This window comes from Phaethon aethereus (genome assembly GCF_964289735.1).
Source record: "Phaethon aethereus genome assembly, chromosome: 1".
In the NCBI taxonomy this organism is placed as follows: Eukaryota; Metazoa; Chordata; class Aves; order Phaethontiformes; family Phaethontidae; genus Phaethon; species Phaethon aethereus.
Window position 1 is genome coordinate 88140296 of NC_138575.1, and position 60948 is coordinate 88201243.

General features: G+C 47.8%; 4 protein-coding genes across 5 annotated transcripts in view; 3 read left to right on the top strand and 1 right to left on the bottom strand.

Moving 5' to 3' along the window:
- The window catches only part of ING4 (inhibitor of growth family member 4), a gene marked incomplete at both ends in the record, with an annotated part of 17287 nt that extends 3677 nt beyond the window's left edge, over window positions 1–13610 (top strand). The window contains 7 exons of one of the 2 annotated variants that reach the window (XM_082006396.1): window positions 11260–11331; window positions 11550–11716; window positions 11888–12002; window positions 12314–12422; window positions 12756–12903; window positions 13288–13349; window positions 13571–13610. In XM_082006396.1, the coding sequence (XP_081862522.1) occupies window positions 11260–11331; window positions 11550–11716; window positions 11888–12002; window positions 12314–12422; window positions 12756–12903; window positions 13288–13349; window positions 13571–13610 (713 nt within the window). The remainder of the gene's footprint in view (window positions 1–11259; window positions 11332–11549; window positions 11717–11887; window positions 12003–12313; window positions 12423–12755; window positions 12904–13287; window positions 13350–13570) is intronic. The other variant, XM_082006397.1, reaches the window with a different exon arrangement.
- Window positions 13611–25355: 11745 nt separating this feature from the next.
- On the top strand, window positions 25356–39713 carry ACRBP (acrosin binding protein; the record flags this gene model as incomplete). Its single annotated transcript, XM_082003757.1, has 8 exons — window positions 25356–25851; window positions 29279–29373; window positions 29677–30152; window positions 38092–38224; window positions 38449–38628; window positions 38723–38890; window positions 38963–39049; window positions 39600–39713. Coding segments are annotated over 8 exons (1749 nt in total), but the record flags the coding sequence as incomplete, so codon positions are not given.
- Window positions 39714–40483: 770 nt separating this feature from the next.
- Window positions 40484–43959, bottom strand: LOC309405562 (protein Wnt-4a-like; the record flags this gene model as incomplete). The annotated part of the gene is made up of 5 exons (XM_082000359.1): window positions 40484–41176; window positions 42047–42189; window positions 42345–42476; window positions 43301–43539; window positions 43895–43959. The coding sequence occupies 5 exons, from the start codon at window positions 43957–43959 to the stop codon at window positions 40709–40711; spliced, it is 1047 nt and encodes a 348-aa protein (XP_081856485.1). The 3' UTR covers window positions 40484–40708.
- A 10376-nt stretch (window positions 43960–54335) lies between these two features.
- On the top strand, window positions 54336–55448 carry LPAR5 (lysophosphatidic acid receptor 5; the record flags this gene model as incomplete). The annotated part of the gene is made up of 1 exon (XM_082014205.1): window positions 54336–55448. The coding sequence occupies one exon, from the start codon at window positions 54336–54338 to the stop codon at window positions 55446–55448; it is 1113 nt and encodes a 370-aa protein (XP_081870331.1).
- Window positions 55449–60948: the final 5500 nt, after the last annotated feature.

The window sequence follows — 60948 nt, forward strand, 5'->3', positions numbered from 1 at the left end:
AGGAAGGTGTATAATGAATTAATTGAAGATTATAGGAAGAAAAAAGGTGGCCTCATGTTTGAGGCAATTGAATACCACTCTGACAATGTGAGTTTGATGTTTGTGTTTATTTTGGGGGTCACGCTTTTTACAGGTTCTCCTTGCATAGATTGTGCTTCCCTCAAATTATGAGTGAAAATTTGTAGTCAGAGGAGCAGATGTGCAGAATGCTCATAGCTGCAACTGAAGTCTGCTTTGAACAGATAATTCTGAAAAGTCAGGCTATGTAGCATTTTTAGATGTTTCAAGAGGTACGTTTGTAATTAGCTGGCCTTCTTGGCCTTGATCTCTTTGCCTCAGTAAATCTCTTGACCTTCATTTTATTGGTAAGGGAAGTAGGCTACCCCACAGCAGCACTGTGAAAAAGAACTCTAATGTCACAATAATGAGCGCCTTGAAAAGCTGATTACCAAGTCGGTTTTCAGATTGGGTTTTGGGTTGTGTACGTGTGACTCTGTATTGAGCAAAGAGAATAAAATAAAACTTTGAATCATTGCTCAGTCACTGGGAATGATAAATACCTTGTATGAAAATCTCATGCGGTTAGGTAATTTAAAACTACATGTTAAAATGCACGAGCGGTCTGACAAAGCTATGCATACAGCCTCTGTCGTTTCAGTTCATAAATTTTGAGTCCTTTACTTTGGACACCTGAAGTTCTTTTCCAGGAGATTTGTGTGGAATAGCCAAGTTAACAGCAGTTCTCGTAGTAAAAGGTGTATGGCAGTTTCTTAGGTCTGGTATTTCAGTAGCTTTCAAGTCCTTGCTGTAATTTCAAACTGGGTTGAGACCTAGGATTAGACCTGCCCTTGCCTTTGCTCTAAGCTGTTAATTTCAAAGCATATCTGTTTGAAATGTGTTAAGATGTTTTTGCAGCAGAAAAATATGCACATTCCTTCTGTGCTGAACATGCTGACAGAGGAACTCTGTATCTTCTCTACTCTGATCACCTTCCTTCCTTCCTTCATCCTACTGAAGCTGCCCCTTCAATTAATATACTGAGCCAAAAGATTCAAGGAAGGGGAAGAAGAGGTTTCTTGTTTCAGTTCTTTTCTTCCCAAGTGTTCTTTGTCACAGCTTTTTGCTCAGTTCTCTTCAGTGGCTGAAGTTAAGCATGAAAAGATTTGCGTTTCTTCAAATACTGTCTTCCTTCTGGTCTCTAAATCATTTTATGCCTGATTCTGAGGGGAAGAAGCAAGATACTGAAGCGCTTTCCCTCACACCAAGAAAGCAATGCAACTTTAGTAGGGGAAAAACTATGGGTGCAAAGGAGTTAGAGATGTAGAAAGGGTTGGAGGAAGAATAAGAAGGAAGAAAACATAGTGTTTTGTGATGAGAAGATTGAATGTGCATGAAGACTCTTTAGAGGAGTTTGTGCTTGCTCAAACTTGAGTTACTGTGCTTGGTTAGAAATATTGTAGTGGAGGCTTTGAGGGGGAGAAAGGAAGGGTGACTAATACAGATTTTCCAGAAGATGAGATGCAAACACTGATTTTTTTTTCATGTTTGGAATTTTCAAGAGGATCGCAGAGCTTCTTTGCAGTAGGCATTGTTGAAGTACATACATTCAGAAGACAGTTCCAAATAATTATCTACAAGTCTCTGTTTATATGTGAATGTGCCATGAGTGTAGGGATTATCTTTATAGTGGAGGGAACTGCTGTGCAACCACATGTATTTTCTACCATCAATGCTTCCCTGTTTACCCACCTAGTGGGTATAAGAATAAAGTAAGTGTACTTTAGTGACAACACACAAATTTGTCTTTTATGGCAACAGAACCAAGGCATGTACCTCTTCTCAGCTGTCTGGTGCCTGAAATTATGAAATGACCTCTCTGCTCACCTCCCTGTGCTCCTCTGCTGGGATCATCTCTGCCCAGTTGCTTAGATAGCTGAGGTGAATGGAAGGGTCACATTTGTGGGTGTGCTTTCTGAAGCAGTCAAACATCACCTTCCCTCCTGGTTCCAGCCATCACTGTTCACCAGGTATGTTCCTGCCTGGACTGATGAGGCTGTTGCTTTATTTACCTTATCAAATGGGGAGCACATATTGTTCCCATTGGGAAGTGTGTGCCAGACTGGGAGAAAGTTTAAATTTCCACATGGTTTAACCAGTCTGTTCCTGAATAAACATCAGTATAAAATGTTGAAGGAACGGTAACAAAACAATAAAAATGTTTCAGTCTTCCCCCAACCTAAATCTTTGAGGAACTAGATTTTGCCAACATTTCGTCTAAATTAGATATAAATGCTTGGGAGAGTCATCAGCAGAGGGCTAGTAGTCTTGGTGAGCTTGAGAGGTAGAAGGATGTCACTAGCCTGTCTACTCAGATGGCTGCTTGATATTCATTCCATTGTCTTGGAGGCCACCAGTCAGGACCTGTTCCAGGAGCAGACACTAGGACATATCTGCCTCAGTGAAGAGGATGATGGAGACAGCAGACTTAGATGAGGAGTCCTCAGCTGGTAAGTTAACATGGTACTGTGCAGTCATTTTCTTTGGCTTTTTCCCCTTTTTTATACTGATTAGGGAGACATCAAGTTTCCTTTGCTCCTTCTATTTGCATATGTCAATAAGCACATAGAGTTGCACCAGTTCAGGGCTTGTCAGTGCTAGAAAACTTAGGCCAGCATAAGCAGAGAGCAACAGGAGCAGCATACACCCTCTTGAAAGTCATCTTTCTCCTTACAGCTGACAAAAGAATGTCCTTTCATTCCTTGGTAACATTCGCTAACCTGGTAAAATAGGATTATTCTTTCAAAATAGCTACATCTGTCTGGATTTTCCTCTGTATAGCTTCATCAAATGAAGGTATGATGTGTTTTGTCATCTTAATACTCTTGGAGGACATGGGTGTGATGTCAGAACTTGCTGTAGGCTAGCCCTAGATTCCTTCCCAGTCATGGCTGTGTTCCAAATTGCCCAGCAGTTTTTTCACCTCTCACTTTACCTTTTTTACTGCATTACTCTTAGCCCCTCCCCAATGTAGCATTGTAGCCATACCGTCCTGTTCTTGCCTCTAAAGGTCCTCACATCGTACTTCAGATATGCAAATCTCTTAATAAACTGTTTCTATATTTAACATCATTTTAGTGTAGTGAAAGATGCCTTTCACCTTACTGAGACATTGGATTAGTTGCATCTGTGATGCAGCACACATGATCTATGGAAAATTACAAAAGATCTCACGCGGGGTAGAGGATTTGGTGATTCATAGGCATCATTTGTTTCTCTGTGAAAGCTACTGGCACAGCCCACGCTAAGCTAATACATTTATTATTGTTAATGACTAGTTCATTTAGAATTGATTTTTGTTGTTGACTGGTATTTTTATCACAGCTGATACAAGATGGCTTTACAAGACAAAGCATACTGCATTTTCTCCGCATTTCTTCACTTACCAACAGCAAATCTGATGTGACCATTTTGGCAAACATCCTTGTGATCTCTTTGGTGGTGGTCCTTGCCCTTGGAGATCTGTGACAGGTTGGAAATGCCTGGAGTGGTGCAAGTGTCATTTGACATGTCAGTGTTCCAAGCCCTCCAAGCTTCTGAAATCAAGGTTTAACACAGCAATAAAGATCCCTTTTCTGAGACATAACAACATTGCCTACTATCTTGGCTGTGGATGCTCTAGTATTGAACTAATGTAATAAGAAAAAGACATAAAGAGCAATCCCTTTCTGAGAGAAGGGTCCACTCTTTGGGGGAGTATTAGGTTTCTGTGGCTGTTAAATTGACTGTTGTTACTTACTGATACCTGTTTCTTTGGGCTGTGCCTGAATTAGATGTGCCTGGGTGAACTATTGTGCATTGCACTGCCTCAGAGCTCAGGGTATATGGCATGGCCACAGAATTCCAGGTTGCCTGTGGGCAAGTCAGTCTACTATGCACCTGAGTACCCCATTTATAAAAATGTAGTTAGTCCTATCCCTTACGGAGGTGTTGTGAGGATAATGTTACAGGTTAGGAAGTGTATATTGCAGTAGGGCCGAGCCATAAGTGCACAGAGAGAAAGGTATATATTATGCTCATGCACCCACTTCAGTAAATTGCCTAGGAAGGTAAATAATTAGCTGACAACACATGACAGAGTAGAAGCAGTGGTTTAAAAGGATTATACCCTCTAAAAGGAGGGATGGAGGGTTATACAAGACAACCTTCCCCCAAATGAGGAAGCAAAGAAGCTTCTGAAAATGCTGTAAGACAATTGTCCTGCAGTGCTCTTCAAATGCTACAAAATTATGAGAATCGTGAAGTACCAAAAAGTCCTATGTGCTTCCTCCACAAGATCTCAGCCAATTTCCTATTTCAGGGGGCAAAGAAGTTACCCTCTCATTATGGCAGTCCCTGGCACAAGCAGGACTTTTTTAATTACCTTAAAAGTGTTTGCTGAAATATGTGCTGTTCAATAAAGCAACTGTGGTTTGCTTCAAAATGCATTTTCACATTTTTGAATAAATTTAAACATGCATCTGAACACAGCAGATGAACAGATATCTCCAGAAAGCCACCATGTATTTGTATAGTGCTTGGAGCAGTGGATCTCTTTAGGAATTTGGACATTGTCACAGTACAGACCCATTGTTTGACACTATTAAAAGATATGCTAAGGGAGAATGAAGCATAGTGAAAGTTACCAGGTCATGTAGGCTTGCTCTCTGTGTGTGTACGTCAGAGTTAACATTGGAGTTAAGTAGCTGAAGTTTAAATATCAGTTGCCTACACTTGACAACCCCACATGTGTTTCTAAAGAGAAGTAAATAATAATTGGAGGGGAAGGAGGGTGGTGATGGATTCTAACTTTTGGAGAGTGAGAGTGCATGGTTCTTAAGAGACAAGACTGCGTGGTTATGGATGTCTGCAGAAGAATGAATGGGGGAAGGAATGAGAAGGAAAAAGGATAAGAAAAGAGATGAAATAAGAATGGGGGTAGTGAAGGGATTAAGGAAAGGAAAGACAAAGGTAGATAGACTTTTAACTTGTGGTAAGAAATTAAAACAAAGTAAGAAAAGGAAGAGGTGGGAAAAACTCAGAGACCTGTGCCGATGCTGTAGAGGGTAATCGTAGTGGGACAGGAATGAATGGAGCACAGTGGGGCTGCTTGTGGCTCTGTGTGGATCTGGGTGGGTTTGGACACAGCTGCACTAATGCCAGCCTATGCTTTGGGCTAAGCTGCTGGCCTTGCTAGCACTTTCTTTACTGTACATCTTCACCATCCTCCTCTTCCTCTCTTGCTGCTATGCCATTTGTGTTGCAAGAGGCCCTCGCTTTTCTTTATTTTTCTGTCAGTTTGTTGCTTATCTGGGACAGTGTGACTGCCCTTCACTGCCCTCTTCTCTAGTGATCAAGGATGCTTGTAGGGTGGTTTTTCTTTACTGTGATCAATTTTGGAATCTGAGAATTATTTGGGTATTTTACAATACATTGTATTTAGTCATGAAAAGTTTAGGTGCATCTTACAATAAGAAGAAAGAGCAAATAAATTGTAAAGGAAAACGGAGAAATTTATGAGGAAATGAAATTACATAAATAACATGAATGTTTTTAGAAAGACTGGCGGAAAGTGTGTTGCACTAGTAGGAATGAGGAAATGGAAACTTAAATCTTAGACTTTTTTTTAATGGAACTGTGAGGGTGATGTCTGATAGCCAGCATAGCACACACTAAGGAATTTCAGTGAATGTTTGCTGTGACGAACTCGGCGATGAAAAGGATCACTTTTTTTTTGAGGATATGCAAGAGCTTTTGCGTTCAGCTGCAGACAGTAGAAAACTTCCCCATAGTTAGATTAAACTATATACCATACAAATAGGTTGTTGCTCAGTTAAAAGTTGCTTAGCTGCAACTTTATCTTGTTATGCTTTTTGTTCTTGCCAAACTCTCTCTCGATGATAATTTGTAGTGGTGTACTCAGCTTCCTTCCACTTTCAATTTAATAGGTAAGGCATCTTTTATGATCTTTTTCTGATTATAAAGTCACTGTACTGTCAGTTGTTTTGTTTTCTCCCAGTTTCATGATGGAGCAATTACAGAACGTTAGTCCGATCATAGATTTGCAGATTGAAAGATTTTGCTGGGGTTTTAGGAATAATTTTGCTGCTTTTATCAGAGAAGGACTTCAGGTGACAGGGGTTTGTCTCATCAGTCCCTGTGGAAATCTGCCCAGCTGATGAGCCTCTGGAAGATCATTGCTCCTACATGCTTGACTGGTAGATGATCCACTGATTGTGTCTGTGCTCTCGAGCGTCTGCTAGGCCAGAGCTGGATAACGCTTCTCCGCACTGCCGAGAGCTGCCGGCAGCAGAGCGCTCTGCACGCCCGGAGGCAGGTGATGAGGCAGGGGAGCCCCTGGCCGGGCTGAGGGGCTGGCAGTGAGGGGAGGAGGCGCTGAGGGTCTCTGAGCAATAGGTGGGACGGGCTGAAAAGATGAGGCCAGGCATGTAGAGGCAAAGGGAAGACAGAGGCTTTCCAGGCAAGGGCATGCACTGGTGTTAGTGGTGGTGGCAGATTTTTACAGTAATGGCTGTGAAAACTAGAGCACAGTCCCTTGCAGAGTTTAGCAAAAGCAAACTCCTGCCTAAGTTTCTCCTGCTGTAAGAACATCACTGTGAAACATGGCTGTAGCCTTGTGTGGGGTTGTTCTGCTCAGAGAATAGCATCCTACTGTTTTTTGTGCTAGCTCACGTGCTCACTTTATCTAAAGGTCTCTATCCCTTCTGAGGGAAAACTGACGGTACCTGGTGGAATTTGTGCTTTTACCGAACTTCCTTTTTAGAATAGAAAAAGAAATTACATTAAGGTTTTTTTTAAAACTACAAAGACAAGAATTTAGAAGTCATGATTTTCCAGGATTAATAAACAGTGTAAATTTGACATACTCTGTGCAGTGCAAGAACAGATACTGTTTTCCTCTAGAGAGTACGTGTCTTGTCTTCTGCAGGGGATGCTTTGGAGAGGAATGAAAAATAGCATGCACAGTATGACCCATGTTTCATGTGCTTTATAAATTGAAAGGTTTGGAGTTGATGAGGCTGGGGAATGCTGGAAGCAAAAGGGTATGGCCTTGAGATTCCCAAGATGGATTTCATCCCTGCCATAAGTTCTCTTTGTAAGCAATGATAATTTTCAGCATTGTGTCCCTGTTGTCTTCTGAGATGCTTTTTTTGAGTTGTAGGGATATAATCTGGTAGTCAGCTGCTTGAACCTTGTGTGAAATCTATCATGCTGGACGAACATGGAACTATCAAAATTAGGAATGTGCAGACAGCCTTAATTTTGCCGCTTACTAATTTTTTGAGAATTTGATTTTGCACAGTTAACTGTCCTTGAATGCAGGCAGGCAATGTGCTGTGTGATTATATATCTGGGTACTGAAAGATACCTACTATCTGAGCACTTTTCAGATGTTTAAATTAGAAATGGCAACAGAAATCTGTTGAAGCGATAACTGGATTACTTAGAAGGATTCTGCATGTAACGTACTATATTCTTTCTGTGCAAAAAATATAAGTTAAAGGAACAGCGTCTGAGCACAGTGAGGTCCACAGCTGTTTTTACTTCCTGTAGAAATTAATTTAATGGCCTGTGTGTAGAATAATAGTTTGGGTTGGAAGGGACATTTAAGGGCCAACTAGTCCAACCCCCCTGCAATGAGCAGGGACATCTTCAACTAGATCAGGTTGCTCAGAGCGCTGTCCAACCTGACCTTGAATGATTCCAGGGATGGGGCATCTACCACCTCTCTGGGCAACCTGTGCCAGGTTTTACTACCCTCATTGTCAAAAATTTCTTCCGTATGTCTAGTCTTAATCTACCCTCTTTCAGTTTAAAACCGTTACCTATTGTCCCATTGCAACAGGCCCTGCTAAAAAATCTGTCCCCATCTTTCTTATAAGCCCCCTTTCAGTACTTGGAAGGCTGCAGTAAGGTCTCCCCGGAGCCTTCTCTTCTCCAGACTGAACAACCCCAACTCTCTCAGCCTGTCCCCAGAGGAGAGGTGTTCTATCCCTCTGATCATTTTTGTGGCCCTCCTCTGGACCTGCTCCAATAAATCAGTGTCCTTCCTGTGCTGAGGGTGCCAGAGCTGGATGCAGACCTCCAGGTGGGGTCTCACCAGAGCGGAGCAGAGGGGCAGAATTACCTCCCTCGACCTGCGGGCTGTGCTGCTTTTGATGCAGCCCAGGCTGTGGTTGGCCTTCTGGGCTGCGAGTGCACATTGCTGGCTCATGTCCAGCTTTTCATCCTTTTTCAGGGCCCTGCACTTGGCCTTGTTCAACCTCATGAGGTTCTTACGGGCCCATTCCTCGAGCTTGTCCAGGTCCCTCTGGATGGCATCCTCTCCCTCAGGCGTGTCAACCACACCACTCAGCTTGATGTCATCTGCGAACTTGCTGAGGGTGCACTCAATGCCACTGTTTATGTCATTGATGAAGATATTAAAGACTACTGGTCTGAGTACCCCTGAGGGACACCACTCTTCACTGATCTCCATGTGGATACCGAGTCATTGACCACTACCCTCTGGATGCAACCATCCAACCAGTTACTCATCCACCCAACAGCCCACTCATCAAATCCATATCTCCAGTTTAGAGAGAATGAAGTTGTGGGGGACCGTGTCAAAAGTCCAGATAGACAACATCAGTAGCTCTTCCCATGTCCACTGATGTGGTCACTCCATCACAGAAGGCCACTAGGTTGGTCAGGCAGGACTTGCCCTTGGTGAAGCCAGCATGGCTTCACCTCCCTGTCCTCCATGTGCCTTAGCAGAGCTTCTAGGATCATCCCAGACACAGAGGTGAGGCTGACAGGTCGGTAGTTCCTGGAGTCCTCCTTGCTACCCTTTTTAAAAATGTGTGCAGTGTTTCCCTTTTTCCAGTCTCCAGGGACTTCAACTGACTGCTGTGACTTTTCAAATATCATGGAGAGTGGCTTGGCAACTACATCAGCCAATTCCCTCAGGACTCTGGAATGCATCTTATCAGGTCCCACAGACTTGTGCATGTTCACGTTCCTCAGGTGGTCTCGAACCTGATATTCTCTTACAGTGGGAGGGACTTTGGTCTTCCCGTCCCTGTCTTGCAGGCCATCCCCTTGAGATGTATAGGAAAAGAGATTGCCAGTGAAGACTGAGGCAAAGAAGTCGTTGAGAACCTCAGCCTTCTCCTCATCCATTGTTACTAGTCTGCCAGTCTTGCTCATCACAGGGGGTACGCTTTCTTTGACCTTCCCTTTCTGTCTGACATACCTGTAGAAGCCCTTATTATTCTCTGCATCCCTTGCCAAGTTCAGCTCCAGCTGCGCCTTGGCCTTTCTGACCCCATCCTTACACAACCAGGCAGCATCCCTGTACTCATCCCAGGATACCTGTCCCTGCTTCCACTGCCTGTGCATTTCCTTCTTGCCCTTTAGTCTGCCCAGCAGGTCTCCGCTCAGCCATGCTGGTCTCTTGCCTTCCTTTCCTGACTTTTTACACCTGGGGATCGAGAGCTCTTGTGCTCTGTGGAAAGTGTCCTTAAAGATCTGTCAGCTCTGTTCTGCTCCCTTGTCCCTGAGGGCACTTTCCCAGGGGGTCCTATTGCCTAACTCCGTGAAGAGCTGGAAGTTTGCTTTCCTAAAATTCAGGGTCCTGACTTCACTCTTTGCCTGCCCCCTATCCCTCAGGACTGCAAACTCCACCAGCGCATGATCGCTGCTGCCCAGGCTGCCTCCAATCTTGACATCACCAATTAGCTCACATGTGTTGGTGACCAACAGGTCCAGTATCGCATCCTCTCTGGTAGGGCTGTCTGTTACCTGGCTTAAGATGCTATCCTCAGTGCACTCCAAGAGTCTCCTCGATAGCCTAGAGCTCGCCGTGCTACTTTCCCAGCAGATGTTAGGGTGGTTGAAGTCCCTCAGCAGGACGACAGCCTGCAAGTGTGATGCCTCCTGTAGCTGGAGCAAGAAGGCTTCATTAGTAGGCTCCCCTTGATCGGGTGGCCTGTAGTAGACACCAACCACAAGGTTCCCTTTGCTGCCATCTCTGATTCTTACCCGTAAGCTTTCAACCTGCTCGTGGCTGTTCTTCAGAGACAGTGTAGTACTTGGTAAAACCTGCATCTTGCATACAGACCTTCCCTGCCGGCTGATTGCTTTTCAGGGAAGTGTCTCTGCTGTTGAAACATGTGGCAGTGAAAATAGAGACTGCTGCCAGGACCGATGTATTAGACAGTTTTGATGATGGGTAGATACACCTTCATTTACACTCCCTATGAGTTGGAGAGTGGGTTCAGGAAGCAGACATGCTTATATTGTGTTTCTGAAGAGCTTTTCCCCACACCCTTTTTTTTTTTAACCCACAAGAGAGGTTTGGGTTTGTTTTTTTTTTTTTAATTAGGTGTAAAGGTGCCAATAATCAAGCTTGGACCTCAGGTTAATGCAGTGACACTAGATCTCAGTTTGATCAGACAGTCATGGAAAAATGAGAATTGTTTGTATCAGCTTTGTCAGTTGAGCATCTGGTGATGCCTAGGGGGTGAGTAGCATAGTGCATTGAAAATTAATTGACTATCAACTTCACATTGCTCATTCAGAGCCCTACAAATATTTATTATTCACAATGCATAGCATTCTTTCAGGTGTTGGACAGACCACACTGAGATTACAGTACAGAGGGCAGAACAAGGAACACATGACAGGGGGTTAAGACTGCTGTTCACTGCTCCCTGTCCTGTCTCAGGCTTGCTCTTTGCCTCTATACAGTGTCTCCTGTCCCCTATATGTAAAATGGATGCACTAAACCGGACTCACATTTCTGTGTCAACTTTAATTTTTACATCCTTGTATAGAAATAAGTAAATGGCATTATTTAGCAGCTGTTGTACTATATTTTTCATTATTGAATGGAGTTTTTGGATGGATATGTTCTATTATAATGATTGACTTCATTACAAATTTTCATTTTCTGCTTTCTTAATGTAGGCCTTTCTGCATGGCAGCAGTTTTCTGTTCACTAGTATGTGTTATAGAACTATGCTTCTGGATTAAATTTATCATGTTTTTATAGTCTGTCTCCTTTGGAGTTGGCAACGAATGGAAGCATGCTAATGTGCACCAGGAAAGGGCATTGGGAATTGCTGGAGTGGTGTATGTGTTGTTATCAGTTAGCTTTGTTCCTGCCTTGGCGTCGTGGACAGGACCCTGACTTCTCCATGTGTCTTCCTTTCCCTGCAGGTATTGAGAACCTGCCATTTGAATTGCAGAGAAACTTCCAGCTCATGCGAGATCTGGATCAGAGGACAGAAGGTGAGAATTAGAGATGGTTTTGTTGACAAGCGGGAAGTAAGTAAAGGAAGGAAGTAAAAGCTTGTCCAGCTTTTCTTTCCTTTGCCTTTATCACAGGAATCTCGGGGCAGGGGAGGAACCCTACAGCTGCTCTGATCCTTCAGTCTCTCTTAACGGAGGGTACTGTAGTGCCTGTGTATGTATGTGTATTTATGCACTTAATGGTAAACTTGTTTCAGACCTCAAGTCGGAGATCGATAAGCTGGCCACGGAGTATATCAGCAATGCACGGACTTTGTCTTCGGAGGAAAAACTGGGCCTTCTCAAGCAAATCCAGGAGGCCTATGGGAAATGCAAGGAGTTTGGGGATGACAAAGTTCAGCTGGCTATGCAGACCTACGAGATGGTATGAAGGGAAGTGTCTAATGCTTATCATATGAAAGGCTGGAAGGCCCTGATCTCTCTTAGGCCCTAACCACTCTTGCTTCTCAGCTCTTAGTGCAAGCCCAATGCCCTCTCCTCTTGGCCCTCTTGGGCTCTGTTCCGTGGTAACTCCTGGACACTGTCATTGTTGCAGGTTGATAAGCACATCCGGCGACTGGACACAGACCTCGCTCGCTTTGAAGCAGACCTGAAGGAGAAGCAGATAGAGTCGAGTGACTATGACAGTTCTTCCAGCAAGGGCAAGAAGAGTGAGTACCACCACTGGGCTGCAGATTGATACAGGAGGCAGCCAAGTGACTATGGAAGTGGTGGGGATGAAGGCAGGCACTGGAGTGGTACAGATCAAAGACTGTTACGCTGGAAACTGAAGGACAGGTAAAAAGATGGTGACCAGGGCTCTTCTTGTGTGAGCATATTCAAGGCTAGATAAAAATAAGATGGGGTGCATGGCCCAAAGCCAATGTACACTCCAAAGTATTTTAGTGCTGGAGAGGTTGTTACTGTCAGGTGTCTATTTTGATGGCGTGGCAGATGCAACACCTTTTTCTCTCATTACCAGAGGGCCGAGCCCAAAAAGAGAAGAAAGCTGCCCGTGCTCGCTCTAAAGGGAAGAACTCTGATGAGGAGGCACCAAAAACTGCCCAAAAGAAATTGAAGCTTGTCCGCACGTAAGTGTTCAAGAGATTTACGGGAACGAGGAGCGCCGCTACAAATGGGACCAAGGGAGGCCTAGCCAGACTTTCCTGTGAAAGGCCTGATCCCCACCCAGACTAGACAGTGTGTCCCCTGCCCCCTCTTGGGAAGGAAGAGGGAGGAGACCTTTTAATTCTTTCAGGGGAGTGTGGCATGAAGGGGAAAGCAGGTCACTTCAGCAGAGTTGGGTGTATATGTTTAAAAAAAAGAGAAATGGCTGTGTCTGCCAAACAAGGGCATTGTCTTGTGAGACATGAAGGGACTCAAAGCCAGTTATTTTGCTGACCTACTTTATTCCTGTCCTGCAGTAGCACAGAGTATGGGATGCCTTCAGTCACCTTCGGAAATGTGCACCCTTCAGATGTACTGGATATGCCCGTGGACCCCAATGAGCCTACTTACTGCCTCTGCCACCAGGTCTCCTATGGGGAGATGATTGGCTGTGACAACCCAGATGTAAGAGCCTGCACTTGATGGAAATGGGGGAGAGTCTTGCATGGAAGGTCTTGTCCTGCTTGGGTGGGGTCTGATACAGCAAGCAGTGACGAGGGCTTACCTCTGGTAGTTTGGAAGGGCAGAGGGGTGGCTTGCCACGACCTCTTAAGTGCCTCTTTCTTCAAGGTTTTCCTTAAAATGACTGGTTGTTTCCTTGCCCCCACACTTAGCAAGGGAGAAGGGGAGTTCTTGCTAACAATGTGTAGGTTGGGTGTAAGTCTTCATTCCCTGATTGCTGCTAGGGATTTAGGAGTTTGTGATCAAGTGTTGGGAAACTCAGGTAGCCCAGAAGGAATGATTTAAAAAAAAACCTGTTCTTTAACTGACCGCTTTCCATCCCAACAGTGTTCCATTGAATGGTTTCATTTTGCCTGTGTGGGTCTGACAACAAAACCAAGAGGAAAATGGTGAGTGAACGAGCAACCTGGAGGGCCCATTGGTCTTTGGAGAGGGGAGGTCCTGGGTAGCAGAAGGGAGAGTACTGTATATACACTCTGAGAAGACCTCTTAAAAAGGAAAATTTGAATTAAGGCTTTGTCAGGGACCTTGGAAAAGGTCCTTTGGGACTGTGTGTTCGAGGTTCATGTCTTGCCCTAAATGTTGCCTTTTTTACTTTCCTTTCTACCAGGTTCTGCCCTCGCTGTTCCCAGGAGAGGAAGAAGAAGTAAAATCCCGCAAGCCCTCACTACTGCTGCAGGAGCTCTCTTCCCCCTGCCAGGGCCTCGTCCCAGCTCCCCCAGCCCTTGGGGCCTTGGCTGGGGGACAGTCTTGCCCTGTTTGTGGTTTGGGCCATCCCTGGAATGGTGTGTACCCTCACAGCGGTTCCTGTGTGTTCTGTATCCCTGGTTGCTTCCGAATCCCTAAGGGAGGCCCTCTCTGTGTACTATTCCAAACAGGTCTCTGAACCTCAAAGGGAATGAATGAGGGCACCAGGGTAGCCACCAGATTCCCAGGGATTCAGGTAGCCCCTGATTTCCTTGGCTTTCCTTCAGCCTCCTCAGAGTTCATTGCCTACTCTCTGCTTAGAGAACAAGGCTATGGGATGGGGGAAGGAAAGGAGGTAAGTCTTCAGCATTTTAGGTCTTTGATTTTCCTGGATCTTTTTCAGGAGAGAGGGAGTAACCAGCCCACTTCTTAATCTAGTGGGCCGGTTGAGAGACTGAAAACTTAATGTACTCCCTATCTTTAACCATTCCACTACTGGCATTGAGCAGCCTCTCTTACTGGGGAGAGGAGGAGGAAGGAGGAGTGTTTAGAGCTAGCTTTGTCTCTCTTACTCCTGGGGTAAACCTGCTGGTCTGGGAAGCACATTGTATGAAAGAGGAAGAATTTCTGACCACATGGGGAGAAATGGCTTGATCTAGCCTGTCTTCTGGCTCCAAAATTCTCCCTTCCTTTTGTGCAGTGGGGCTTCTCCATTATGTTGATGATGGGAAGTCTGGGGATTCAGATCCCACTTGTATAATATGGAATTAAATAAAGTTCATTGAAACAGGTCTTCTGTTTCCCTTGCTGTCACCTCTGAAGTAATCTGTAGCAATTGGTCTCTTTAGTTACTCTTTCTCTCCCAGCTCTGCGTTTATTCTAAATGATTAATGTGGTATAGCTTTTTCGTGTAAAAATCCTGAACAATGTTAATAAGTGACATTCTGCCTAAGTCAGGCTTGAAAATATACCTAATATACTGGCAAAAGGTTACTAAGCTTTTTAGTGGCTGTGAAAATATCTGCCCTGACAAGAGGGTGGACACTTACTCACATTTTTATTGGATTGCTTCATCAGTTGTCCTCTCTCAAATGAGGAGAGGTGGAGGTTATAGAAGGCCAACCCTTGCTGTAGCTGTTGAGCAGCACAGCTGAAAAAATAAGCCATCAGGGCAAACCACATGCATCCAAGAATGTAGACAGGTTTTGCAGTTGTCCTGATAACTTGCTCCCCAGTGGGTCACTTTCACCTTGGATCACATTGTTACAAGAAACTCCAGCTGCTATTACTAAGATAATGTTAGGCTCCAAAACAATTACTGAAGACATGTCTCTCTTTGTAGTGTCTGCAGGTAACTGTGAGATGATCCATCCTGAAGCTGCCCTTTATCTGTTCCATTGGCATGGCCTGGAGATTGATGAGCTTGAGTGTCATCTTCCTGCTTGTTCTCTGCTATTCAGGAGGGCTTAAGCTTTTCACCTGCAACATGAAATGTTTTCCTCACATAGATAACTTGTATGAGGATCAATAGAGCATTTTTGTTCTTTTAGTCATGAAGCCAAAGCTCTTCTAAGGGTTTGCTATTAAAACCATTCAGAGGACTGTGTAGGTGGAGAGCAATGCTACTCTCACCTTGTAATTATACAGGGACCTATCAAAGCCATCAGCTCAGAAGCTGGTGTTAAGTCTTCCATTCAGGCCAGTTAGCTTTGAGTCAGTCTTTGCTTCTGCTTCAAGACGGGTTGCTCAGGTTCCCATTTTGCACAGAAAAAAATAGATGCAAGTTCTTACCCAGACTATGGCTCATCTGGTTTGTGGTACCACTGCCACAGTCTGGATCTCAAGCACCAGATGGTCTTAAACCATTTTGCCGGGGCTTCTCTCCTTAAACAGAGAGGAAGTAAATCCTGGAAGATGTTGGTTGTGTATGTGGTACAGTCTTCACAACAGGAGACACTGTGCCATCATCGTGTGGGTGAGAAGGCTGTGTGGAAGGAGAACAAAATTCTTCAGCTGGGGTTTATCCACGTATCAGCTGGGTGCTTATCTAACAGAGCAAAGGGAGGATATGGTCTGAACTTGAAAATGGGCTTTGGGCAAGGTGCAAGGGTGACAAAGGGATGCAAACACTCCTCTAAGTGGTTTGAGTTTGATGGGGTAGGACACTGGATTGTAATGGCCACCATAAGCAGCGAGCTCTCTAGGAACTGTGGGCTAGAGGTGCTTGAAGTGGTGGTCTTGTAATGAAGCCACTGCTGATGAAGGATAATAAGTAGTTTACAAATGCATGTGGTGTACATGAAAGCACTGTGAGCAGGCAGGGGTGTGTTGCATGCCAAACCAGGAAGCAAGATGGCCTGTTGTTCAGGTGCTGCCTACTGTGCAGGAGTAACTGTTCAGGGTAGCTCTGGTTTGGGAACCACAAGTCTCGGGTCTTCTGCAGCCAGTGTAGGATGCTGAGAGCAGGAGGTAGACCAGAATACTCCTGTTTTCAAGGTAAAGCTTGGGCTCAGGGTTACCATTTTGCTCCTTGGGACGCTGAGATTTGGAACATCCTGATGACTTTTAATGTGAAACACATGAGCATCACCTAGGCTGGGTTCTGATTCGGTGCCAGGAAATGGTGGGGAGTGCTAGGTGGGAAGCTGCCACTTAACTGCCACTTAGTCCCTGTCCTGCCGCTGTCTCTTCTGTCTGATGAAGGGGCATTTCAGCCATCAGCGTGGAACACTCGGGGAACATTGGCTGCAGCTGAGGGAATGCTCTGACTTACATGAAGAGGGAATTGAGACAAAAATGTGCATGAAAACCAAGAATTTTTAAATGGCTTACAAGTATAAGTGCAAATGAAAGGACATTAAAAACTCACCTTGGAAGAGAGGGAATAAGGGCAGTAACTGCAATATTTAATCACTAAAGTGGGGAAACAAAAGTATCAATAGAAGCTAGAAATTACAAAGTACAAAAATTAAGCCAGTAGGAACAAAGCTTATAAGTGACAAAGCTAGAAACATAAGCAGCTTTTTTTAGAATCCCTTTTGTTTTTTATATAATTGAACATGGCACATGTCCATTACCAACTGTAGATAGCAGAATTGTTTGTAATGAGAGGAGGGGGAAGTGTTCTGTAAATATTTATTCTGTGTTGGTGCTGGTGTCATATGGGGATGATGTACTTCCTAGGCAAACAGTAAGGAGGATTTTAAATAGCATCTATTGGGGCGAAGGCATTTTTGATCAGCAGTCTTCAGTAAATGGCGTTTGTTGTCTGGTCAAAGCCACCTGAAGGTGTCTGTGGTCTGCTTACTGTCAGTCTCTGGACTGCTAGGGAAAGCCTGCAAGGCTGGAAAAGAGCCAGCTCTGTGCTGGTCCTTAAGGATGTCAAGAAGGTTGCTGTAGCAGTCCAGATGTGAAATACTGAAACAGCAGATAAGTAAATTGCTTCTTTTTAAAACAAGCAAGAAATCCACATCAACAAAATAAAATCAGTTTGACTGGAAGTAGCAAAAAAGTTCACTCAAAAATTTTTTTTTTTTTTTTTTTTTTTTTAAGATCACTGTTAATGGTTACCTGTATCACTGTAGTGGTAATGGGATCTGAAAAGTTCACTTCACCTCGAATTGAAGTGCTTAAAAAGGGGATACGCTAAGTTAAAGTAATCATGAACTCCTCTAAAGAACTGGCTAACTTGCAGATTTCTGGGAATGGCTGTCAGTGCAACATAAACATTTTCTAAAATAGAGCTGGAGATATTGCCCTTTTAGAGTGATTGGAAATAACCTAGTTGATGACTAAAGTCAAGTCTGAGTTTCAGGAAGCTGGAGCTGTACAGCACAAGAGGGAAGACTTTTGCCAGCCTCTTTAAGCCCATTTATTAATAATAATTGGTCATGCACATAAGTGACTGGTTTATCATGTCTGGCTGTGATTGCCCCAGCTGTGGGCATCATTCCTAGGTAGGTGGGCAAGTGTGATCCATGAGGCTGTTCAGCAAAGTGTTCCCTTTTCCAGTGATCAGACGTGCTCAGCAAGCTCCCATCCTCTGGGCTCTGCTGCCACCGAGTCCGCTGCGTAATGTGCACAGAAACCATCCCAGCCATGACCCTCGCCTTCCGCCAGTGGGACCACCTTCTTCATCTGTTGCAAACATAGCAAATGATTAAACTAGCCCCAAAGCTCAGCAACATTCAGCCTTTAATTAAGCACACCTAAGGCATTACTTACCTAACTGTACATCCAGAGCAGTGTGTTAGACAGTCTCTTAATTGTCTGTGGTTGTCTAAGGCTTCTGTGCTTAAGCAGACTATTTGAGGCTTAATTGTAGAGTGTGTTTCAGTGATAATTCACTTACTTAGAACAGCAGGGATGAATTCTTATGAGACAATTACTGCATATAAATATATATATCTCTCAGAATTGGAAACACCGATTGGAAGATATCCCTGGAGATCATCTGGTCCAGCTTCCCCTTCAAAGCAGGGCTGCTGTCGGTCCTAAATCAGGTCAGATATATGCTGGGTAGCAAGACGCTCTGTAGCAGAGCGAGCTAGGATAAGAAGCAGCAGTTGCATGGCTCCAGGTGAAAGGTGATGTTTCTCATTGCAGATATGCAGATATATATTGTTGGGAAGTGGTAGTTACAGATGACAGCAGGATTGCTCCCCTCTGACATCTACTGAGAAACGGGTGGCACTTCATCCAGGTCCCAGAAAGGAGGCATACGAAGGATATTTAGTCATTCATTTGGCTAAGTGAAGCTTCAGCCAAAGCACAGCAGGACGTTGAGGTGACTGAGCCCAGACCACAGTGAAACCAGTGAACAGTCTTGTGCAAACTTGGCAAGAGAAGCACTGATGTTTCCTTTCTCCTCGCACAGGGCAAGCCACACTGGTCACATAGCAAGCACTTGTCAGTAGATCGTTTAAACATGGTATGATTATCCAGACTTCTGAACGAGCTTGGACCAAGGGCCCTGCACAAAGGTCTAAAATCTGTCTGTTTTGACAGTTTCTGAGCTGTTTTCATTTGTATAAGCAACCATGGCTCTACTTTGTTCTTGCCATGTGAACCAGGAGGACAAACTGTGGAGACATCGATAAGCTGAGTGGCAACACCTGGGAAGCGTGCAACCCCTGACTGCTCTAGAGTAGTAGCAGTAAGCAAGGAAGACTGCAGTATTAAAAGAGTTAAAGATTAAGAAGATTAATAGAAGGAAGCAAAATGTCCTGTCTTTCTTTCCAAAGGCAACTAAAGGAAGTTTCTCCAACTCCGTTGCCTAGTAGTTACAGTATCGGAAGAAAGATAGCTGGTTTTATCAAATAAATGCATTTCATTTATAAAAAGTCAAACATCTTGATTAATTCATGCTAATTTATGTTTATTATTCTGAATACATAAAAGAAATACAACTGTTAGTTTAAAAAAGACATTTTTGCCCAAGTCTTAAGGACAGGCAAACCTGTGACAAAGACAGTTCCTAAAGCCAACTGTGAAAAAACTCAGCAAGTTGCCCGCTTCGGACTGTTTTTGCAGATGTACAATTTAATTTCAGTGGTTTGGGTCACTGCCATTGAAGGAATAACTCATTCAAAGCTGAAAACCAGGCTGGAAGAAGTAAAGGCTGCAATTATTTTTTGCACATCGACAACAAACAAGAAAAGAGAATGTGAGACCATGAGATTTCCTTGTTTTGAAAGCCTGAAGGATCCAGTGATTGCAAGAACCCATTTAATTACCACAGAAAGATTTAGGCGGGAAGAGACCTCCCTGGAACTCTTGTAGTCAAGGTCTTGCTCACACTAGGGCTAACTTTGTGGTTAGATCAGATTGTTCTTGCACTACACAAGCTTGACTAAGAAGACTAGAGCAGTTCATTCAAGCATGTTTTTATGAATCCACTCTGGTTTAGGTTGTATTATTAATTCAATAAACCATTTTTAAATGCTGGTTTTGCAATCAATTAAATATTCTATTTTCTAAATGACAAGTAAAAAAATGCTTCATTCACTATTTCCTAACAAAATAAAATGTAAATTAAGTATCTGAATTAATGCATGTTATAACTGTACAGTGCTTGTATAAATGTGAATAGATTAACATATCCAACAAGTTAAAATGAATGCCAATTTTAATGTAAAGGCTATATTTATCAGCCTATTCACATACCTCTCAGCCAGTGACAGTAAACCTACCAAAGTAAAGTACAACTGCAGAATGAAGATTATTTAACCTGTGATTAAAATCAGCAATTCATATAATTTTGGTTTAAATTGGCATACACACTAATGCTTTTGTCTGTGGAGATGGAGACCTCAGCCTTGCTCTGAGTGGGCTGGTACCCACATCCCTTCCCACAGGTCTATAGCTACCAGGATGAAAGTGTTTAGCGTTGGGCTCTTGAAGTAGATTTTGCTTCCTTGGAAGACCTAGAGCTACACTGGAAGAGAACCTTTTCTCGGCTGCTGTGCAATGGCTCTGATGGCTTCTTGGCTGGGCTGTCCACTCTTCCATTAGTACCAGATGGCAGCTGGTCTTAGCAGCCCAGGCACGCTCCTGAGATGCAGCTCCACATCCTCCAGATGCAGCACTGGAGGATGTCTAAATCCATGGCGCTGAGGTAGGGACTGCTGTCTCAGCCAGCAGTTTCATTGTCCCACATCTCAGACTAACAGAATTCCCATCTTCCACCTCTCTCTGAGATTCTCCCACCAGGATGTTTGGTTTCTGGGCAGGTGGCTGAACTCTGGCTCTGAAGCTGGTTTCACTTGTGACTTTATGGTCACTGGTAGGGCCTGTGCTGTGCGCGCAGACAGAGCGTGGGGAGGGGAGATCAGACATACGATGGGTAGAGAGCTGTAGGTGCCAGCACTGCTTTAGCTGGGATTCTTCTCTATACTGTCCGACTCCTCATGCGAACGGAGCAAACGTGCTTTTGCTTGAAGCTACTGCAGCTGCAAGTGAAACCCAGCAGTGTCACCAACAGAGCCACAGCCAGCATGGAGGAAGGGCACCTGTGCAAACCCGAGTTCCTGGAAGCTGCCAAATGATTGCTGAGATGGGAGCAAAACCAAAAGCCTTGGGAACTGGGATCTAGCAAGAAAGTGAGCCTGGTGGGCAAGGAGAGAGGGGGACCCCAAGGAGAGCCGGACCCATTGCTGTTGAATGTTGTCATCTGTGGAGGGGAGGGGGTAGCATGCTGCTGAGGAACTGTAATGGGCTTTGGACCCCCCTTCTCTACCTGTTCTCTTAGGTGTATGTTTTCATAAATGAAGGTATCGCAGTTTTCCCCTTCCTTTGATGCCCTGTAGGGAATACATAACATGGCATGTCTCAAGGGCCCTGCTGGCCCCTTCCTTAGTCTGCCCTAACAGCTACACAAGCAGGATTGCTCATGGCCTCCTCCATAAGCAAAGAGCCTAGTATTTATTTTCTAGCAATGTACTGATATACAAACATACTGTAGTTAACACCACCATTATGGCTGTACCAGTACTCTGATTTTTTCACTCCAGATAACATGAGAAAAGAGATTCAGGTATCTTTACCAGAATTTCCTTTCTGAAATAATGTCTTTTCCCCATAACAGGTGGTTTTGGAAGTTTTTTTTTCTCTAATCTCTGCTTAGATTTCAAATTATTTAAGACACATGCTTTCTAGTGTTGCTGCTTGACAAGGCACTGAGTCTGGAATTCTCACCTAATCTTTGTAGCCTCCATCTTCATGAGTTTCTTGAGATGATCAGACATCCTGTCCCCTTCCCTCCCCCCTAGTTTAACTCACAGAGCTGCCACAGTCATTACCCATCATTCCTTCTTCTTTGGTTAAGCGCTTGGTGTGCCTGAGTGTGCTTTTTTCTTGGCAAGTTAGACTAGTGTGCATGTTGAGGAACCATGATACACACCTCTGTGACCAGGCTCTGCAGTCACCCTTTCTCCCTTGGTCCGTCACTCACTAAGAGCCAAGACCCAGCTTGGCACTGTGCTGCTACAGCAAGGTCAGCCTCTTCTGGCTGAATTTGCCATCTCTAGTTATGGCCCTTAGCTGTCCTGGGCTGAGGGGCTGTGCACTATACACCATGCGCCTGCACGAGGTAGAGGAAACAAAGCGTTGGGTGATCGGATCAGCACGTCGTGTCCAAGATGGTGATATTTTTGGGCGCTCACCTTGATCCTTTTATGTTTTCTATCAGCTTGATGAAGGAAGGGGCAATATAACCTTTGTGGCAGAGGAGAAAGGGTGTGCAAGCCACAGTCCTGGGGTTTTCAAGAGGTTTTCAGACATTGCTGCTATTGGTGGTGGTTGTGGTGGAATATGCAGAATGGAAAATGTTGAAAAATAACTGAGGTACTGAAGACAACAACAAGACTAACTGGGAAGAGTAGCTTGTCTGCCGAAGGGTGGTCCCTCATGAACCAGACAGGCTCTTCCAAAACTCAGAATCAACATGGCAATTGGATAGTGACATGGAAAATGTAGCTCCTTTTCTTGTAACAGCAGCAAGTTGTTATCCTGCTGTTACACATACCTATTGCTGGAGTAAAGCATGCTGTAGGCCTGGGGGTTACAGCTGTGTACATCAGCCTGCCAAGCTCAGGCTAGCGCAGGAACACCCTCTGCAGGAAACACCATTTTGTGGTGTCTCTGAAAACAAGGTTGCAAATCTGCAACCATAAATTATACAGCTTGTAACATGTCATCGGTGGTACAACCTTAAAGGTGCCACGTTAACCCTCAGAAATCAGAAAATATTAGAATTAATATCACCTGTGTGCTGTGCATTACTGACCACTCTAATTGCTTGATGCCACAGTAGGGAGTATATTCCCCTGCCAGCTTGCCGCTTCGATGCCTCCTGTCCTTATCCATCTCACAAAGATTGCTTCTTTTTTCTGGAAACTTACAACACGAGTGCCCCATAGCCATCTGGCACAAACCTAGCCGAACAGCACAGCAGTGTCTCCTGCACTCACAGTCTCCTGACCCTGCTGGGTGCATGCCACAGACTAGCTGGCTTCTCAATGCACTTGTGGACCATACGAGTTCCTTGAAGGAATTCAACAACCTGAACCAAATCCAGGGTATACCACAGTGCATGAGAAGTGCTAAGTAGCCAGCCTGTCCTCACATCACTACCTTATTTCCAAATATACAGTAGCTCCCCACAGGCATTGCTACTAGAGCAGCAACCAAGGATGACTTCTTTGACAGCTCCTTCGACTTCTGCATTGTGTTTGAGTTCTCAGTATATGTCTGGGAACTCTGGTCCATTCATTCTTGTTTCCTGTTTTCATACGCCATAAACCTCTTGCTGGCACACGTTGACGCAGGCCATGTAGCCAGCACCTGCCAGACATTAATAACACTGCATGACATGCCATGTCAGTATGCTTTCCTAGGTCATGCATTTCCATCAGCCACTGAGGTCAGCATTGAGCTCCCCTGGAAAGATGCTCAATTCATGACAACAGAATGCAGCCTGGGCTCCGTCATCACAGGGGAGCAGAGGGGATTAACAGAGCTGGGGAGCTGAAGGCCGTGGAGTTGTCTAAAATCAGCTAGTAAGCAATATGTTTCAAGATAAGCAATGGAAGACTAGGAACTGCTAAAATTTGCAAGCCCCAGCAGTGTTGCCTGTTTTAATGTTGAGTGGTAAGAGCTAGCTGGAAAGTATCTCCTGCTCACTGTCTTTCTAAGCAGCTGCAAAAACATCCTAAAATTCAATGCTGCTGTTTGTTAAATGGTCAGGCTTCAAGCTTCTCAGAAATGTTACCTTCCAACAAGACATCTTAGAGCAAACTACTCTCCTGCAAGGACCCGCAGATCTACGTGCTGTTGCCAGACATCTTTTTAATGGACTGCATGGCTGGAGTGATTTGAGCTTTCACCTTGATAGCCTGTATGGCCACTCAGGGTACTGGCAGGCAATGTGTCAGCCTTGCAATCACAGCAGGCACATCCGCAGCATGCTCTGCAGCTGTTGCATACAGCAGAGCTGCTCAGATCTCCCAGGATTTGCGACAGAAGTAACTTCTTCAGCAGCATCCTGCTAACACCGTTGAAAATGTTGTCTGCTTTGCCTGCAGCTCCTCTTTGGTTCTGCAAGGGTGTCATCTCACAGCCGAGCCGAGGCTGTGGGGTGATGCAGTGGGTACACAAACCTGCTGTCCCACCCTGCATTTAGCTTACTGATGCAGTTCTTGGAGCTGCTGTGCCAAGCATTTTCTTTCCAACCACCCTGGCAGCTGCTTGCCTGTGATGGTTATGGCTGTGTCCTTCCTCTCACATCAGGAAGTGTCCAGCTGTGGGAAGTGCTGTGTTGGCTGCAATCCATGGGGTGCAACATGTGGGTTGCTGCGTCTGCGCCCCACACTTCAGTCTCTGTAGTAAGACCCAGGCACGTAGATGTGGGTCTCCCTCAAAATCAGCCCTGTGGGGCTCTGGGCACCTCTGTGCTGGTTGTCCCAAAGCCTCTTTTGCTGGCACCATTCCTCCTTTTGCCTGGGAAGGCTTTAACATGCAGAGCGTGGTGCTTGGGGCACCCACACCAGAGGCAGAGGAAGACCAGCTGGCACTCCTGTGACTCACTGGGGCTTCAAGGAAGTGGCATGGCTGCCTGGGGAGAGATCAAGCCAGCTTCCCATTGTCTCCTGAAGCAAGCCAGTGATGGGACACTCCCCAGGGAGGCACGGGGTGTGTCTAAATCCCCGCAGGTGGAACAGGAACAGATTTTGTCCCCTTTCTCCTACAGAAGAGCACAAAATGCTTTGGGGTGCAAGGTACCCCAAAGGTACTGCTTTTCTGGGGTGCCTTCAGCCTGGGGGTGGCCTGGCCAGGCCTCAAATGCTGTTGCAGGTTGTTGTCAGCCACCACCATGTCCCCAGGCAGAGGGGGAAGATCCCAGTTTGGCTCCCGCTCTTCCTGCATTCTTTGTCCCCATGGCCCCGGCTTCTTCCTTCCTCCTGGGGTGCCCGTCTCCCCTCACACCCCCACAGGCATGAGCCTGTGCCTCCGCTCCCCTCCACACCCGCCCCGGCCCAGCTGTTACACTGTCCCCTTCTCATTCCGCCGTCGCCAGGGCCACCAAGCGGCAGAGGGGTGCTGGGGCCTGGGGCAGACATGTTGGGGCTGCCCTGCCTGGTGGGTGAGTGACCCCTGCCTGGCCCCTACCCACTCTCGTGGGGTCACCTCAGAGCCTGGGGGCCGGGGCTGGAGGGAGGCCTGAAGCCCCTGCTGCTGCCACCTCCAGCTCCTGCTGCCCATCTCTCACAGGACCACCCCGCTGGGCCCACTGGCCGCACCAGCCCTTGGCTCTGCTTGCCCCGGGGACGGCTTGGAGGCTCTGGGAGGGGAATGGAGCGGGGGGCAGAGCTAGGCCTGCGGATGGTGGTGGAAGCAAGAGAGGAGGGGGCCCAACTGAAGGCAAAAGCGGGAAGGGAGGGGATGGAGGGATGTCCCCATGGAGGGGCACGGGCCCCTGGTGTGGTGGAGGGGGCAGCTCACAGGGGTGAGCAGTGGAGCCCACGCCATTGCAGGTGCCTCTGGAGGCACCAGGCAAGCGACGCTGGGGGCTTTTGTGGGAACAAAAAACACCAAAAACCCCCAAAAGCTAAACAAAACAAAAACCAAAATACCTCCCCCCTAATCCAAACCAAATTCTCAAAAAAACTCTGACATCTTAATTTTTTTTCTTTTAATATTTTCTTCTTTTTCTTTTTTCTCTTTTTTCCCTTCATTTTTTTCTCTTTTTCTCTTTTCTTTTTTCCTTTTTTTTTCCTTCTTTTTCATTCTTTTTCCCCCTTTTGCTCCAGGGCTCCTGGTTCCTCTGGGGCCCTGCCAGTAGGGGTAAAGGAGGGAGACCTCAGGCCAGCTCATCCCAGTGCCCTGCTCAGCACCAGCAGACAGGAGTGGGCCCCCTTGCCAGCCACTCTTTTGTTTCCACTCACTGCTTGCCCCTGCTAAGGAGGGTTAAGCACAGCCTGCTTTCTCCCCCAGGGCTGCTGACCTTGCTGATGTCCTCTGTTGCTCTACCAGTGCCTCCTGCTCCAGGCAGCCCCCTGTCAGACAGCGAGTACCAGCTCTTCTTTGCCAGCCTGCAGCCCCCCTGGAAGGCAGATGTGTCCTGCCAGCTGCGCCAGGCACACGGCTGCCTCAGCCCTGCCATCTTGCAGCTGGACCAGGAGGAGAACCATGGCCATGTCCCCGAAGGTAGGGTCATCACCCCACCTCCAGGGGCAGAGGCAGGCATTGCCCCAGCTGGAGAAGTGCCAGCTCTTTCTCTGCCCTGAAATGCCACAGGATTATGGGAATAGTGGTGGGATGGGTCGTTTTGGAGTCTCTAGCCCAAAGTTCGGCTTGGAGCAGGACACTCCAGCACTAGAGCACCATGGCTTTGTGCAAGGGAGTTTGGTTTTGTGGCCTCTCTGGGCACCCCTTCCAGTGCTGCACCACTTTCCTGGAGAAAAAAGCTTTTCCTAATGGCCAGTCCTAACCTCCCAAGCAGGAATTTGCAGTTTTTTCCCTCTTGTGTTGTCTGGCACCTCCAAGAAGAGTTTGACTTCGTCATCTTGTAGCTTTGCTTCAGGTCCTTGTGGGCTGTTGTTAACTCACCTCCCCAACTCCATTTCACCCAGCTGAACAAGCATAGCTGCCCCAGCCTCTCCTCGTGGGTCACGGGTTGAAAGCCACGGCCACTCCAGTGGCCCTTTGCTCAGCTCTTCAGTTTCTCCACATCCCCGTTGGTAGGATGTCAGGGGAAAAAAAAACTGGCCACCATTTTCTGAGGCTCGCTGAAGCTCATCATGTCTTCCCAATAGTTCATCTTATAACCTAACCAGCTCCTTCCAGCTTAATCTGGGGTTTAATGCAGAAGCTTGACTCATGGGCTCTCTTGTGCCTTTAAAAAAGCTTGAGCTGATAAGCTGCTTTTTTAAGTGTGTAACATTTCAGGAGCCAAGAAACATCCCAGTTCAGAAAGCACCATAGCAACAGCACCCTTTAAATCTTTGCAGTCATACTTTCCCTGCAACCCTGCATAAGAGAATTTAAAAGTGGCATAATTATATCTGTGCAGCTGAAAAACTTGGGACAACTTCTGTTGTATTTTTCTTCAGAAAAAAAAATAGGAGCAATTTTCTCATTAAAAATATGTATTTATATTTAGCTATGAACGTCAATGAACTGAATGATCTGCCAACTGTGCTTGTTTGGACTGCAGCTTGAGGGCAACTATTTCTTGCTGGTTTCTGCAGCTGTGTCAGGGGAACAGGTCCCACTCCACAGCACCAGACCCAGGGGCAGATCCTGGGCTCCTCCCTTGCTTGAGGCACCTTCAAACCACGATGCTGTGGTGCTAGATGCACCCGGGGGCTGTCCCTGGTTCCTGTCCCTGTCCCTGGTTCCTCTCTTGGTGATTCCCAGTGCCCTGGCACTGCTCTTTGGCATATCCAGCCACTCTCCCACTGCTGCTGCCTTCGGAGGCTCAGCTGCCAAGAGCAGGAGCATCTGGGAATGCCAGGAGATGGGACAATTTTGCAGATGCCCTCTTTGCCTTCTTTTCCTCCATCTCTCAGCCCAACAAACCCATCCAGCAGACTTTATTCTCCTCCATGTTCCCTTTCTTCCAGTTTTGCGGCTATTTTGGCATGTGTTGCAGCCAGGCTGAGAGGCTGCGTGGATGCAACAGAGCATGTGCCCTCACATGTTATGTCTCCACTGCCGTCACAGATAAATGGCAGTGCTGTCTATGACCAAATATTCATGAACGTTAATTGCACCTCTTCTGGTGTGGTGCTGAGGAAAGCAGTTACCTTATGTTTTAAACACGGGAAGTCTACACGTAGCCTTTCAACACTCTTTGTTGTGGAAGATGAGAGTCAGAAGGATGTTTCCTGATGAGTGTATGCAAATATCTTGGCTGGTTCCATCTTTTAGTGACGATGCAACTGTAAATTAATTGTGCCCTGCTCTGCACTGGGAGCTCCTGTGGGCGGAGTTGGCCACAAAGCCCAACGGGTTGGCTTCCTGACACCAGCAGAATCTGTAGCTGTTTGCAGCAAATACATGGGCAGGAGGAGCAGAAGAAAGAGTCAGAAGATCATATTGATTAAACTAAGCAGCTAGTGCTGGGAAGGGCTCCCCTTGGCAGGAAGGTCAGAGGATTGAAAGACAGATGAGTATTTCCATAGGGGAGATGAGCTGAGAGAAAAGAGGAGGTGGGGATCAGCGCTAAAGGAGGCAAGCTCCTTGTCAGGTCATGCCATCAGCATTCAACAGGCTGTGGGAAAGCTGAGCCATGGTGAAAATCAAGAGACCAGCAAAGACAGCTCACGAGAAACTTCATCTGTGTCAAGTGTTCCTTCACTTCCCAGACGCTGGAATGAAAATGTACTTTTCTTCTCCTCCCACCCCAAAATGGAAAGTTTCTGTATGATTTGTCTATGGAATGGTTTGTGACAGGACACAGTAAACTATAATACTCCAACCCTGGTCCAGTACGTGCTGCTGGGGATGCAGTCCTGGTGGGGAGAGCCAGGCTAATACTGGGGTTAGCAAATGGTTGGCCTTCCCCCCCACCCAACAGCAGTAATGCTGCTTTGCAAGTAGTGGCTGTGTGGTGGAGTAAAATTGTTGCAGCTCCCAGTCCATTGCAATGGCCAAGTGCACATCCCCCAGGTCCTGAAGGGGTTTCATAGGGCATCACCAAAGGACAGGGTGGAGGTCTGGCGTGTTCCCTACAAGTTGGGCATTCTTCTGGGCTGGGAGCCTGGTGGATAGCTGAAATTCTACTTTTGTTGGTGAATCCCTATGCTCAACACAAGAGGAGAAGTGTGTACAAGCAACTAACAGGAGATCAGTGCAATTCCACTGCTAACCTCCTCCATCTCAGCCAGCACTTGACCCACCTGGTCTGTGCAAAGGGATGGCTGTGCCAGCCGGGCCATGCACCCACAGAGCAGAAGGAGCAGAAGATTACCCCCATACCCAAATCTCCCAGGATTTTTGGCTCTCCTGCATGACCTCGGCTATCCTGCAATCACTGCAGGAAGAGCTGCAGCTTTCAAGCCACTAGTGACGGCAGTGCTGGTCAAGACTATGGTGCACATGTGTACAGGCACAGGCTTTGCCAGCAGCATCTTGACCCTATGGACTTTTCTCCAACCCCTGCATGGCTGGAACCAATGTCAAACTATTTTGCTCTGAAGAGGTGGTTTCCTCTGGTGTTCCCTGGCCTGTTCTGATCATCTTTTTAAGCCATGACATTACTACTTGCCTTTTTTTAAAAAAAAAAAACCTTTCAAGGACTAATAACAGAGTCCTTATCAGATCCTGGAAACAGGAGGTTTGGGTGTCTCTAGAAAGGAAGATAACTGTGTGAATAAGGGCAGAAGGATGAGCTGAAACCCTGGGTGGTTTGGAGGGAAAGTGCATGTGGCACTTGGGATCAGCACCTGTAACAGCACAAGGCTGTGATCTCCACGTGGGGGCAGACAGCTTTGACTTTCCCTTCAATCACAAGCCACTCTGAAAACAGCCATCCAAGAGGTCCCCACCTCTTGTTGTACCCGGGCCAAGGGGGCAGATGCCAAAACCTACAGCCTGCCCCATGCTGCATCTCTTTCTCACCCCTCCCCAGGGCCAGTCTGCTCTGACTTCCCGGAGGCGCCGTGGTTTCAGACTTTCTGCCAGTTCGCCCAGTACCGCTGCTTCAAACGCCAGTTCTACGCCAAGGTGGGGAGCGGGATTCAGCATAGGGAGGGGGGGATTATCTCTTGGAAGATGGAAGGAGTGAGGAGGAAGGGAAGATAACACAGAAGAACTCATGTTTCTCCCTCTCTCCTCCACTCAGCGAATCCCGTGTCTGAGTTTGTCTCCTCCAAAAAACCTTCTCCTCCTGACAGAGCAACCCCACGCTGTGGGCTCCTGGGCAAGGGGCGAAAGCTCCCCTACAGAAGAAGGTATGGCTGCACCAAGCTGTGCTGGGCACCCCTGCTCTCCTGCTGACCTCCCATAGTGACTCTTCCCCCTCAGCAGCTTCCTGGCTGGCCTCAGAAAGATGCCCTCAACAACCCCCATCCCACTCTCTCCCCAGCTCTGGGGCAGGCTTCTCTCTTGCCTGCTGATGCCCTGCTGCGTGCCAACGTGGATGCTCTCCTGAAGTACTCCTATGCACTGTCAAGTCAGAAACCGTTGCCAAGAAATCTCCCTCCAGCCACGCCAGGGGTGCCAAGACCCCCACAGGCCAGGGGGCTGCCTGTGCTCCCACCGACCCTGCCGGCCCCGGCTGTCCCTGCCCCCTCGTCTCCCAGGCTGGGACCTCCTGCTTGGGCAGAGCAAGACTGGGAGCAACGCCTGCAGATGAGCATCTGGCAGCTGATCCATTTGGCCCTCTCCTTGGAGATGTCCCTGGGCACCAAGGGCTCTTCTCCGGACCCCAGCACCAAGTCAGACTCAGGGATCACGTCAGGCAGTGCTGAGAAGAGAGTGCAGGAAATGGCCCCCCATGGCAGGTGAGGGGAAGACCTGTCTCCCTACCTGGCGGGGCACCACATGCCACCCATGCAGGGCTGTCCTCACATGCACTGACTGGTAGACCCATGGCATTCATGCCCCTGCTCTGAGCAGCCAGTGAGCACAGGCAGGCTTTCTGGAGCAAGCCATCCCATACAGAGCAGGAATGTACCTGGGGACTCCCTCAGACACACCCCCGCTCCAGCACAGAGTGAGCAGGAAGAGGGTGACCCAGCACTGCTAGTGCCTGGCAATGTTACTGTCCCTGTCTTCTGCACAAAGTGCATTTAGGCTGGGCCTTAGCTGCAGGCAGGGCTTTATCCCATGCACGTGTGTCTCCACACTGTGGCCATCTGCAGTGTGCAATCACCTCTGCACTCATCCTCCTCCCAATTCACGTCTCCCGTGAGTCTGGATGACTTGCAGAAATAGCTTTCTTGTGAACCTGGGTCCTTGGGATGCTGGAGTAAATGTGTGCCCCACTGTGCTCCTTGCTTCTCTGCATGGAATGTGAAGCCGATGTTTCTTAAAACAGTCTGACCTGAGGAGCACTCCGAGGAGTGTTCCATCCTCACCCAGGTAGAGCAAAAGCAGCCCCAGGCTAGGAAACAGAGCGGGGAGCACAGAGCCTTGCTCCTGGCTGTGCAAGACCACTACTTCTCCTTGAGCGTGTGCACCTCTCTGCACTCTGGATCTATGCATTGCTCTTCCTAGGGGGTTTCTGGTTCCGCATTCTGGCTTTGAAAGCGGCTGCACGCCAGTTCAACACAGGGTCCTGCAACAGTCCAGCTTACTGCAATCCTTTTATGCGCCCTTCTTAGTTCTTCTGGCCTAGGGATGCTTTAGGAGCTTCTTGAGCATCCTGAGCTCTTCTCAGCTGACCTGCCAGGATCCATTCACCTCTGTGCTCAGGCAGCTGGGGCTGGTGAGCCCAAACAGAAAAGACCTGCAAAAGGATCATGTGTTTTCACTCAAATTTACTTTTTGATCCTTTAGTACTTTGTAGCTAAGGACCACTTGCTTTGACTGAGATGCAAAGATTATTTTGCTTGCCAAGAGAAAAAAAAGATGCTGCCTAGATGTGATTTTCATGGAGAAGTCATTTTGGTTTTGCTCTATTGCTGGCTAGTGATGTTTCTGTAAGCACACGTTTTGTGCATGATTGCGTATCTGTGGTTTCTATTAAAAACACTGCATACTACTACAGTTGAGCAAGAGATCCCACTTCTGCATGTACAAATGAATTGCATCATGTTGTTAAAGCTGTAAATGTTCTCTTGCAAGGCTGTAACTTATGTCGTCTCATCCTCCTTCCTAGTATTGTAGGAGGCTTTTACTGCCTGGCAAATTTTTCCTGGTGTTATGTACTCTAAGGCAAAACTATGTTTCATTGAGGATATGTTCGTTTTCCCTGCCTCCAAAGTTGAGCCTTGCTCTGATTTAGTTATATTGGGATTAGTGAGGGACTGCTGTGATTGCAGATGACACTCACTATTCTGCTGCAGAGTTTCTCAAAGACTGTGTGTCAAAGACTAATGCTGACTGTGTGTCTGTAACCTGGCAGCCAAGCCCCATCAATCATGCTAAGTAAAGCTTAAACTCAAGTGAGGATAAAAAGGCAAGATAGACCACGTCTGTCAGCTTTGCTGCTTGCCACATCCCGCCTCCTCTCGAAGAGACTTCAAAGCATGACCTAAAAAAGGGGCAAAATGCTTTGAGACATTTCCATTCCAGCAAGAGGAGGAGTGCTGGGGGAGACTGGTCGGTGTGCACGAGTGCCATTCAGCGTCTGTTTTAACGCAGGGTGCGCACGGCTGTGACGGGCACCGAACCTAGGGCTGCGTGATGCTGAAAGGGGTGTAGTGGTTGTCTGCGTCCCTAGAGTCTTATGTCCAGTGGGACATCCATCTCTTCTGGCTCATCCCTGCTTGTGGCAGCTGCTCTGGTAGCTCTGCCAGCTTTCGTAGTACCTGATGGAGCTAGCTGTGACCTTTAAAGAGAGACAGGGCAAAGGCAGTAATATAGCAAGGTGAAGAATTTGCAGCACACTTTTGTGGTGTTTCTGCTAGCAGTGAATCATTATGGGCGGGGAAATGTCTCTTACTGCACTTATTTTCAATTTTTAGTCCTCATTGTGCTTTCTGCCCCACAATTAAAGAACTATTTCCCATTATTTCCTCTCCTAAAAGTTACCTATATACCATGATTCAGTCTTGCAATAAGCTAAAAAGAGCTCTGTAGCTCTTGCACTATAAAGCCCACACAACTCTCATTTTCTGCTGCAATTTTCAATGTCCCTTTAAAACATCCACATGCTCCAGCTCTCTGTGCACCATTCAGCAATGGGTTTCAGCAGCTGGGTATGCAGAAGGAGGTCAACCTCCCTTCCCTTCCCTGCTCTTCTGTTTGCACACAAGAATTGCATTTGCCCTTTTTCCCAGGGCTTCCTGCTGTTGTGTTGTTTGTCTGCTATGACCCCGACACCCTTTTCAGCATCACGGCTGTCCTGGATACAGATCTCATCCTGTTGGTATTCATGTGTGGACCCTTGTGGTTCACATGAGGCCAGCTTCCCCAGCAAGGCTGAGCCGAGCCCTCCTGGTGACTGCACCCTGCTCCTTCTGCTTTACCTGTCCAAACAGTCCTTGTGGTGTTTACATACTTCATCCCCAGCAGCTTTAATTTTAAGACCAGACCCTTAGTTAAATACCATCCCCAGAAAAAACACTCTATTAGAGTTATCATCATCCATTTGCAATCACTTTTTTCACCCTGGGTCTGGTGGTGCAGGATGGGACCCATTCCCCTGACATTTCTCAGCTGCTTTCAGGAACTAGCTGTCATTTGGGTATTATGTAGAGATATCTTTTGGACATTCAGTGAGGCCGGGGCCCAATTCAGTGTCTCTATATTGCTGCTGTGCGCAACTAGCTGTGAAAGGGCAGTCATGACAAGGCAGGTTGTCTTCTCACCACTAGGCTAGGAGGTATTCAAATGCTCCCAGGCTTTTGGGACTCTGTCAGGAGGGAAGAGGTAAAAGGCTGCAATATTGTGCAGGTCAGCAGGAGAGGTGTATTTACAAAATAAAGTTTTTCCCACCATGTGTGCCGCCTGAGCCCTTCGACAGGTATTATATTCCCGTTCTCCCAAGAGCTCCTGCGTCAGGTTACCTGCTGGGTTTGTTCTGTCAAGTACCTAGCCAGCCTGCCTTGGTATGCAGGTATGCAGGTATCTTGGTATGCAGGCCAATATCTCCTTTTCTTTGTGAAGCTGTTAAGAATGGCTTTTTCCTTAGAGGTTTTAGTTTCCTGCAGCAACCCTCCTAAATCAGAAGTTACAAAGTGCCAGAAAGCTGCTGTTTGCTCCTCATCTTCTTTTCTGCTTGCCTCAGGTATTCACTCCACCTCACAGAGCCAGCCAATATCATGGAGGTTCAGCCGCTGAAAGTTAATGGCCCAAATCCTTGTCATTATGTTGAGGGAGAGGTGGATGTTAACCAGCACTCTTCAGAGATACCGCTGAAGTAGGCGCTTATGTGTGTCGCTCCATGTCTTGAGATGCTAAAGCAAGATAGGCTTTTACCTGAAGTTTTCTCCTTTTGCCTTTAAGCAATTACTGATCTTGGCCCACAGATTCTTCTTAATTATGTTTTTTCACATTGCCTTTGAAATGTTGCCTCCCAGTACCTGTTAGGCTTTTTCCAGGGCAGTAGTTAGAATATTAACGTGCAGATGTGCAAAGCTGTGGAGGGATTTGCATTAGGAAACCACTTTAGACAGACCTATCACTTTCCCTGATACACGGTGAAACTTCTGTACATCCACAAACAGCTCAGCAGTGTGTCAATGACTGTAGGGGACCAGCAACAGAGCTGTTATACTCTGCTGGGTCCATACCATTTGCCTGTAATGACTCTGTGATGGGACACAAAGCCCCAGCACTGCCATAAGGCACCAGGAGTGGGGGTGTGGCCAGATGCACCAACAAGCAGTGGCCAGGGTGCTGGGCATCGCTGGGAGAGGAACCAGGGACAGCCCCGGATGCATCTAGTGCCGCGGCATTGTGGATTGCAGGTGCCTACAAGTGATGGAGGAGCCCAGGACCTGTCCCTGGTGATGTGGGGTGGGACCCGTTCCCCTGACACTTCTCAGCTGCTTTCAGGAACTAGCTGTCACTTGGGAATGATGTAGATGTATCTCACTCACCCAGAGGTCACAAACCAACTCATAAATTTGCAACCATGAGGCCAGAAAGCCTCGCAGCAGAGATGGAGAACAGAGATAGAGGAGGAACCGTATGTGACAGAGAGAGCAAGAGAATTTCCTGGTAACCTCAGGCTGATGGCACAACTCAGTTACCTGGGTGGGTGAGCAGATGTTATGGACACAGTTCATATGCATTTGCATACACGGCCAACAGCAAAGTGTCGGTAGGTGGTACCTACGGATGCGAGGCTTTCTGATGTGCGTGAGCTGACCATATTGAACATGGGCTATAGATCTAAAGTTTGCCGTGCAGCAGAGGCTCCTACCCACGTCTGACTTTGCGTCTGTTCTGAACAAGTAGGTCATCAACACTCAGCAGATGTTTTATTGCTGCTTATGAGCTACTTATGGAAGCACTCTTTTTAGAAAAGTTCCCTTTTACTGCCTCTTTTGCCTGTAATCCTCTATTTGCATCTTGTTCGGGCTGCACTTGTTGGACCAGTATATGTGTTGGAGAAAACAAAGGCTGTTAAACCCATTTATTAGCAGTTGCTTTCTAAGCATCAGGTTGTTATTTATTTGCTATTTTTAAAAAAGTTCAGCAAGCTGGACACTTTTCTTCTTTTTTCTACCTCGGTGATGAAAACACCAGAGCTATTCATATCATTTTTAATGACTGTTAATGAGCCTCTCACTTTACTGGCTTGATCATACTGGTGTGGTGAAGAAGCAATCAAATCACAATGTGCCAGTGGAATAACAAGAATGTAGTGGAACAACAGCCAATAATAACATAATTGTGGATAATTTTTCTCAGATAAGTTTGGAGAATAATATCAGGGTCATTAATTGAAATTTGTGAGTCCCATCAAGATGACCCAGCCGGTTTACCAAACCTTGAAGGCAAAGATCCAACTGCACCTAAGCAGTCAAACATCTGAGTGGTGGCAGAGACTCCCTTCAGCTGTCACAGATGTATCAGTAAAGCAGACTGAAAACTTGTTTTCCTGGGTTACAACTGCTTAAGAGAGAAATTTAAAATTTCCTGTTCTTCTTGTGTTGTGGTTTAGCCCCAGCTGGCAACTAAGCACCACGCGGCTGCTCGCTCACTTCCCCCTCCCCCAGTGGAACAGGGGAGAGAATTGGGAAAAAACTCATGAGTTGAGATAAAAACAGTTTAATAGGACAGCAAGAGAGAAGGAAACAACAATGATAACAACAATGATAACAACAACAATACCGACAAAGGAATGTACAAGAACAAGTGATGCCCAATACAGCAATTGCTCACCACCCAGTGATTGATAGCCCATCCCCGAGCAGCAATTGCCACCCTCCGTCTAACTACAGTTTACGTACTGGGCATGACGTTATATGGTAGGGAATATCTCTTTGGCCAGTCTGGGTCAGCTGTCCTGGCTGTGTCCCCTCCCAACTTCCTATGCACCCCCAGCCTTCTTGCTAGCAGGTCAGCACAAAAAGCTGGACTGTCCTTGACTACTTAGCAACAACCCAAAACATCAGCACGTTATCAACAGTTTCTCATCCCAAATCCAAAACACAGCCTCACACTAGCTTCTGTGAAGAAAACCAACTCTATCCTGGCTGAAACCAGGACATCTTGGTATCCTAAACAGTCTGAATGATTACAGAGGAAACAAAAGACCAAAAATGAAAAGGATCCTGTGGAGCCATGTGGTGGAGGAGTGGACACAAAGGATCTTACAGGTTCTGGAAGTGGTCTCTGCAGGATAGGTGGGCTTTGTTTCTCTTTTTTACTGGCACATTTTAATTCTTTCCAGCTTTGCTTGAAAGAGTTGGTATCTGTCACTGCTGTCCTCAGTTTACATTCTTTTGTCCTCTCTGAACTTGGATCTTCCCTCCACAATCCTCTGACTAGGTTGGTCACAGTGTGGTGCATCACAGTAAAAGGCGCACAGGCTTGCAATACGTAGATTTCCAGGTTTTTCAGTGGATGTGGCTGATGTGCTGTGGGTCGGCACCACAGTAATTAGTTCACATGTCTGTATCCACAGAATACCATTTGCAGCCTCTCCACAGCTCAGGACAAAGATGTTGAAGGAACATCTTTGCTTGCCTCAATACAGGTTAGAGCTGTATCTGCTGCACTGTGATAAAAGAAGTTTGACTGTAATGTCTTTAAAAACAAAATCTAGCACTCATATTTTCTGTGACTAAGATTTTCCAAGTTCTCTTGTAGTATCTAAGTGAGAGAGATGCCTTCAGAGATCCTGACATGCTCATTTTCTGCTGGCTAATGTGAACTGTTTGGGCACAGGATCACTCATTTCTGACCTCCTGCAAGTGCAGAGCACGTCCTGCAAGCTCCTTCATCCACAGAGTATGGCAGGGCCTCGGGATCTGTTAGGGAGGTGGACAAAACTTCTTATTAGTAGCCTTAGTGCTCACCCACTCAGCACAGGACGTGGAGCCATGCCTTGGTGAGCCGTGAAGGAAAAACAGTATCATGTGGCTGAGCTACAGACCCTTATCCTAAGAGAAGTCTGCGATATCTTTTTGAACTCTCCAAGATGTGGAGAAACCACCCCATCAGCTGCTCCCATGCTAAATACCCTTCGTGTCAGGAACATGCAGCTAATTTCAGGTTTGAATGGATCTCACCCCAAATGTCAATCACCAAAAGTCATTACTCTTCCTTCTGCTGAAGAGAGACTTCCAGCTGATCCCAAGCTTGGTAAAAGTACAGACTGACTGAGTTGCCACTCACTAGTGCCTTTGCTCAGCTAAGTAAAGGTTCTTCTGTTTCTTGCTCCAGGTGAAAGTTTTCCAGGCCTTAGGAAATGTCATCTTCATGACCTTCCTCCAGGTTCTCTGCCTCTTTTTTTTTTTTTTTTAAGGCTAATCTGAAAGTCTCCAAGAAGTTTCAGCTATTCTTAGGAAAACTTCTCCATACAGATTAGCCCATTCATGAATTTTAAGAGCATTTTAACATAAGCAATTGCAGCTCTTATCTTTTCTTACTTTCTGCCATATCAAAGTTTGCTTATTTATCATTGATTTTGTTTCCAGACACAGAAGACAAGTATTTAATGAGCATTTTTACCTCTTCTTCATCATTGCTGGTAATTCACACCATCCCCATCTAATAACAGTTCTGTACCACATTGCCTATTTCTACTGTTCCTAAGAGATGCAAAATATTATTAATGTCCTTATCCCACTGCCCTTAAATTTTCTGCATTTAACTTCCCATGTCAGTTTGGATGAACAGTTAATTCATTGTTATTGATTTTTTCCCCTTTCCATCGAATACATTGGCTCAAGCAGGAGGGAGGCTTAATAAGTTATATACTGGAGACCCAAATGGGGCTGCCCCATGGTCAACACTCAGCAGACCTCTAACAAACGTCTCCTTGCTGTGCACTCGAATGGACAAAACTAGGCAGCAGCTGCTGAGGGCTCCTCGGAAAGTTTCTCAAGCCGTGCTCCTCATCCAGTCCCCCTCATGTGCTCCCGAATGCACCACCACTACCACCACCACCCCCCATAGCCTCCATGTTACACCGGTATGTACAGACTTCATAGACACCCCTGTTCCTCCGTGCAGTTTGGACAAGAGTCCCAGGTTTCTCTGAGAAGGGTTTTCTGCTATCCTTTGAGGTTGTTTTCCCCCCCTTTCAAGTTTTAACTAAAGGTTAAGTGTCAGTTTGTGACAAGAGGCAAGACTTGACTTTTTCCATCCCTTTGTCAGCCTTTTAGCCCTGAAGAAGGATGAAGCAGTGACGATCCTGTGCTATGCAATGCTGGAGGGAAACTGTCTCTCATCAGTGGTCACCCAGGCCTGGAAGGAGATGGAGGAAAGAGTCCTTGGGTTTGGAGATTCGGTAAAGATGCTGATGTCCATCTTTGATCCCCACAGTGTGCTGGGCTCCCTGCTGTGCTGACCACAATGCTCCGGTGGCCAGAGCTCATCAGCACTGTCCTTTCAGGTGCCACCTCCCAGGAGAAGCTGACCTGGGTGACCAGGGACGCAAGCTCCAAACCAGGGATATGGGAGCCTCTCAGTCTCCTTTTTTCCCCCCTGACCCCACCACTGCATCCATGCTAGGTGTGTGACAGCCTTGGGCGGCATCACATGGACCTGTGCCCTGACTGCGCCTTCTGCTCGCTGAAGAGGGAGCAGTGTCAGAACATCAAAAATCTGAACCGTGTTCACTGCGAGACAGGCAGCTTCACCACCTACATCAACCCTCAGATCTCAGCCCAGCACCAGGCTGCAGGCAACAAGGTATTGAGCGTGCTGGCCTCTGAGGAGGAGCCTGGACTGGGTATTGGTGAAGCAGGGGGAGAAGCAGAGCTCTCTTTATCCCACCCGTTTGCAGACCAGCTCCCCAGAGGCCTCGGAGTACTATGGCATGGAGGTTTCCAGAAGGCTGAGGGTGGAGTATTGGTGCAGCCGGATCGCCACTCATGGCTGCGAGAACCCTCGTGTGACCCTTTGGCTGAAGGCAGAGTACACCGCCTTCCAAGATGGAGATGCCCCAAACCAGGTGGGTGCCCAGTGGGTGCTGCCATCCGTCCTTCTCCTTTTCTCTCTTTGGCCTTCATTCCCATCTCCCCAGATCTGCGACTCAGGTGGAGTTCAGCACCCCAGCTACTGCGCGTTCAAGAGCTACCAGTGTCTCCAGCAGAGCCTCTACAACCAGAGGGTGAGAAGCAGCCTGCGCTGCCCTTTAGACAGCCTTCTCCTCCACGGCTGGTCCCTGCACAGCCAGTCTCGAGTCCCTGCAGGACTTACTGGCCCACTGCTTTTTCCTCCAGTAGGACAGAAGTGGGTGTGTTTGGGGGGTGACAAATAGTGACCCAAGCACAGCTGGCATGTAATTGAGGTGGTAGGATTTGCACAGACTCTGTAAGAGATGGCAGCAGAGACAGCCACTAATGTTGAGACAGAGGAGCTGTGGGGATCTTCCCACCCATTGGGGCATCCCTGTGTATCCCCCTGCAGGGAAGGGTCTCCCACATCTACTAGGTGCTTCCTAGGTGGTAACAAAAACCAAAAACACCAGAGAAGGACAGAGGGAAACAAACAGTTCAGCTATCATCCTCTCCCTCCCGCTTCCCAGCTGATGCTCCCTTCTTCCCTCTGGTGCCCCCATCATCCCAGCCTCCAGATTCCATCCATCATGGGGGTCCTCTTTCCTTGGCCAGAAGGATGGGCAGTGCTATCAGTCCTATAAACTCAGGCTCTCCTTGCAGGTGTCTCGCCGTGGCTGCCGCAGAAACAAGACGTACCGGGTGCTGAGTGAGAAGGAGGGAGAGGAGGAGGTGCGGCTGTGGCACCAGAGGTTCCTCAGCCTCACCAAGGGGTGATGCACAGTAGCGGGGGGCATGCATGGGAAGCACAGTGCTCTGGAGCAGGCTCTCTGGGGCTGAGGTGGGGCACAGACCCTGGATAGACTTGGATAGCTCTTACCAGACCCCTTGCTGACCAGCCAGCTCATCATGGCCAGATCTCGCCCTCTGAGCACCTGCTCTGCACCATGAGGGGAGCCTCACTCAACAGCATTTCACTCTAGCACCTGTTAGAACTCCTGAAAACATTTTCTCCAGCCAAAGGAGCAGCTGAGTGTCGGAGAAGGCATCAGCTCTGGGAACCTGGATTTAAAGCCACTGGCCCAAGTATCCGTGTCTGAAATCCCCAGCCATCTCTTGCCTCCCTCCCCTGCAGGCCTATACCAGTCAGTAGTTCTCCCAAGATGTGTCTTTGTATAAAGAGCCCATTCACCTCACAAACCTAATCTCCCTTCTCTCTGCTGCCTCCACTCTATTATACCTCTCAGTGACTCCCCTTATGGCTGAGGTGTGTCCCCACTCCCACCTGGTGTCTCTTGCTGTCTGCAGCCCATGTGTCCTCTGAGCACAAGGACTCCAGCGTGGCCTCGTCCCCTCCCAGCCCACGGGAGGGAGCAGAGTCTGGTACTCTCCAGGTCCCAAATGCAGCGTGTGAGGAAGGAGCTGATGTACACACTTTGCTTTCCACTGCAGCTGGTTTATTTCTAAAGTTTAAGGGTTTATTGGTCCTGTGTCCTCCAACTCTCCATCTGGAAAAATCATTCAAACCACAAAAATCCCAATGAGGCTGGTGAGAGGGTGCTGTGTGGGAAGCCCACAGGAGCTGATGGCACCCCTGGAGCCATGGCTGCTCACCGGCAGGGCAGCAAAACCCCAAGTATCCTTCACTCCCTCTCAGCCTGTGCATCTCCCCCACACCTTCTCCTTCTTCCCTGTGTCTCTTCCTGGGCTCTCCTTTCCCTGGCTGCCTTGCAGTCCCCCAACAGCCTCCCACAACCCCAGCATGCTCCCCCTCAGCGGCAGCTGTGCACTTCCACCAGGTGCCGGCACTGCTTGCACTTGACGGAGCAGCACCAGCGAAACTTGCAGCTGCACCGCTCCACGACCTCCGCCTGGGCCGTGTGGAAGCCCCTGCCACAGCACAGGAGCTCACAGCCATCCATGGCCGGGGATGTCCGGTTGCACTGGCGGCCGGAGGTGCCGAAGACCCCACGCCGGGGGTCCCGGTCGCAGAAATCTGGGCTGGCCAACAAGTAGACCAGGTCGTGAGCTGTGTAGGGCTTGAAGCGAGAGCTCTTGGGCACCAGGAGCTTGCGGGAACCGACACGCTTGGAGTGAACTTCTGTCGCCCCCTCAAACTTTTCCTTGAGGATGTTGCCAACCTTGCGGAAGGGAGGCATGACCTTCCAGCATGTACGCACCTCGCAGGAGCCCGACACACCATGGCACTTGCACTCCACCTTCATGTGTGCCAGGAGAGCCTAGGGAGTGAGGGGCAGCTGCCAGCCAGACCTGGGACACCCTGCCCTTCACCTCCCATGCCTGCAGGTACTGCAGCAGCCACCATTCCCCTCCACACCTCCCACAGGACTGGAGGGCAGTATCAGAGGAAGGGAAGGGAAGGGAAGGGAAGGGAAGGGAAGGGAAGGGAAGGGAAGGGAAGGGAAGGGAAGGGAAGGGAAGGGAAGGGAAGGGAAGGGAAGGGAAGGGAAGGGAAGGGAAGGGAAGGGAAGGGAAGGGAAGGGAAGGGAAGGGAAGGGAAGGGAAGGGAAGGGGAGCAAAAAATTCTTCTAAGCCAGGCCAGTATGAGAGAGAAGGGGACCTACTATGTGGGAAACAGTCTGGCTTGGGTCTGTAAGACAAATTCCTGAGGCACAGGAAGAGATGGGGACCTGCTCTGACCCATGTGGCTGTGGGGAGGGGAACAGATCTGCCCAGAGCCAGAGATGGTCAAGGAACGAGATCTAACAGTGGTCCCTGCAGAGGATGGTGTCTTTGCTCAAGAGGCACTGGAGGGGCTGGGAAACCCTTCAGAGCAGAATGGAGAAACTAATTTCCTTTGCAGGAAAGGCCAATGAAGGTAAATCACAGCTGGGCTCTGTGAGGAAAAGGAGATTCTGCACAGAGGCGGGTAGGGGAGGCCAGGACCCCCCTCTGTGCAAGTGAGGAGCCAGCTCAGTGTGAGCGGCACAGTGCTGGGCTGAGGAAAGGCAGCAGGACGCAGACCTGCTCTGGGAGCTGTGGCTGCCCCAAACTGCTCATCAGGGTAAGGGAGCTGGACTGAGCTCAACCTAGGTAGGGAGAAGCCCCTGAAGCCAGGCTTGCTTCCCAGCCCTTGTTCCTGCCCTTACCTTCCGCCCAGCCTCATTGTTGTGCAGGTTCATGAGTGCCCGACTGGAGGAGACGCTGCGGCTCCTCTCAGGGTTGTCTACGAAGGCTTGAGAGAAGGCAATCCCATAGGACAGGTTATCAGAGCAGCCTGACCATTGGAAACCTGAGGAAAAGAGGGAAAGCAGCCATGAGATAAAGAAGGAGAAGCCCCCAAAGGGCTGAGGGCTGTGGAGAAGAGAGGTGTCTCCTCCCCTGGTGAGGGTGTCCCCCATGGATCTTCTCTGTCACCCCCTCCCTGCCACCAGCCTCCTCTTTCACCTTCAGGGCTGACTCCTCGGATCTTGCGGTCACAGCCACATTTCTCCAGCTCCCCACGGCTGCAGGCACGAGTCACAGCAAAGGCAACGCCGGCAGCGGAGATGGCATGGATGAAAGCAGACTCACGTGTGCCTGCAGCAGGGTGAGAAATGATGGAGGGGGAAGGCACTGATGGGACACAGCAAGGGGAAAGAGGCTGTGACTGCATGCAGAAAGGATGTATTTAGACGGAGACTGCTCAGGAGAAATCACTGTCAGTTCCTGAGGCCTGGAGCCAGCAAGGGCTCTGCAGGCTGCTTCTGGCTCCAGGCCCTCGCCTTTGGCACCCTCAGTTCCTGGGTCAGGTGTCCCGTTGTAGGAGAGAAGTCAGCAGCCCCCAATGGAAGTGAAAGGGGAGCCATGGTGGGGGAAGCCGGAGGCTGAGCAGAGAGGTTTGTCAGGGAGGACCCTGATGCCTTGTCTCTAAGGAGCCAGAGAGACCCTGCTCATAGCTCCCTGTATGGCTCCTCCAATCCAAACACATGCAAAATCTGTTCGGTGCTGTTTTGGGGCCATAGGCAGATCCTTTTTTCTTGGTCTGCAACAAAAAGGGACTGCAGCCTCAGAGCAAAAGATTTGAGCCAAAGGGCTGGGCTGGTGGCGGGCTGGTGGAGAAGATCTACCAGTCTGCAGAGCTGGTACCCAGCATGGTCCAGAAGACCTAAAACCCAAGCCTGGCCAAATGAGGAAGTTTAGCATTTGTATTAGTATTTGTAACAGCACATAAATTTGTTTCAGTTTGCCTCTGTTTTGACAGCTATGTTAGTATGTGGAGGAAGGCACTGGCCACTCTGGGGCTGGTCCCAGTCTGACACTCACACACTAGCCCAGGAAAGGCTGATCTGTCAAGGGGACCCCATGGGCATACTGAAGGCACCCCATGCCAACTCTGCCTGCGCCATCTCCCCGTCACTGACCTTGGATGGTGACCTTTCCAAAGACCTGCAGCCCCTGCAGGGTGGAGCAGTTCCACCGGCGAGAGTGAAACTGGTGCTGGCACTCCTCGACAGCCAGCTCCGCGCCTCGCTTCACCGCATCCATGGCTTCCACCTGCCGTCGGCAAACGCGGACCTGCTCTTCTACCAGCCCTGTCAGACCCTCGCAGCCACTGGGGTCCTGGAGGACTGCCCGCAGAGAAGGCTGCTTGGCCAGATACCTGTGGGACAGGGGAGACATTTAGTCACAGATAGGCTAGAGCCAGGGACATGTCTTGCAGGGGACTAGCCCTCTATAGCCTTATTTTAGAGCAGAAATGGGGCAGGGAAGGGGATGTGCCACCTCTTCTCTGTGTGGGATTGGACACTCCTGCTCCCCTTCCTGGTTTGTGCCTCTTCAGCTTCACCAACCCTCTCCCTTCATGCTCCCAGAGGTGCCCCTTCTAATGTGCTGCCTTTGGGTTGCCCAGGTTCCTTTTTCCACCCTTTTCTCACAGATCTGCCTGTTTTCTTGGGAGATAGCACCTCCCCAGGTGACTTTCCAATCCAGACTGTACAAGTGCAAAGCATACTTACAGCCAGGTCACAGCAAGGACTTGCTGCATGGAGATCAGCACCACGTACAGCCACACCATCTCCATGTGTCCCCAGCAAAACTCCACCTTCAGCCACGGTGCAGCAGCCGCCTGAATCCCCTCCTGTGATCTCCCACTGCCTCTGCCCGACAGTCACTCTCACAGCAGCTCCGGCCCAGCACTGCAAAGCACAGGTAGACCCTGCCCTGGGCAATGACTACGGGCTGTCCTGGTGTGCCTGCCAGCATCAGAGACCCAGTGACCCACCAAAACCTTCAAGGCTGGCCCTGCAAGGGCATCCACGCTGGTGCTGTTCCCTACTTACGGCTCAGGCAGCATCATGGGAGAGCTCTCAACTAGGGCTCTGGGGCAGGCAGCCATCGGAGGGAGCTCACATGGCATCAGTGTCAGATCCCCCAGTCTCTGCCATCCTGTCAGCAGACGATCTGGTTGTCTTCCTCCACAGTCAAGTCACTTCATCAGCAGGAAGCAGCCTGAGACCCAGTCAGCAATAGACAGAGCCTTCCACGCAAGAAAAACCTGGCAGCACCAAGCAGCTGTCACTAGACTCACCAGCTCATCATCACTTTGCCACCAAGCCCTTTGGGGAGCCAAAGAGTTTCCTTGTGGTGACAGCTCAATGGAGCAGAGAGGGGAAGAACTGCCTCCATCCTTGAGGACCCTCCCTCATCTGCATCCTCCAGGGTGGAGATTCTTCTTTTCTACCCTGCAGCCCACATAGCTACGGCAAACAGACACAGCCCAGCTGCTCCCTGGCTCTCTTAACTCTTTCCCTGGCAGGTCTTCCTTCACCCCCCTCATTTTCTTCCCCATGGCAAGAGGGGACAGTCTTTGCCCTTATCCTAAGCGGGCATAATGGGTTGGCTGCCCCTCTTCCCACTGGGTAGCTCTTTCCTAAGAGACCCTGGGAGTCCAGGAAAGTGTGAGTTGTGTGACTGGGGAGCTGAAACGTCCTGAGAGAAAAGCCTGCCACTCTCCCAGCAGGCCTGGGACGTGCCAGCTGTCCCCACTGCCCTGGAAGGTGAAACTCCTCACACAGCCCGGAGGTTTCTGTTTTTCCTGTCTGAATCATTCAGAAAGTGAAACATGGCTGCTCTGGCCCTGACGTGGTTCTTCCACCATGGCCCTGCATGTGGGTTAACCCCTTTGCTGTGCTCTTCCACCTTTCCCTGCACAAAGAGGTCTGAGGAGCACTGGGGTTAACCAGTCATCCTTTCAAACCTAAGCAGCCCCTCTGTTGTAGCACGCTTTCCACTTCTCTCCTTGCCTTTTCAGCTGCCTAAGTCCCTTGTTCTGTCGGGTCCTTGCTCCTGCTTTCTGGAGTCAGCACTCCAGGATGGAAGGCATGTTGGGATCTGCAGCATCAGGGTGTAGCCTCCAACACACACCCCAGTAATCTGGTCTTACCTGCTGTCGACTCAGACAGCGGTGAGGAAATGCCGGGGGTTGCGCTCTTCCCAACAAGCTGAGCCTCCAAGAGACAGCAAGGGGCAGAGGTGTGAGTCCACCTGGGCGGGGGGAGACAGAATTTGTGGGCTGATGCACCAAGACCTAATGAGGTGAGTGAACCTGGCTGGGGTGAGGGAAGCTGTGGGGTAGCGCAGGCTCGCGAGCTAGGCTAAGTGCCACTGTGTCCTCCTCTTCTGACACACTCGGTAAAGCCAGGACTGCCAGGCTCAGCCAGGTGTGTGCACATGTGTGCGCACATGTGTGCAGGGGGTGAGCGCCGCAGGGGAGGGGGAAGTTCCCACAGAGGGTGTCAGAGACTCTTTTTGCAAAGGGAGAAGGAATGCCCCCACCATTATATCTGCAAGCCTTTATCAGTACCAGAGCCTTGACAGGAACTGCAGAGACACAAAAAGCTGTGAGAACAAAAATCCCAGCAACTAGGAAGTGAGAAAGGGGGTCCGGTTAAAAAAGAGAGGCACTAAAAACGAGCAGGGTGAGATCAGTGGTTCGGGTGCTATTGTACCCTCCAAGGATTTATGAGCAGCAGGAACATATATCCCTTGGCGTGTCACTCCCTGAATGAGGAGGCAGTGATGGCATAACAAGAGAGGCAAGGAGTGAGAAAGTCAAACACCAGCAGCAACAGCCATCAGGCAGAGGAGCTGGGCAAAGGCTGCAGAGAAAGAAGGAGCCCACAGGCATGGCACCTTCTTCTCAAGGCAGCTGCTCCTGAGGAAGGATGGTGGGTCAGAAGCATCCCCATGACCCGTGTCTTCTTCCAGATGTGCTGGGACAGGCAAAGCAGAAACAGGGCTTGAAGCAACAGAGTGCCAGGTGGGCTCTGCAGAAGGGCAGAGCCCTTCCCAGCCACACTGGGCAGTGCCAGGTCGCAGATGTCCTGCTAAATCAGCCCTTGCACTTTCTTAGCATCATGCCTCCTGCAGACTTTAACGGCAGGGACTGACATCTGTGGCAAATATGCCTTTGACGGCCACCTCTTCAGAGCTCAGTTCTTTTTGGGTCCCTGCCACGTGCCAGTGGTGTGCAGCTGGGTCTTCGGGCAGGGGCTTTGCCCCAAAGCACCCTAGCACGTGGGATTGACAGGACTCTCAGACTTTGCGCCAGGTAGTGATTAAATTGACTTTGCTCTCACTTCCCATATTTCACTTCTACCTCCTATTTGGCAATATTTTGGGGAAGGGGATGTTTTAATTTTCCCCTGTCAGTCCTGAAGGTGGCTGGGTTAGCATGAGAGCAAAGACGAGCAAGTATTTGGCACTATTGATCCAGGGCAGGTCTCCTCAGTTGCAAGGACACCTGGGTGTTTCTTCTTTCATGATTACGTTTGCTTTCATAGGATACGTTTTAGCTTATCAGCTTTAAATAGCAAAGTTCATGCTTTGTGGCCAGCCAGAACTGCATCAGGAAGTGAGAAAGGAGGGGAGATGAACTGCAGCATGACAGAAGTAGAACCAGTCATGGCACGGTAGGGGACGGCTGTGATTTGGAGGAGCAAGTAGCCAAAGAGCCTGCCTGGTTCTGTTTTGATTCAAGCTGCTTGCAGTTTTGGTGCCTGGATTAAGACCCCTGCAGTGACAGCGATCACTAGCCCGCAGGCCTGCATGCACCCTTGGCTCTTCACCAGCAAAGAGGTAAGCGAGATGGAAACACCGGGAGAGCTGGATGGTCTGGGTGCTCTGGGCACTGGTCCCCGTGAGCTGCTGCGGACGTGCTGCCAGACCTGACCACAGGGCACTGGGGATCCCTCTACGCCTCTTCAGTTGCCTAGTGAACCCAGAGGTGCAAGGCAAATCTCCATATTTATTCAAATGCAGGTTTCTTTTGGGATCCTGTAATACTAAAAGCACGGGTAGCCTGCAGAGCTTACTTGCCAAGGTACCCACAGTGGGAGTCCTCTTCCATGAGGCTCTCAGGAGATGAAGGGTGTGACACCTCTAGGCAGCAGGCAGTAGCACTGTGATCAGACCTCGTGAGTTAAATACAGAGGTCTCAGCTTTGATGTCATGTATCTCTCCTTAAAAACAAGCCATCCTAAGTCTTTAATGTCTTCACAGTTCTAATCATCACAATAATCTAATTTCTTGGTTAGAAAAAAGATGAAAAATGGTGCTTAAATATCACCTACAGCAGGTAAAAAGCATCCACATTTATGAAAAAATATGCCTTTAGCTTCTAAAGCGAAGTTGGGTGGTTTTTTTGAGGCTTTGTAAGCTCTTTGTTTTTTCCTCTTTCTTTCAGATTTACTAAGCAAGCTCGAGCAGTTTGTGTTTTCAGCTGCACTGCTCTGTACCCCAAAGCCGCCTTCTCTGTCTGCATCCCCAGGGCAGCCCCAAAGCGCTCCAGGGTTTAAACGACAATTCACTCTCAGAAACACTGACCCTGTGGCATGCTCAGCAAGATTTTTCTAGCTGTCTTTTTCCAACTAATTTCTCAGCCCCATGCATAACCCTGTGTCCCACCACACTGTGCTCCTTGGTCATTTTTGTGGTGCGAGGAGGCAGTGGCGATTGGTGAGACAGGAGAGAAGACGCCCAGGATCAGGCAGCGATACGCCAGGCATGCATCTCATCTCAGGGCACACCTGCTTGTTCTGGCCCCTGCATGCAAGTACAGCGAGGGTTTCCCACCCCCTCAAAAGAAAAAACTCAGAGTCCCCATAGGTTTTGCATGTCCTGTGGGGCCTCTTTGCCTAGCAGCTGCCTCTGGCAAGAGATGCTCACCTTGAGCCCGACCTCTGGCTCATCTCAGTCCGGCACCCCACACCCAGCAGGGCCCTGGGCAGCTCTGAGCGCTTGCAGGAGGCACAGGGCTGTCGTCTGAGTGGGGTGGTCACAGGAGGGTGTGTGTGGGAGGGGAGGACAGTGCATTGTTTCCAAAGGGGTTTTTTGGGTTGTCTGCCCATTCTCCAGCATCATGTTCTCCTCTCCCCTCACACAGCAACAGCGGTGGATGTTGCCCCCATCTCACACCTATACCAGCACCTCTTCCTCCCTCACTGGTGTTTTCCCTTCTTTTTGGTTTCTGCAGCTCCTCCTCCCCTGCAGCAGTTGCTTATAGTGTGTGCATGTGTGTGTCATGTCTATGTCATTCCCCCAGTCTCCCCTCCCAGGGCAGGAATACTAGCAACAAATTCATTTTCCACCTGAAAACAGAAAGAAGTATCTGCCTAGGTAGCATCTGTAGTTTGAATTGCTCTTTTCTGTCCCTGCTGGGGAAAAGGCCATGGTCCCAGCAGATGGCCTTCAAGGGCTCATATTGATCTTTACTAAGAGGTAAAAAGATGTTTCCTCCATCTCCTGGGCCACATAAGGTCAGTCACCAAACAGAAAGTTCCCTCAGGATTTCAAGACAGCATCTTATCGTGAGGAGGAGGAGGATTCAGCCCTCTTGCCTCCTTACACAACTGATGACTTGAGACCTCTCGGCAGCTTTCATGTAGAGCAATGAGTCTTTTAGAGGCAGTCACAAAGAACATGGCCTGTGGCTCTCAGACATTAACCAACACGGATAATCCAACCAGTTTCAGCTCTTCTGTCTCCCTGCTACCAGCCTGCTTTAGCCATCTTTTTCCTCTTCAGTGAGGGACAGTAAAAACAGTACCTCCAGAGCTCCGCAGAGAAACACTCCATTCCCACAGCTTCGTCTTTCCAAAGATGACATGCATATATATACACATCTCATTTCAGGTCCCTGAGATCTTGACTACAGTATCTGTTGTGTCAAATTTGAAACTATCAATCACCTTAGCTTTAGAAACACCACCATAGTGGATTCTTGCTTCTGTGTTTCCATCCACCCACACACAAAAAAAAGTCCCTCAAAAAACTCCAATCTATATTCTGCTCTCAGTGGTCCTTGCTGCCAGTTTAGAACTCTGCTGTTCAGTGTCTCAAAGGCCAATATGAGAGGAAAGACCACTAGAAAAAATAAAAGGTGATGGTGGGCAAAAATCTAAACAGATTTCTTGCACTGGTGTTCATGGCAGGAAAGTCTGAGAGATTTCCACAGCAGAAACTCTCTTTACAAGGAAATTCATCAAAGGACTATCTCTGGCCAAAATGGTGGTAGGAGCGGTTATGGAGGAGGAAGATGAACTAAGCAATGTCTGAAACCACATGGCTTCTACCCCAGATGTTCAAAAACAACTGAAGGGTGGAAGACCTGACTAACTGTGGTGTAGAAACATCTGCTTAAAATTGCTTTTAAAGGCTCACTAGCAGACACAATTTGAGAAAAGATTCTTGGGGGATTTCGGACCAGGGAGCTTGATGTCTGTGCTGAACAAATTAGTAGAAGCTATAATAAAGGAAAAAATCAATTGGCATGCAGTCACATCTGATTACTGGGGAAGAGTCATCATGGCTTCATAAAGGGATGCTGTGTCTCACAGTCCTTCTTTGAAGGAGTCAACAAGCATGTGAACAGTGGCCCATGTGGATTTCCAAAAGGTTTTCAAAAGGGGTCTCACCAATAGTGCTTAAAGAAATTTAGAGAAAGGGTCCCTACCTGGATAAAAAGTGCCTAAAAGATAGAATGAGAAGAGAATGAGGGTAGATGGTTGGTTTTCTCAGTGGAGTTATTAGACACCAGTGCTAGGACTTGGACTGTTTGACTTATTCATGAGGGATGAATAATAAATAACAAATCTGTTGGAGACACAAAATTATTCAAGTTAGAAAAGATGAGGGTTGGCTGCAAAGCACTGCAGAGATTAACAGAAGTGCGAGTGACTGGCCTTAAAATAACAACTGAAATTTCACCTAGTGAAGTGATGAGAAAAAACAATCTGAATTGACCATTACCCCTTACAAACAAGATCTATGTCTACTCAGCTCAGTGCAGCCACATCATCAACACTGTGCACATTTTGAGCCCCCCACCACAGGGCTCACAAATGCTGTAGCAGAAGTGGAAAGGTGCTGAGAAGGGCAACAAGGGCAGAATGGCTCCTCTGTGAGGAACAACTATGAAGACAAGGACCCTTTAGCCTAAAAAAAAAAAAAAAAACAATGTTACTGAGGGGGAATATGGTAAACGTTTACAAAACCATCAACAATAAAGTGAAGGTGAATAGGGATATTTTTTCCACTGCCTCTTCCAGCACTAAAACTACCAACTGAATCTAGCAGGTGGTGATTCAAAAGTTAGTACAAGGAAGTGGTTCTTCACCTGAAATGCAACTCAGCTGCGGAACTCCTTGGCACTCCTGGCACTGGATGTTGTAGATGGTAAATTTTACATCAACTCAAAAAGCAACTGGAAAAAATCATGAAAGAAAAGTTCCCCAAGGACTACTGAGTACAAATAGGTCACCTCTGGCTCCGGAAATCCCTGTGCTACAATATGCTGGAAGCAGGAAGAGAAGCTGAGACAGCATAACTACATGACTGCACTGTTTTTACATTATCCCTTCACCACCCACGATTTGAGATAGAACAATAGTTGTAGATTATCACACATGGTATGGACCATGCTTACTTATTATATTCTCTACAGGTGTTCATTGAATATCTCTTGATAAAAATAGCTTTTCCATGGAGAAAAGTCATCTTCACCTGACACCTGGCTGGTCTGGGCACACGTGTTAGAGCATGTCATGTTCTCTCACAGAGTCTCAGTCTCACTCGCTTTGTCTTGGTCAAAACGAAGGTCTCACCAGTCTGTTCAGTCTGCAGTCATTGCAAGGTTTTGGCTCTAGCAAAAGCTGGCATATCCCTTTGAGATTTTTTGAGGGATCTAATAATTTCACTTGAAACCAACAACTTTTTTGCACATTTGCCTTGTCTTGCTAGATTATCTTAAACTTAAGCAAGCCTTCACAGAAAGTTTTCATCCATCATTGTCAAAGGGTGAAAGCCACTCAGATGTAGCTCAACAAACCATCAGGAGTTCCTCTAAGAAACCTGTGTTGGTGGTGGACCTGCTCAACAACCTGCTCAACCTGCTCAAAAGGATGGGCAAATTGATAGCTGTCTACTCTCTTGTATTAGACTTCCACTTTCATTACTTAACATATTGTTGCCAGAATGAATCTTTTCCTACCTATGAGGTCAGCATGTGCTGCTTCTGTCTTTAACAGATCCTCCCTCTAGATCTGTGCTTTGCCCCACAATGCCATCCAGAAGGTCTGACATTTTTGTCATGCCCATCAAGTTGCTGAGTAGCTTCTTATGGTAATATCAACCTTATGTAAAGATTTACTCTAGACAGAAAATTCTACTTTCCTTTTGAGGTAAATCACACTCTACACGGGCTCTGTGAGGGAGTCCCTATCTAACCCATGCAAACAGCTGTGGGGAACCGTGTCATACTTCTCGACTCCTACTCCACTGTGACACCTTTGAGAGCAGATGTCTAGTTTTAGGATCATAGACTATTTAAGGCAGTCTCTACCCCAGCCTTCAAAGGGGGGTCAGCTCTCTGATCAGATGAGGTTACTCTGGACTTTACAGAGTTTGTTCTTGAAAATTTCCAAGGATGAAGACTCTACAACCTCTCTAGGAAACCTGTTGCAATGCCTGACTGTCCTCACAGTGAAAACATTTTCCCCTGTATCCAGTTCGAGTATCTATTACTTCAATTTATGCCCACCGCCTCTTGTCCCCCTGCCATGCCTCACTGTGAACTGCTAACTCTGTCCTCTTCCAGTGGCCACGTTGCAGGTATGGGGATTGTGATGGGTTGACCTTGGATGGATACCAGGTGCCCACCAAAGTTGCTCTATCACTCCCCCTTTTCAATCAGAGGGGGAAGAAAATATAATGAAAGGCTCGTGGGTTGAGATAAGGACAGGGAGATTGCTCACCAATTACCTTTCATGGGCAAAACTGACTTGACTAGGGGAAATGAATGTAATTTATTACCAATCAAATAGGACAATAAGAAATAAAACCAAATCTTAAAACACCTTCCCCCCACTCCTCCCTTCTACCCAGGCTCAGCTTTACTCCCGAATTCTCTACTTCCTCCCCACCAGCAGTGCAGGGGGACAGGGAATGCAGGTTGCGGTCAGTTCGCCACATTGTTGTTTCTGCCACTCCTTCCTCACACTATTCCCCAGCTCCAGCATGGGGTCCCTCCCATGGGAGACAGTCCTCCACAAACTTCCCATGGGCTGCAGTTCCTCACAAACTGCTCTAGTATAGGTCCTTTCCATGGGGTGCTTCCTTCAGGAGCAGACTGCTCCAGTGTGGGCTTCCCATGGTGTCACAGCCTCCTGCAGGCATCCACCTGCTCCAGCATGGGGTCCTCCCTGGGCTGCAGGTGGAGATCTGCTCCATGATTAACCTCCATGGGCTGCAGAGGGACAGCCTGCCTCACCATGGTCTTCACCACAGGCCACAGTGGAATCTCTGCTCCAAGACCTGGAGCACCTCCTGCCCCTCCTTCTGCACTGACCTGGGTGACTGCAGAGTTGTTTCTCTCATGTATTCCCACTCCTTTCTCTTCTGCTTGCTGTTGCACAGCTGGTTTTTTTCCCCTTCTTAAATATCTTATCCCAGAGGCGCTACCACCATGGCTGATGGGCTCAGCCTTGGCCAGCAGTGGGTCACTCTTGGAGCTGGACAGAACTGGCTTTATCAGACATGGGGAAAGCTTCTAGCAGCTTCTCACAGAAGCCACCCCTGGAGCCTCCCTGCTACCAAAACCTTGCCACGCAAACCCACTACAGGGAGGCTGGTATTAGATCCCCTGGAGCCTTCTCTTCTCCAGCTGAACAAGACCAGTTCCCTCAGCACCTTCTCACGGGCAAGTGCCAGCACCCAGACCATTTTGGTGTCCTTCCACTGGATTCACTCCAGTTGATCAATGTTTGGCAGGATAGTTGCTGCCATTAGTATCTAGAGTGGTTATCAGCCTCATGCTACTTTGGAGTCACAGGTATGTTTGTCCACATGAATCCCATGGTCCACTCTTCTTTATTGTGTCCTCCCTTACCTGGCTGTGCTGCTCTGTGTTTGTGGGACACAGGCTGCTTCATGCTTTATGGTGTTGTATGCAGGAAAATTATCTGAGGACATGCAATCCAAATAGGCACAACTGGTCCCATGCAAGACAGAAGACCAAAGGAACTGTATGAATGTAAGCAATGTAAGGGACTCCAATTAAATGAGACTCACGCTTGTGTGGATTGTTTCACTTAGGAAAAGGAGATAGGGTGGAGTCAAGTCTAACTGTAGGATAATTTTTTTTATCTGCAATGGATGTACAAAGTCCTGTTTCTCTGATTATAAAACAATACTACGCAGTTTTTATTTTAAGTTCCTTCCAGTCAGCATTTTTCCTTCAAAATGCTTGCTCTCTTCTTTTTCTTCCCCTCTCTCTCTCTCTTTGCCTTGACTACTTTCCCTGTGTGCTCTTGTGCTGTCCCTTTCTTGTATACATGTGCTGTCAGCAGTGATCAAAGCAATGTGCATTTTCTTGGGCTGAGCAATAAATGATTCTGTACAACAATTACCTTCTCTGTGCTCTGTACTTCTGCCGTGTAATTACTCACTTTTCTACTGTGCATTTTTCTTAGTCTTTTGGTTTCTTTGTGAGTTCTTGCAGCAGAAGCCACCGTGGTGGGATTTTGACCTTTCAAGAGATTTTCCCCTGTAACTTAAACTCTCCTGTCTTGGTCTTCTACTCTGACCAGGGATTGTGCTGACATTCAACAACTGGCAATGACCCTCCATTGCATCAACATCCTCGTAACCACTGGGAAGAATTGCTAAACTAGAGGCTGACTACATTACCATCCCTGCCAGATGACCACTGACCAGCAATCCAAAACAGCACCAGTCAAAAGAGAGATGTGCCCATCTACCTCCCAGGTGCAGATGAGGGAAATGACCTGCCCATAGTTTCTTAGAGGGGAATGACTTCTCTCAGTACTTTTCTTTGTGCCTCCTTAGTCCACCAGCAGGCTCAACCATTTCAGCAAGACCCTCCCCTGATCCCCACTGGGCATGTCAGCTTCCAATGCAACTCAGACATGCAAGGATTACAGCTTCAACCACCACGTCCTCCTGCCTGGCTATATCCTGATATTCATTACAGGTTTGATGCTGAACATGATGGCCCTATGGATATTCATCCGCTACCTGCGCCTGAAGTCTGTAGTGATGATCTACATGTTCAACCTGGCTGTGAGTGACCTCACCTTCACACTCCCTCTGCCACTGCGACTCTACTACTACTCAAACCACCACTGGCCCTTTGGTAACACCCTGTGCCAGGTCTCTGGCTCTGTCTTCCAGATCAACATGTATGGTAGCTGCCTCTTCCTCATGTGCATCAACCTGGATCGCTATGTTGCCACTGTCCACCCACTTCGCTGGCGGCATCTGCGGCGTCCCAAGGTGGCCAAGCTCCTTTGCCTGTTTGTCTGGGTTGTGATCTTCATGGGCTCCATCCCCACAGCCATAGTCCACAAGCAAAACCACTGTGAGATACAGAACCAGACCATTTATCTGTGCTTTGAAAGCTTTAGTGACAAGATGTGGCAGAACAATCTCTTCCCCCTAGTTGTCCTGGCTGAAATCTTGGGGTTTCTCCTGCCTCTGAGCTCTGTGACATACTGCTCAATTCGGATCTTTCAGGAGCTCTGCCAGGACAGCCAGACAAAGACCCTGCGACAGCAGAAGACTGTCCGCCTCCTCTTGGTCAATCTGGTCATCTTCATCATCTGCTTTGTGCCCTACAACACTACCCTGGCAGTTTACGGGATGATAAAGGCCCGCGTGATGAAGGTTGAGCAAGAAACACAGGACTCTGTGCGCCAAGCGTTAATTATGACAATGTTACTGGCCAGCATGAACTGCACACTGGACCCCTTGATCTACTACTTTAGTACTGAGGGTTTCCGTAATACCTTTAAGAAACTGCGGCGGGGACAAGCCTGGGACTCAGATACAGGGACGCTTAAGAATCACATTGTGGAGAATAAGTCAACCCAACACCATACTCTCTCAAAAGTAAAACAGTCCCCAGCTGAAAACTTTATCCGTCCCAATGAATCTTTGCCATCACTTCCTACTGCAGTATTTTTGAATGGCCCTATTGAGGACTCAGAAATATAACCACAGAAAGGGCACACCATTGCAGAGTCACCCATTCAATAATTACAGCAAGACTGTGGGTACCTTAGCAAACTGTTTGAGGGAGCACAGCAGACTGTATGTGGGTGAATATCATGATACAAAATTGAAGGATGAAAGGTTGTTTTGAATAAACAGAGATGTCTTGGTGACATGGTCCCACCTGACTCTTTTGGTACAGGAAGCAGAGTGGGGAACAAGGACTTGAAACAAAGCTAGTGTGTCTAGGTCTGGTCAGCATAGATCCCTATAGCATGTCCATCCTGCCTGAGCACCTCCTGGCTGCACTGTAACATGAAGCAGTTCTGGGGTTAATCAGAGCACAGATGTGGTGCTCACTGCTGACAGAGTGAATTTAGTGGTAAAGACTGAGGGAAACCTTGGGGTTGTTTTTTTAAGTAGGTGCTTCAATTTGAGTCTTAAATCCAGCTTAGGACACCTAAGTAAGTGTCTTAATTTTCCAAAAGAGTTGAAGCATTTAGCAACCCTTGTTGGGGTCAAGGAGAAGAGCCGAATGTTTAGTAGCCTTGCAGAAAATAGGTTCCTAAATGTACAGCAAGGCACAGACCTTAGCAGAACAATCTGTAGGAGGTATGTCAAATGTGCTTGTGCAGCTGTACACACACACATGCAGCACAATGGCTATACATTTACCTAAAGCAAAATGGCTTGGGAAACCACTAGCATACTTAAAAATACACCTGGCATTCATAATGGCCCCAGAAAAAAGGAGGATACCTATACTGTCATTATTTCTGAAGCTCACAGTGATGCTGGTGCTTTGCACTTTCTTATTGTTTGGCCATAGGGTGATTGATTTCAGGTCTGAGTGATTTTCACTGTTAAAAAGAAATTATGCCACCGAATGAGGCTGCGGTGAAATGTATTTGCTTGCACTGTTTGTGCATGCTTCTTGATCCTGCACTGTATGCGACAGCCCTATAAATCTCCCCAGAAGCAAGAGACCCAGCTGTACACAGGCCGTGCCAGAATCCCCAGTTATTTACTCCTGCTAGTGACCAAGGGTTGCCTTTCCACTTGCACTGCAGAACAGCCTCTCAGTGGCTTCCAGCAGGACTCAGCCTACCATACAGTGGGTCTATTGTGGTATATTTGAATTTTTTTTTTAAATGCTGAAACGCAAAAGGAATGGTAAGGGAAAGTGACAGGAAATTCTGTTCAGAGTAAAGTCCTTAGACTTCTAAATTAGCAACAAAACTTACTTCAAAACCCTACTTCATGACTGCTGCGGGAATAAATGGATTACAATGCAGTTTAGGAGACGCAAGGTTTTAAATCCATCTTTCAAGTCTCCCTTGAAGACCTTTTCTTTTACTTTACAGGTGACTGTAGAAGCAGGTCTTCAAGACTTGTAAAAGATGCTGAGTCTCTCCACAGAGAGATCCTTGTGTCACAGGCTGCCTTGGGAGACATTTGCCCTAGGTAGGCCAGCTCCATCTCCTTTCTCAGCCCATGCATCACCAGCAGACAAGCCTTGAAATATGACTGCAGATGAAGGACATTTAATGGTGTCTGAGGGCTTGCAGGGTAGTAGGTATTTCTATTTTGAAAATTCAGGACTGCCATGTGAATGTGAATCATTTGTGACGTAGTGTAGCTGGAGAGGAAACAGCTGTATGCATACCTTCTGCTAGGGTCTGATGTTACCCTTTTGTTCTGGGATTTACAGGGTAGTGGAGTGATATTGCAGCAACTGCACTGCTGTCCATTTCCACATCTTCCTCCACCTTCCTCTTTCCTAGACCCCTTTCCTTGTTCCTGTTCCTCTGGTCCTTTCTCCCTTCCCCGAATCTAATACACCATGCACTTAAGCATCAACACAATGCCTTCACTGCTATGTTTTCTTCCTGCCCAGAGAAGTTGAATTTTTCTTTCCTTTTAACTTGGCACTGTCATCAATTCACAGAAAGGGGTGGGAAGGGACCTCTGGAGGTCTCTACTCCAACTCCCTGCTCACAGCAGGTTGTTGGGGGCGGTGAGCGCCGGCTGCTCCCCAAAGGAATGGCAGCTGAGAGCCAGGCGTGGTAACAAGGCAGGCAGAGGAACAGGCTTCCCCAGCAAGGGGAAGCACACGAGCAAGGCAAGCAAGGCAGGTACGGTGATTATAGCCAGGTTCAGCTGAGAATCCAGATTTTCAGACAAGCCTGTGGTGATGAAGCAGGCCCAAGGTCAAACTAAGAAGTCAAGTCAGCATCAGGATCAGGTCAGGAGGCAGTAACCAGGGTGAGCCACAGTCCAGCAATTGCTAGACAACTCCATCGTGATAAGGCAGGTCTTGGGTCAAGCCAGGAAGCCTATCCATGGGTCTAGATCAACACAGTGCATGGTCAGGCACAGGCAAGACTGCTCAGGCAGGAGCCAAGGGCAAAAGCACCAGCTTAAAAGCAGCTCCTGGGGCAGGGAGGCAGCCCTGGCTGAGGCTCCAGCAGCACTTTCTGGAAACTCTCCCCAAAGTCACCAGAGGGAAGGGGCAGCCCTCAGCTGCACTGCCTCTGACCTGGCCCCAAGCTCACACAGCCAAAGCCCCCAGGAGCAGAGAGGATGCACTTGGGACCCTGAGGTAGTTCAGGTTGCTCAGGGCCTTGTCCAGGTGTCTTCTGAGCTCCTCCAAGGACGGAGATTCCTCAGCCTCTCAGGGCACCCACGCCAGTGCTGAACCGTGCCCTGGGGAGAGGCTTTTGCTAACGCTCAACAGGAATCTCCCTTGTTGCAAGTCATGGCTGTTGCCTCTTGTGCTTTCTCAGGGCCACTGCAAGCAGAGTCTGGATCCATCTTCCCTTGGCAAGCTTGCAAAGTATGAATGAAATGTCAGGTGGCAGATGCCACTCCTTTGGAAGAGGCTGCTCCTCTGCCACCCCCCAAAGCACAACACTGAACTTCTCAAAAAGAGCATCAGAAAACATCATCTTTTCTTATAGTTTCATTGCTGAAAATAGCTGAACTATTTTTACCTGGAACATTTTACAAATATTCCACCTCCAGCAGAAGAAATTTTAGCTCAAATATTTTGACAAAATTATAAATAGCTGAAAAGTGAATCTCTTCATAAATCTCATCAACCAGTTTAACAATAAAGGGGGCTGCTGGTCATGCGACACACACTAGAAAAGTTCCTGACACTGGGTTTCTGAAGGCTTTCCTGAATTGTTATATATAGGCAATGGTGTGCCCAACATGGGCTGTTGAGTTTTGTCCTTTGGGTTTTCAATCTTTTTCAGATTGCATTGGTTTTGTTTTATTTTTGAGGATTCTAGTCAAATTTAATCGCTTTGGATTCTGGAGGGGATTTGGGATATTTTTCATGTCTGCCAGAGAGAATCAGCTAGGTCTTCTGCTTCTGCACTTTTGCCTTTGTTAGCCTGAATTTTTATTCCATCATGCGGTCATAAAGAAAAGAACATGCATGTACTGTCTCTTAGTGAAATGAGTCACTCACTCTATCTTGCTTTACAGCTTCTGTTTAATAAGTATGTCTAAAAAAGCCAAACAAACAAATCTGAAAGTCCTAGGGTATGATGGTGTCCAACAATACCAATTGCTACAAAACAGTACAAAACAGAACCACTTTAAAGCATATGTTTAAAAGAATGGGAACAAACTGTGAAGCAATAGTATTCAAGAAAGGAAAGATAAATGGGAATATAAACTCAGCAAAGCCTTTTCAACCTGTATAATTGACCCTCTATGTCCTACTGCAATAATTCTTGAATTTGTATTCTTGCTAAGTATGTCAGGGTAAAAAATGCCATTTGCTGCTTCCCTGCACTTCATGTCATTCGCAGAAGTGAACATTAAAGAAATGTGTTCTTATCAAGTAAGACTAAACAAGTGAAAGGTCAGAGAGGTGGCAAAGGAGCACAGAATGTTTATTCTATACGGATCAGACAGGATATCTGCAAAAATGCATAAATGCATTCTGCAAAAATGCATAAATGCATTAGGATTTCAAGTATTTTGACTTCCGCAACAGACATGCTAGTCACTTCTGGAAATGGTTCCTTATTTGGATTATATAGAAACATATTGTTATGACTATTAATCACGACCTTAAGTTATGACTATTAATCATGATTTTAAATGTATTTTATACTTTCTAGAAACCCCCTGATGCTCTGGGTTCTGTAAATCAGCTTGAAAAGATGTTTCAGAAGTCCCAGAACAAGCCAGACTTAATCTGCAAATTGTTTTTATTACTGTTTGTATTGCTTCCACCACTGGTGGTATGCCTCCCACCACCTGAAGTACCCCTCCAACAAAATATGTATTTTGTATTACAAACTCCCTGAGCAACTTAAGCTGTGCCTGCTTTGAGTTTGGCAGGTTATCCCCCCCAGTCGCTGGGAGTTGAAACAGATGTCCTCCAGAGGTCCTTCCAACCTAAGTAACCGTATGATTCTCTGCCCTTTTGTTTTAGAACCTGAGCTGATATCCCCAAGCATTTTTTCAGCTGCTTCATTACCATTCCCTCTCAGAGATGTTCTCGCTTGGATTTACACTTTGCCTACCCTGCCTGCCTTCCCACTGCAGCCGGAGTCCTTGATCCTGTGGCTGAGAGCAGTCAGTCTAAGCTTCGCATTTCATGAGTTCCTTTTGAAGCCTTTCTTTCAAACTCTTGTATTCTGCAATGCTAACAGAATCTCGGCAGAGGCCAGGCTGCTGCTGCATTGATACTGCTGTACATCTTGCTGACCAAAATCGTCTCAGGGTTTTCCTTGTGGTTTCCCACGTTTCCATGTCATCCGCTGTCCCTGCTCTTGCACTCAAAGAGATCTTTGGGCATGAGTAATGTTTTGTTTGGCTTGCATAGCACTTTGCACAGTGAGACAGTGGTCTCTAAGGGCTCCCAAACAAATTAAAAAGAAATGGCATAGTATCACTGAAGAACCTGCTATGCTGCTAATTTTGTTTGAGGGTATTTGGGAGTCTGGATGTGCTAAAGCCACACATAGCTATCACTGCTTTAACCTATTTCACTCAGATAGTAACAGTGGCACGGCAGCGGTGATCTAGTCTTCCATGCTAGCTGTAAAACCTCCCTTGCCCTGCAGATACCACCCCCTAAGGCCAGGCAGTCACCCTCCACTTCATTCCCTGAAATACAAGGAAACAAGAAAGTACTTCTCTCTGGGAGGGCACTAGGTGGAGGGAAAGCATCAAACTTTTCACCACAAAGTGGTGATGAAAGACCTTTTCTGATTCCAGATGGGGAAAAAAAAAAGGAGGGGAAAAAAAAAAGAGAGAGAAAACCAGTACAGACATCACTGGGCTATAAAGCAACCTGTCACTGCATCAGGGTTGGACTCAGATGTCAAGACCAAACCGTCAGCACGGTGTAACACCTGGAACAGCCTGTCCCAGCTTCAGAAGGGTCCCTGCAGCGTCTCAGTCTCCTATTCCTGGCCCCGCTAGGAGCCCAGGAGTGCCGGTGCGGGGGAAAGGCAGCGAACCTGACGTAGCCAGG